The following is a 72,089-nucleotide window of genomic DNA, read 5'->3' on the forward strand; positions in this document are numbered from 1 at the left end:
CCGGGAAAGTTTCTGTCAGCCTTCTGATGTAGCGCATGATATTTGCTGGACAGACTAGTGATGATATCAGACAAGTTTGTCTCTGCACTATTGAATATCATCAAAGATGTTTTATGCCATGGTTCCCCTTCAGGTGCTTTGTACTACAGCTCCCAAACAGCTCATTAGAGATGTCTGATTTGGCCACAGTGACGCTCGCCTTAGTTGCATGTCATTTGAATAACACACCCGACATGGGGCTGCCTTTGAAAAGTGCTCAGAAACTTCAACTGGTTCAAAGGGATGCAGCCAGATTGTTGACTGGGGCTGGTTATAGGGAGGAGATGACTTCCCTCCTAGAAAAATTTCACTGCCTATGACTTATAAAGCCCTACACGACTGAGGTCCAACCTATCTGAAAAATCAAATTCCCCGGGTTCTGAGATCTTTGGAGGAGGTCTTTCTCAGTCCTGCCACCATTCCACACATGTTTGGTGGGAAAATTGGAGAAGGCCTTCTTGATGACTGCTCCCGTACTTTGGAACTCCTTCTCTAGAAGAGTGAGACTGGCTCCCTCCTTGTCCTTCTGCTGGCAGGTGAAGAAGACCTACTTGATCCAAGAGGCTTTTTGAGGAACTGACTGCTTTTAATGAGGGGGCTGGTGCAGTGCTCATTGGAGCCCCTTCCCTATGAAAAAGACACATTAAACTAAAACATTTAGGATGTTTAGCTTAGAGCAACCTTTCTCAACCTTGGGTCCCCAGATGTTCATTGAACTACAAATCTCATCATCCCTGGCCACTGGCCATGCTGTCTTGAAATGATGGGATTTGTAGTCCCACAATATATAGGGACCCAAGGTTGAGAAAGTGTGGTCTACAGAAATAGAAAAACAAGTGGGGGCATGAGACAGGATTATAACATTACAAATACGGTAGCATGTTAAGGATGGATATGTAGAATTGTCTCTCCTCTGTAATACTAGAACATTGGGTCTTTCAATGAAATTGTTTTGCCATAGATTCAGTGGACACAGGCAAAATAAAATATGTATTCACATAACACATAATTAACTTGTTGGAATCCACAGATGCATGGTGGGGTGGTCACTGGTTTAGTTGGTCTGAAAAAGAGATTAGGCATTTTCAAGAATGGCACATTTATCAAGGGCTATTAGCTAGAATGAGGGATGCGGGTGGCACTGTGGTCTAAACCACAGAACCTAGGGCTTGCCGATCAGAAGGTTGGCGGTTCAAATCCCCGTGACCGGGTGAGCTCCCGTTGCTCGGTCCCTGCTCCTGCCAACCTAGCAGTTCGAAAGCATGTCAAAGTGCAAGTAGATAAATAGGTACCACTCCAGCGGGAAGGTAAATGGTGTTTCTGTGCGCTGCTCTGGTTCGCCAGAAATGGCTTAGTCATGCTGGCCACATGACCCGGAAGCTGTACGCCGGCTCCCTTGGCCAGTGAAGCGAGATGAGCGCCGCAACCCCAGAGCCGTTTGTGACTGGACCTAACAGTCAGGGGTCCCTTTACTTTTACCTATTAGCTAGAATAGCTAAATGGAACCTCCTTTCTCAGAGACAGTGTACCTCTGAATTACAGGTGCTGGGGACAAACAATAAGGAAAGGCTGCTTTCAAGATTCCTAGAAACACCTGGCCATCCCTAGCTTAGTGGACAGATTGGCAGGTTAAAGCGGGTCTGTTGTTTGATGCAACAAGTCACTGTTTTTGAACTTATGATGTAATATATATACTTGGTCTTCCCAGAAAGGATGAATGCTGTTCAAAAAGTGGTTAAAAAATAAACATGAGTCACATCCCTCCCACTGCAAGTAACTCTGTTCAAATGCATTAGCTAATAAATTTAACAGATTGCCTGTCATGAGTGTTTGATCTTCCTATTCTGACAATTATGCTTTGATGTCGGGGTGGCAGCGAGTGCTCACAAAATTTGCTTTCCCATAACATTATAGTTGCATACAGGTGATATGCAACTCCTGTTTAATAACTTCTGCACCAGTACTAAGCTTGAGTAGAGATACTTAGAATGAGCGAAGCAGTCTTCAGCAGTAAGTATTTTTAGGAAGCAATTTACCCGGCCAGTCAAGGAAACTTAATTGTTTACTATTGCAAGGAAAATATCACCACAAAATAAACATATATTTTTAAAGTTTTCTGACCTGTAGATGACACTTTGAACTAAATGCTGTAGGTACCCGCTCACTAAACCAGAAATGCAATCCCATCTCTTTTCATTATAATTAAAAGAATTAGTTTTGCATTCACGCGCACTGGAGTAGAATAAATGTTAGCAGTCGTTGTTGAAGTGCCTGGATGTCCTTTCAGCCTTTGTGAAAAACAATTAAAAGGCCCTAAAAGGAAAGCTGAAACTGGAGCACGGTCAACTATGACACGTAAGAGACCATCATGTGACCGCAGTGCTTATTTATAGCTGCAACAACAAATGCAATTCTTTTGAGGCATTTGCTTTGCGTGACATTTCAAATATACCCACAACGTAACTGGCTGCGTTTAACTATATAAATTCTTTATACATCATATAAAAATAACTCTTTTCACATTATCTAATTAAGTAGAAGCAATTAAGGACCAACATTTAGAACAGGAAATAGAAATAGATCAGTTCTTATATACATAATGTCCAAATAGAAGCTTTTATGTTCCACGTATGTACAAATGAATCAGTTTTTTTAAAACGTAATGTCCAAATAAAAGCTTTTTGTGTTCCACGTATGTCTTAGCGAATACAGGTGTCAAGCGTAACAACTTTAAGGAACAGTATACTTGCAAAAGATGAACTTATCTTTGTAATGTTCCACATCTGTCTTTGCAAAGCATAGTTGTTGTATACAGCTGCTGTATGCAGGTATCAGACGAAGGGTACGAAAGATCTCAACGTGCCTTTGCAAAATATAGTTTTTGTATGCCTGTGTCAGACGAAAGAACTTCATCGTGACAAGGATTCCCGGAATAATACCTTGTTTCGCCCTGCTGGGCTTCGTCAGCTGAGCAAACTCATATTTCGTGTATCAGAGACATGGAACAAGTGAATAATTATGCAGAATCATTATGTCATCATTACAGCAGAGGCAAAATGCCACGCATACCCACTCCACTCACGGCGGAGGAGTAGGGATCCCACCGCTGTTCGTACGGTGCTTGAGTGGTGTTGTCGGCAAGCTGCCCCACTGCACAAGCGTGGTGCCACTACATACCGCTCATACTACACACGGCACACACACATGCTACGTACGTAGCGGCACCACACATGCTATGTATGTAGCGCCGCCGCGCATGCACCATACATATGGCGCATGTGCATGCACTGCCGGACGGTTTGCCCTGCCCCCGAACACCCCACACTGGATGCCGGTTAGCGTTCCTTTGCCCCTGCACACACCCTGCCAACTTCACCATCCTGTTTGCTTTTGTTCCAGTCTCCAAAATGCCTCGTTCTCCCTTCAATGTGTGCAAAGTATGTATGAAACTTAGCGGCTCCAGTCACATTCCTGGGTGCCATAAAAGGTTGCAAAGAAGGCCTTTGATTTGCTGCCTGCAACACTGCTTCCATTCCTCTGCAGTCTGTCTTTTGCAAATACAAAACCAAACCAAGCAAAACCACAACTGTTATTCATCTTACTGACTGCTGTGGTCAAATCATCTAACTTAACATAATTTAAGTAATTAATTACGTAACTTACGTTGTCATCACCCTGTTCTACCCCATTCATTTCCACGCAAAGGAAACACAATGTAGATGGAGAGAAATGTAATCACTTGCAGACTGAAAGCCAACAAAGAAAACCACAGTGAAAACTATTCCCAATTGTTGGGATTGATTTGCCTGGGCTGAATATGTGAATATTTGCAATTTCTGCACCCTTTTCTGTTTTGGTTTGAATTGTGCATCATCCCTAAAGCCATATTGTGGTGTCTGAAGCAAAATCAGAGTGAGGATAATGCCTTCTGCCCACATTCTGGAGCCCACATGGTTGAAAAATGAATAGTGCCCATCAACAGTTGGGACACAAGTGATGCCACCAGGTCACTGAACAGGCAGGAGGTGTTGTTGTTGTTTAGTCGTTTAGTCATGTCCGACTCTTCGTGACCCCATGGACCAGAGCACGCCAGGCACTCCTGTCTTCCACTGCCTCCCGCAGTTTGGTCAAACTCATGTTAGCAGCTTTGAGAACACTGTCCAACCATCTCGTCCTCTGTTGTCCCCTTCTTCCTTTGTCCTCCATCTTTCCCAACATCAGGGTCTTTTCCAGGGAGTCTTCTCTTCTCATGAGGTGGCCAAAGTATTGGAGCCTTGGCTTCGGGATCTGTACTTCCAATGAGCCCTCAGGGGTGATTTCCTTAAGAATGGATAGGTTTGATCTTCTTGCAGTCCATGGGACTCTCAAGAGTCTCCTCCAGCACCATAATTCAAAAGCATCAATTCTTTGGCGAGCAGCCTTCTTTATGGTCCAGCTCTCACTGCCTTGCCGTGGCAAAGGGGCTTGAATAACTCAGAGAAGCTATGAGCTATGCCGTGCAGGGCCACCCAAGACAGGTCATAGTGAAGAGTGAAGAGTTTTGACCAAACGTGATCCACCTGGAGCAGGAACCAGCAAGCCACTCCAGTATCCCTGCCAAGAAAACTCCATGGACAAAGACAACAGGCAGGAGGGGAGTTCCATGCAAACTTCCGCTCTCTAAACTTTGGCTTTTGAGTAAAAAGGTTGCTAAATTAAATTTTGTTTCTGCTTTAGTTTCTGCCATGGAAGCTATAATGGCACACAGCTGCAAACTGTTGAAGAAAGGAGGAATGGGGGTTTATAGTGGGGAGTGGTGGCATTCCCCCAGAGCAAAACACTGCTCTTGCACTGCCAATCGAAACAGGAGAGCATTCTGTGCGGTCTTAATTATATAAACTATTTTATATAATAGTCTGTTTTCCAAAGTCAGCTTAGAGGTCGGACAGAGTCAGAGAATGAACCTGACCCCCAAATACCTGACATATTCAATGAAAAAGAAGAGACAGGCGAGGAAAGGCTGGGAAGCTCAAAATCCCTTTCAAGGCATCTTAAAATATTTATTGTTAAAAGCAGGTAAAGGGTGTTGCTTAGGGAAAAAAACATCAACATGTACAAGTCAGCAGAACTCCAGAGCTGTGCCTCCAACAAACGAGTCAATAAATGTGCCGCCCCACTCTCAGACTTCCCTGAAAGTTTGCAAGAGATGTCTGTTAGAATTCAAGGGAAAGAAAAGTGCCACTGATTTTCGCATAATAAAAGGCAAACGGTTGCCTGGGAGAGCCTGACAGCAAATCCACCAGCTGGCTGAGGAAACAAACTGACAATATAAGGCACTGAGCCAGCACTACAAAACCGGTTCAGTGAACCTGATGAGCATTACTGCAGAAATAGAGAACCCTCTCGAATTATTGTGTGAGTTCTACCTGGAAAAATATGACAATGGGGCATCTATTTCATTTTTCAGATTTGTCATGTTCTGTAATCATGTACACATATGTGAATACTATATAACAGACATAATAATAATAATAATAATAATAATAATAATAATAATAATAATAATAATAATAATAATTTATTTATTACCCCACCCATCTGGCTGGGTTTCCCCAGCCACTCTGGGTGGCTTGCAATAGAATATTAAAATACAATAGTCTATTAAACATTAAAAGCTTCTCTAATCAGGGCTGCCTTCAGATGTCTTCTAAAAGTCTGGTAGTTGTTTTTCTCTTTGACATCTGGTGGGAGGGTGTTCCACAGGGCGGGTGCCACTACCAAGAAGGCCCTCTGCCTGGTTCCCTGTAACTTGGCTTCTCGCAGTGAGGAAACCGCCAGAAGGCCCTTGGCACTGGACCTCAGTGTATGAAAATGTATGTTGTCTCTCTCCTGGTGTTTCCTCTTCTAGCTGTTCCCCACCCAGTTCTTCCCAGCTTCTGCCTTCTGAACTGTGCCCCTCTGCAAACCACTGTTCCAAATCTATACTGTCCTCCTGCTTCTGTGAAGATTCAGGATCGGGAGGAGGGGGTGGCTCCCACCATTCCTCCTCAGTGCAGTCCTCCTGCATGGTCCCTGACACCTACCTATCATTGCTGAATGACAATGTGCCTTTTTTCATCCCCCCCCCCTTCTACAGACTGAAAAAGCATGTGTATGGCAGGGAAATACTCATGGAAAGTAAGTATGGATGGAAAACATTTCTTTTGAGAAAGGGAAGGGGTGTCAAAAAAACTCACATGGGGAGAGTGATCTACAAATGCATTTCCTTGTTTTAAAGAACTGGTCAGCACAACTACTTTAAGTAGACAATGAGCTGGTCTTAAAGCACTGGGGAAACAGGAACAAGATGATTGTTGTATTGGTGTCTATGCCATGCAATTCCAAGACGGATTGAGCTAATTCTGGGAGCTGCTTTTAAAGATGTCATTAAAGCCAGGAGGGAAACAATCAGGGAGAGAAACTTGTCAATGTCACTTAAACTTCCCAGTTTACAAGTAAAAGCAATTTAAGAGGGTCATCTATAATTAACAAGATACAGTGCAAATTGCAATCAAGCATCTTGTTCAATCAAGAAGTAATTATGATATTCCGGGCTGAGGGAAGGCAGCATTTCTTGTACCCATTTAATGTGATAAGCAGTGAGCACATTTAAAATGCCAATAAAATGAAAGCTGTCAGGAAGCCGGTTTCCCTTCCAAGAACTACAACAGTTGTCCTAAATAAAGTTAGCTTGCTGGCAAGGCTAACTGGTTCTGTTCATCAAGTGTTGCACCCTTCAGACAAACATGGGAAGGGAGCAGACAACAGCACCCTCTTTCTGACAGTCAGAATAACATAAGCTGAGCATTGGTTTTGTTGACTGTTCCAAACATAATTTTTTATTGACCATTTTTAATATTTCTCCCCCAACTTTCAGCCTCTTTTACTCTCTTTCCCCCTTCCTCTCCTTGATCTCATCCCCTCCCTCAATATGCAGCAATTGGGCTTTAGAAAAGCTTCCATTAGTGCCAAAGGGAATTTTGAAAGAAAAAACTAACTAACTGCAGGATGGGGGTGCATTGGAGAGGAAAGGGTTAATCCCTTGCTCCACAGTGATTCCACCAAAAACCACAGACAAGCACACAGAATGGGAATCTGTGGGGTGTTTGATGGGGAGATGGTGGAGGTTTGCAGCTGGTGCACAAATGGTTAGTTTCCCCCCTTTCTCTGTGCTAGGAACTCCCAAAAATCGCACCATGGAACAATTAGACTTAAGGAGAGTTTGCAGTGGTACTAATGGTTAACAAGTGGGGAGGCTGCAGCTTAGATGGGGCCTATGACCAGAGTCACCCCCCCCCCCTTTGTGATAGAGAATAGCTTGAGTATCACATCTCCCTTTACCATTTGGTTGAGAATGATGGAAATATTTCTTTGAAAGGTATGCACTGATTTGTATGTATTTAAACCAAACTCTGGTTTCAATGACAGTTGCACAATAAAAGTGTTTGAAAAAGAGTTTTGGTCTACTAGCTAGATCCCATTGATTGCATCTTGTATTGTTTTAGTTTAATCTCATATCCCACTGTGACCACAGCCTTCCTGATCTGCTATCTGGGTTTTCTTATTAGTCTTCTTTCAGATTCTTTTGGTAATGGAATTCACATCATGTAAAAAGATCTGAAAACCTCTCTTGAAAATTTCTGGTTCCTCTGGTGCAATGATTTCCATTTCCTTCTGTATTTTGTTTAGTTTAAATTAGTTTGAAGTTAATTGGAATCTAAGGCACAAAGGCACTATTTGAAGTTAATTCCATTTATCATGTGCCACCTACCACTTCCCAGTGCAAGTTGCTGCAAACGGATCTCAGAAACTTAGTCAGTGTACACACTTCCATGGACTCTGCTCTCAGTGCACTCCAACTGCTGATTTAGGAAGCAGTGAACACACAATGCTGACCACAATCCATGTCTATCTTGTATCTGCCTTTTGTTTCTTAAGAAAAACCGAGTTTTGATGCATTTTCCCTAAAACCAGCTTTGATCTGAATTGAGAAAAGGAATGACCTCACTGCATTTTAGGCTGGTATCTTCTTCTTCTTCTTCTTCTTCTTCTTCTTCTTCTTCTTCTTCTTCTTCTTCTTCTTCTTCTTCTTCTTCTTTTTCTCCTTCTCCTTCTCCTTCTCCTTCTCCTTCTTTTCACAACCTGAATGTAGAGCATGATTCTACCATTTCTGATATCTTCTTCTTCTTCTTCTTCTTCTTCTTCTTCTTCTTCTTCTTCTTCTTCTTCTTCTTCTTCTTCTTCTTCTTCTTCTTCTTCTTTTCCACAATATTAGAGGCTTCTCACAAAGATGCACATAACTTTTCACTTTATTTTTCTGGACATTTTTGCCTTCCCCCAAATTAGCACTGCTTCCTCTTGGCATGCTATTTTCCCTATCTCCAAATTGTCATTGCGCACCGTTACGGAGCATAATGTGTCCAGTCGGCTCCACCGTACCCAATTTAAAACCAGGAGAAGTTGTTGCCTGCCTTATGTGTGGGTCCAGGTACAATGAAGCTGCAGGCAGTGGAGCCAAAGTATGATAAAGTTGCAGTAAACACAGGACAACCGCTTGGGATTTTAAAAGGCCACAACTGTATTGATTACAGAGGTTAGCAGGTTTGGGGTCAGGCATTGAGTCTGTGCCCTGTATCAACCAGTCCATCTGCTAGCTGATAATTTGGCAGGGCTAACCAAGGTTAACAATCACCCTATGATGTACATCAGCTTGAGGCGGCCCCTCCAAGATCACCATATTGGGGGCACCATATGGACCATCAGCTTGCATCTGGGCATCTGGAGAGAAGCATGACCTCCCCCTGGATCCCTTTAAGGGGGTATCCTGATTCCTTGGCTGACACTGAGGCTTGGGCATTGCTGGCTTTTATACCTAGTGAGCAGGCCAGACAGTCAGACCTCACCTGGAGTACTGTGTCCAGTTCTGGGCACCACAGTTCAAGAAGGACACTGACAAACTGGAACGTGTCCAGAGGAGGGCAACCAAAATGGTCAAAGGCCTGGAAACGATGCCTTCTGAGGAACGGCTAAGGGAGCTGGGCATGTTTAGCCTGGAGAAGAGGAGGTTAAGGGGTGATATGATAGCCATGTTCAAATATATAAAAGGATGTCACATAGAGGAGGGAGAAAGGTTGTTTTCTGCTGCTCCAGAGAAGCGGACACGGAGCAATGGATCCAAACTACAAGAAAGAAGATTCCACCTAAACATTAGGAAGAACTTCCTGACAGTAAGAGCTGTTTGACAGTGGAATTTGCTGCCAAGGAGTGTGGTGGAGTCTCCTACTTTGGAGGTCTTTAAGCAGAGGCTTGACAACCATATGTCAGGAGTGCTCTGACGGTGTTTCCTGCTTGGCAGGGGGTTGGACTCGATGGCCCTTGTGGTCTCTTCCAACTCTATGATTCTATGTGGTCAGCTCCCCGAACCATGTCTTCCAGCTTACCTGTGATGGTCTGCAACTGTGGGCAAGCCCCAGCAGCCAGCACAGCTGATGGAGGAGGAAGCGAAATCCTCCCCTGGCCATCCCTCCAGCTGGCAGTAATTGGTCCTTTCCATGTCATGAACTGAGATGCTCCAATATTTGTGCCTCACTAACTTCTCAGTGGCCTCACACCTAATGAGAGCCAGTGTGGTTTAGGAACTTAGGAGACCAGGGTCAAAATCCCCACTCGGCTATGAAGCTCACTGTGGTGATCTTGGGCCAGTCATCATCTCCCAGCCTTAAATTGTATACCTCCAAGACAGGTGAATAACAAGCGGGTCTAGTTGCCTAGTGGCCCCTGCATTCTTTTAGCACCCTGAACAACAAATGGCTGCATGTTTAGCTGTAATAAAGTTAATAAAATGTGGTCCAATTCGGATTCACTCATCTGTATCTTATAATAATAATAATAATAATAATAATAATAATAATAATAATAATAATAATAATTTATTATTTATACCCCGCCCATCTGGCTGGGCTTCCCCAGCCACTCTGGGCGGCTTCCAAAAGAATATTAAAATACTATAATACATCAGACATTAAAAGCTTCCCGAAACAGGGCTGCCTTCAGATGTCTTCTAAAAGCCTGGTAGTTGTTGTTCTCTTTGACATCTGGTGGGAGGGTGTTCCACAGGGAAGGCGCCACTACCGAGAAGGCCCTCTGCCTGGTTCCCTGTAACTTGGCTTCTTGCAGTGAGGGAACTGCCAGAAGGCCCTCGGTGCTGGACCTCAGCGTCTGGGTAGAACGGGTAGAATCTTGCCTCTTTATTCCAGGTTTAAGCACAATGGCTCGTCAAGTGATAAGGGTGGGGAAAAATTGTGTGCGTACATTTTCTCATATATATATATATATATATATATATATATATATATATATATATATATAAGAACCCTTTAGTGCTAGTAAGCCACTAATTTCCTTAGATGCTGAGTCTGTACATTTCCTCTCTGCATTTACTTTAAGCTATATGAAATAGGATTTCTCCCCTCTAGCCCAGGCTTCCATGTCCATAACAAAACCAGTTATATTTGGGTGGCTTAGGAGATGGTGGTTCTGAGAGAAATCCCTGATTGGCTCTAACCACAGCATGGAAATGCATTAGTCAAATGAAGAGGTTGCTGGCTCTGGCAGAATTTCTTAATGGCCAAACTGATAGGGGTGGTGTCCCTCTCCCAACTGGGCTGCTTCAATTCCATTGAAGTCAACGGGATTGAAGCGGCTTAAGTTTTCACAAGTGCTAAGCCTTGCTTTCCAAGACTACGTTTCCCCCTTTGGATGAAAGACATGTGATGCCGATAAGCAACTAGGCCAAAATAAAGGGGAATGGGATGCCTTCTCTATATGATAACTTGCTGGGATTAATATGTGATACACCAAAATCACCGCTAAGGCATTAAACAGCCTCCTGCTCATCTCAGCAAAAATAACTCAAATATGCATTCTATATGAATGATGCGAGTGCAGCTGGTTTGCTGGATAAAGGGATTTTGTGATGTATATAGGAGTGAGAAAAGCCTCTCCCTGTATATTTCTTTGGGATGTTTCTGCCAACACAAACACTGTTCGTGCCACGCAATTGTCACAATGCAAATCTGAATTACTGTTGGATTTCACACTTATCATTAGTTGCAGTTGGCTTAATTGCACACCATGCTTCCCATTCAAAAGCACGGCAGAATGATTCAAATATGAATCCCCATGGACATTATTATCTCTAATTATCTTGGCTGAGCTACATGTTCTCCTTTCAAAAGTAGGTGCTTGCCTTACTTTCATTGTTAGGAACAATAGGAGTGACTGTGCAATGGATTGTACAACCAGCCATCACTTTTCCCCCTGAATTGGATAAATATTATTTTAAACCTGTTGCCTGTTGAGGACACTTATACATAACAGTGAACATGCACTTTTCATTTTATTTGGGTTTTTGGCATTGTGAGTGGAATGTCACACACAGGGTTGTCATATTTAGTTGACATAAAACAGTTGAACTGTCCTTCAGAGCATGGCCATGGGGACTTTAAGGATGCTCTCCCACACTTCACACTAAAGGGGGAGGAATCTAATTTCCTGAGCTCTCGAACTGTTATGCAGTTACTGAGCTTTCATACCTGATGCTGTGGTGGCAGTGAGGGAAACTGTTGATGCATATCATAATAACTGGATTCTGTTACATTTTGCTGAATCAAATCTCTTTCCCTCTTCTTTCCGACACACCCCTCCTTTGTGAGCGAGAGCCCTCTGAGTCTGTTCATTCAGGACTTTGACTTTTATTTTCTAGGAAGAAGGGTATGTGAAAATTACTGGCAACAAGTTTCAAGACAAGGAAGTTGCAACACTTTCATTTGTAACTTGCTAATTTGTTTTTCTTTCCACACCAGGGACACCATTTAGGTTAAAAAGGACTATTTTTTTAAATGAACTGTCAGTTTCTGGGGTGGCTATCTTATTTGCAGCGCGTTTCTGTAGGCTAAACTGCAATGCTGCAAAACACAGGAAACAACAGAGACAGAAAATTTTTGACAGCTGTAATTTTTCCTTAGAACCTGCAAAGTTCAATGTCAGATGAAGAAACATGTGGGCAATATGAACCTAAAATATTGGAAATTTAAATAGCACCAGGATCATGACATGGGGTTAGTTCACACATATATGTTTGTTGCCTGACGATTGAAGCATTCAGTAGTAACCTGCGTGTCTGAATGAGCCATAATGAAGTAGAACTTTCATACAGAGTCATACCATCTCCAATGCAGTGAAATTCGGTGTAGGCTGAACACACACACACACACACACACACACACCTGCTTGTCAATCATCAAATGTACAGTACTAAGTGTGGAGAATTCAGGTGATATAACAACAACAACAACAACAACAACAATAATAATAATATCTTTATTGTCATTGCCCCCTTCGGGGACAACAAAATTACTTGACTGCTCCATAAAAACACTAGTTAAACAATACAGTATAATACAGCAAGGGAGATTAGATGACTTTCAAAGTCCGGGCTTCCCATTCAGGGCCGAGATCGCTCTGGAGAAGAAGCTGTTCTTAAGACGGCTTGTTCTTGTCTTCATCGTCCTGTATCTCCGTCCCGACGGCAAGAGCTCGAAGAGACAGTGACCAGGTTGCGATGGATCTTTTACTATGTCCAGTGCCTTCCTATGGCACCTTGTGGCATAAATCTGCTCTAAGGTGGAGAGTGGGCAGCCAACAATGCTCTCTGCTGCCTTAACAACCCTGCACAACCCCATCCTGTCCTGGGCAGTACAGCTTCCGTACCACACACATAAGCCATAAGTGAGCACGCTCTCAATGGCACAGTGATAGAAGGCAAGCAGCAGTTTCTGCGGAAGATGGTTTTTCCTTAGTATTCTCAAAAAGTACAGTCTCTGCTGCGCCTTCTTCACAAGCCCCCTTGTGTTGACACTCCACATGGGACATAAATGAGGTCTGGCCTTTCATGCTGCCTCAATGCTAAACCACAGCGGGGGTGTGGGTGTGGGTGTTTTCTGTGTGTGTGTGTGTGTGTATGTGTTCTGAGCTTCTTGGAAGAAGAGCAGGGTATACCTGTAATAAATAAATTATTTCTCACCCCAGCACTGCAAACGGATGACCCATCTCACGGAAGTGGAGAGAGAATCTCAGTAAGTGCTTTGAAAGAAAAACAAGCTGAATTCAAGCTGAATTTGACTTGGTCCTGATCTCTTCTATAGCTAGGTCTATCTATTTCAGAGCATTTTTAACCCACTCATCATCACACATGTCAAACTGTTTGATTTTTTTAAAAACAATAATACATTAGCATTGAATTAAAAAGCAGGGCAAAATACAGTTAAAATTGCCAACAGAAAACCTAGAAGTGGACTAATATTTATAAATAGCCCAAGCAAATAAAGAGGTCTTAGCCAGGCAGTGAAAAGTGTTGACACCTGCCATAATTCCAGGGAAAAGATATTCCAGAACCAGGATGCCACCAAGAGAAGGTCCTGTTCAATGTCACCACCCAACGTCTCATGCCCAGTATCTAAAATTATGAATGGATGTCCAAGACATGTCTTCCGTAAAGCAGTCCTGCACAATTTGTAAACAGTCCCCCTGCCCTTTGACTGTCACTTCATCGTCATCCTGAGTTGGAATGTCAGAAGTTAAATTTGAAAGCATCCTTCCTATGTACAGTATAACCAAAATGAATTTAGCCTGCTAGGGGGGTTATTTGATTTGTTAGATGGCTTGGTTTTGGGTATCTTTTTTTTTCTTTTACACGGATGCCCTAGGACACTTATCTTTTCTAGTAATGACTGAAATTCAAAACAAAGGGCATATTAGAAGGTTAGCTATAAGGATGCTTGAAATCTCTGCAGCTGCCTGACCTGCAGCAACTCTCTAGAATGTCAGCCCTAATATTATAAAGGACTGTGAAATGTTGTTGTCAGGCAACCTCCAAATTGATCTCTCCACCACTCTGGCGGCTGTTCACCAGCTCCAGGAATTGATTTGGGAGATGTGGATGTTAGATTAAACAAGGATGATGACGGTGGTGAAGATGAAGGTGATGGATAATCACAAGATATGCAAGGGCAGCACCAGGGTGGCCAAGTCTCAAAATGCCAGTTTTAGCCTCCCACTTAAAGGCATAAAAACAACATGGCAGCTCCAACATTGGCGTTTCTTGTAGCGACCATTTCCCCCCTGATCAATGCTTCATCTATGTCCTTTGTGAATGAAGGAAATGGGAACAGCCTGTTCAGAGGGGAGCTCTGTTGATACCACCAATGGTGGTGATATTAAGTTTTTGAAAAGTTCCCAGGGACCACCACAAAGAAGGCAGAGATTGATGTACTTTTGATGTTTTGTTTATTGTTTGTGACTTTTGTTACGTTTGTAATTAAGTATTTTTTCATGTTGTAAGCCTCCTTGAGCATGGTTTGAACTATGGAAAGGTGGCATACAAATAAAATTACAGTGGTACCTTGGTTTAAGAACAACTTAGTTTATGAACAACTTGGATTAAGAACGCTGCAAACCCAGAAGTAGGTGTTTTGGTTTGTGAACTTTGACTTGGAATAAGAACATGTTTTGCTTCCTATTGAGTGTGTTCCATTTGTAAATTGAGTCCCACGCTGCTATGGGAAAGCATACCTTGGTTTAAGAATGCTTTGGTTTAAGAACGGACTTCCAGAACGGATTAAGTTCGTAAACCAAGGTACCACTGTATGGATGGATGGATTACCTGTCCATTTATCATTGAATGGTTTTGTTAAGAAAGAGCATGGCATGAACCACATTCAGACATCATCTTCAGGTTTTCCACGGACCGTATTTCTGACTTCCATGTAGTCATAAAAATTTCAAATTGGAGCCTATAATAATATAATACTAATTTATTATTTATACCCTGCCCACCTGGCTGGGTTTCTCCTGCCACCCTGGGTGGCTTCCAACAAATATGTACATACAAACCATATACAGATGAAAAAGTTCCACAGGTGCAATTTCTACCTGCTTCTGAAAGAGCAATAAAGGAAAGAAACTCAACCCAGAACAGTTTTACCCATGAAGACCTGTTCAGAAGTTATGATAAATGCATGCAGGTCAAAGGCCCAAAGTGCACCCTGCTATCTGCATTGGCTCAAGGGAAAACAGGTATAAAAAGAGAATTTCTGGATGCTAAGATCCAGCTTTGAGGCAAGTACTCTTTGGTGAGCTAAGGCCAGCAGAGATTTAAAGTCACAAAACATGTAGCAAAGTAAAGTGTGGAAATGCAGGCTGTTCGACCTTTGAAATATGCCCTTGTGAGTTCCAAAACTTCCCCTTTCACTTAGCATAGAAAAAGACCACACATTTGGGAACTTAAAATGGTTTACTTACAAACTCTCCAAAGGTTATCTTCATGTGCTTTTCCATACAGCATTCAGAAAATGTTGCACAGGCAGCAAACTTGGCTTGGTTACAAGGGTGAAAATTCCTAAATTACTGGTACAGGAACTCCAGAGAGGATTGTTAGAGTCATGTAGTCTGAGCTTGGAACAACCAGCTCAGACCTCTTCACTTGCTGAGCTTATCTGGTGGACAGAGGTGCAACAATAGGCTTGAATACCTTCTCCCAAGGTGAGAGTGAGTGACCTAGCTAAGCTTGACAGGACAACTTACTCTATGGCATTAACCCCTTCATACATTAATTAGACTTAAGCATGTTGGTTTTATGAAGCTGGTTATCCCACAGTTTGAACAAGACTGGCCAGTCCTGGAAGAAAGAGAAAAATTGAAGTATCATTATAACCATTATAAAAAGATTTAGCTCTGATTCAAAAATGACAGCAACCTTTTCCTCTCTCTCTCTTTCTTTTTAGAAAAGGGTTCAGACACACTTGGACCCTAATTATTCCACACTAGAGTTGCTACAGAATCTTACTTGAAAGGAGAATTTCAAAGCAAATATGGAGGTTCCTCCTCAGGCGAAAAGAAGCCAAAAAAATGTCAAGAAGACTATTGAAGTTTTGCACATCACTTAGAAAATAACCTGTACGCATTTTGTGATATGGAAACTCCAATATACTCAAATTCAAATATACTATAAAAATAAAAGTAGCCGTTAAAAGTTGCCAAGTTTATTCACATACCCTTCCTGACTTCTCCTTATCTTCTAGTCTTTTTTATTTTAAAAAATGAAAAATCAGAAAAAGGGTTCCTTTTCAGCAAATAAACACACAATATTTACACAATACCCTACACCAGGGATGTCCAACCAGTCAATTGCGATCTACCAGACGATAGTTGAGCTTCAGTGGTTGTTCCTGGTTGATTGCGTGTTCCTGATTGATCGACCCTCTCCCCAAAAAAGCTCAACAACTTTGGTCAATCCAAGGGGTAGATCACTGCCAGTGTTTTTATAGCAGGAGTAGATCGCAATCTCTTGGAAGCTGGACATCCCTGCTCTACACAAATCCAGAGTGGAGTTCCTAGCATAATTGGACGTCATCTTGTATGCCTTTTTCCGGCAGCCCAGCTGGTGTCAAACATATTGTTCTGCTTTCCTTTGGACCACATCAGTAAGGCCAAGGGCAGTCTTGTCATTTGGGAAGCCCTGGAACTCCACACACACTGCCCAGGCTTGCGCTCTGGGGAGTTCACTCTGGTGCTGTTGATGCAATAGTTTGGCTTCATCCCAGAGGTGCACCTCATTGATGCTTGAGATACACGGATGCCAACAACGACCGTAAACAAAGAACACATGGCTCCCTGTGCTTTCTTGCTCTGGTGTTCCATGTTTGTAGCCTGTCAGGGAACTGCCATCGCAGTCAGGAGTGGAGGAAGGGCTCCCAAGCGATGCCGGAGAAGGTCCCAGCAGGAAAAGAGGGGACTCAGTGACCGGGGAAGGAAATCAGCGTTACACCAGGGAGAAAGGCGGGCAGAGGCGGGCTTCGGAGGGATGGCTCCAGGGCTCTTCGCCAGAGACCAGCGGGGAGAGCATTGGTCCTCCACTGCCCACACCCACCCTGCGCAGAAGACTTCCGCACAGGGAGGCTAGGCGGAGACTATCCGTCAAGGAACTTTTATGTTGGAAGAAGTTCAGGAAATGCCCACTGACGGATTCTGCCAGTGACTGAGACATACGCGGAATCAGGACTGTCCAGCCAGGGAAAGGTTTATCCAGGCAACCTCACCGAGAGTGGCGGCAACTTACGCACGAGCAACCCCCAATTCCCATTAGATAGCCATACCTTTCTTTCACAGCTGTAGAGAAGTTGCAGTGTTGAATTCTACACCAGTTTCCATGACAACTTGCAGATCTTCATATTATTCACCCATGTTGTGCATTTGAAATCACAATAGTTTGAAGTTTATTTTTATTCCCCCCCCCCAAAAAAAATATTGTACAGTAATGCCCATCACAACTCTTCTTCTTATGTTAGTGTCAATTACTGAAACAATGTACCTCTTAATTTCTCGCCTTAACCTTGTACATTGAGTTTAATAGATATATAGGAAGCAGAGGGACCTTGGAATCAAAGCTATTTAGGTTGCAAGAAGGCAATTGCTAGTCATCTCCTAAGAATTCTTCAGCTGCAGCTGTACCTGCATATTCTAAAATTATTACTCTTTATCCCTGTCAAGAATATTAAAAATGTATGGTTCTTTTTTTTTTGCTGTCTGCTAGATAGAAACTGCTTTAGGAGACAATAAAAAGGCAATATCATATGCTTAGGAACTGAATAAATTGAGCTGCCTCAGAAAAGTGCCTTCACCTACAACACATTAGACGACAGCATTTCTTCATAAAATGAACTGGTGCCTGTTGAGGATCTTATATGTTTGGCTTTCCCTCTTGCTGTGGGAGCCATTTGTGCCTATGTGAGAACAGCAGCCTGTACATCCAAGATGGCTGACTCTTCCGGGTTGCATGGCAGCAGTAGCTGTAGCCTGCCACACACACACACACACCTCCTGAGCAGTGTGTTGTCAAATGATTGAGCTGATGAGGCAATTTGCATTTAAACCTCTCTGCCCAACCCTTTGTCTACTTTATCCTTTTTTACAACTGTTGTAAAGGTAAAAGGTAAAAGATCCCTGGATGGTTAAGTCCAGTCAAAGGCGACTATGGGGTGTAGCCCATCTCGCTTTTAGGCCAAGGGAGCTGGCGTTTGTCCACAGACAGCTTTCCAGTCATGTGGCCAGCATGACTAAACCGCTTCTGGTGCAACAAGACACTTTGACAGAAGCCAGAGCGCATGGAAACACTGTTTACCTTCCCGCCACAGTGGCCAAAAAACATTACTTGAGCCACTGAATCCGATCGCTGGACTGGGAGTTAGTCATTGATCTCCACTAGCCTTTGGCCTAGTAATCAAAACTCATTTTACTGACAAAAGACAAAAGCTGTCTAGCCACTCACCCACATAGTCCAAAGCAGGGAGGCTAGGGAACCCCCAAAATCATTTTTAAATGAGGAGCCTAAAACTCAACATTCTGTGTTGCCATGCACACATGCAGTACATGCTTACCTCATTTGCACAAGCCTTGCAACATTCTTAGCTCACTTGCGCACGCCATGTGACCTGCTTGTGTCATGTGCACAATACATTAGCATGTTGCGTAGTGTGTGAGTAATGTCAGTATGTTCCACAGTGTGTGCAATTGGTACATGGCACTAACCCCCTCAATCGTGGGGACACGCCAGTAGGGGATAAACCCCCAAGATCTCAGTGTGCATTGACTATTGAATAGCATGTTACAGGTAGGTAGCCGTGTTGGCCTGCCATAGTCAAAACAAAATAAAAAAAAATTCCTTCCAGTAGCACCTTAGAGACCAACTAAGTTTGTTATTGATGTGAGCTTTCGTGTGCATGCACACTTCTTCAAATATAGCCAAAGATTGCCTGAAGATGAAAAGTTTACAATACATTTTCTGTAAAATGAGGCAAGGAATAACATGACTTACCAGCTCAGTTGTAGCTTATCTTTAAGGCCATGCTTCCATATATATTCCTATACAGTGGCACCTCGGGTTAAGTACTTAATTCGTTTTGGAGGTCCGTTCTTAACCTGAAACTGTTCTTAACCTGAAGACCACTTTAGCTAATGGGGCCTTCTGCTGCTGCCGCGCCGCTGGAGCACAATTTCTGTTCTCATCCCAAAGCAAAGTTCTTAACCTGAAGCACTATTTCTAGGTTAGCAAAGACTGTAACCTGAAGCGTATGTAACCTAAAGCATATGTAATCCGAGGTACCACTGTAATTGGACAGGCTCATTAGATGAACATTAAATATCAAATAGCATTTCTTCTTTGGGGTGGTACAGACATGAACATTAATCACTAGAACATCAAGATGACTTGCATGTGTGAATAGGTCCTCACAGCACCAAAGATGGTCACATCATTGCACACACAGGGTTTGTCTAATGGAGTCAATTCACACAGCTAGACGGTCAAGTCTAACTGATTTTTGCTTGGACAACAAGGCCAGCACTACCATTAGGTAGAATGGGATAGTTGCATGACACAGCAAAGTTTGGGTGTCATGGAAGCTTTTAGCTAGTGTCACATATATTTTTTTTACTTCCATTGAAAGGCAGCATCACATGTAGAATCTTCTGGTGCTGAAACAGCTTGGCTATCACTGGATAGCCTTGCCTTGGGGTGTTCATGGTGGGGGTGTCATTTACTGTTCCACCTCAGGCGGCAAAATGTCTTAGGCTGGCTCTCGTTGGAAAGTGGCAAGATATATATAAGCCTTAGCATTAAAATGGTTTTGAGGCTAAACTCTCTTTTGTTTTCAGGCATTGCATACATTTCAAATCTATTATTATTTGACTGGAGGCTTCGCGACCAAATTGCGATTGCCTAGCAACATAATCAGCCTTCTCATTAGCGCTAGGGTGGAGGAGCCTTAAAATAGTTCAGAATCATTTAGAAGTTCAGAACCAACACTGGAAACTTTCAGAAATCCTCTGATAATATATGTCTGAAATAAAACAACAAGGAAAAATGGAGGACAGGGGTTGGTTGTTGTATTAACTAATTGAGGTCCACTACCGCTGATAGGTCTGGAACACCCAGCCCATAGAATAATCTGCATTTTAGAACAAAATGTGGGGGTGCTGCTAATGGGATTACTGCAATAAAATAGGAACATGGGAACCTGACTGACACTGGCTTTCTGGGATTTTAGGCACCAGACCTACCTGCAGATGCCAGGGATTAAACGTGGAACCTTTTGCACCAAGGCAGATGCTCTAGTGCTGCCTTGTTCCTTCTACAGTGGTGCCCCGCAAGACGAATGCCTCGCAAGACAGAAAACCCACTAGACGAAAGGGTTTTCCGTTTTTGAGCTGCTTCGCAAGACGAATTTCCCTATGGGCTTGCTTCGCAAGACGAAAACGTTTTGCGAGTGTTCCGATTTTTTTCCGCTCCCCCCCTTTCTAAGCCGCTAATAGCCTTTTAGCCGCTAAGCCGCTAAGCCTTTAATAGCCGCTAATCCGCTAAACCGCTAATAGCGCTAATCCGCTAAGCCGCTAATAGGATTGCTTCGCAAGACGAAAAAACCGCTAGATGAAGAGACTCGCGGAATGGATTAATTTCGTCTTGCGAGGAACCACTGTATTAAACATTTTGGAAATGAAGGCCGTGTGAATGCTCACCCTTTAATTCCCCTGCATTTTCTGTGGTCATTAATGGAAAGTTTAGGGAAGTTGTTAATGTTTGGTGTTTTATTGTATTTTTAATATTCTGTTGGAAGCTGCCCAGAGTGGCTGGGGAGGCCCAGCCATATGGGCAGGGTCTAAGTAATAAACAACAACAGCAGCAGCAGCAGCAGCAGCAGCAGCAACAACAACAACAACAACAACAACATGCTTGGCACTAGGAGTATCTAAGCACTCATCCTAATAAATGATGATGATGATGATCCCTGTGCTTCCTTTTGCTTCCCCCTCCTCATCCTTGAGCGCCTTCTAGGGTGCAAAAGTATTATTTTTTTTTGTCTGTCTTCCTGGTGGAAAGTATATTGTACACATAACTGGACAAAAGATGATCTCTGGTGTTTGAAATGGTAGACTCACAATACCCAATTTAGAAGTTGAAACTGCTGCTTTCTGGTCTGGTCCTGAGCAGGATGGCTCCTGCAAAGAAAGGTGGTGAAAAGAAGAAAGGACGATCAGCCATCAATGAGGTGGTTACTCGGGAATATACTATAAACATTCACAAACGGATCCATGGCGTGGGCTTCAAGAAGCGGGCTCCTCGTGCTCTCATGGAGATCCGTAAATTTGCAATGAAGGAGATGGGGACTCCTGATGTACGCATTGACACCCGCTTGAACAAGGCTGTCTGGGCAAAAGGAGTAAGGAATGTTCCTTACCGTATCCATGTGCGTTTATCCAGAAAACGCAATGAAGATGAGGATTCGCCTAATAAACTGTATACACTGGTCACATATGTGCCAGTTACCACTTTCAAAAGCCTACAGACTGTTAATGTGGATGAAAACTAATCTTTCATTACAATAAAAATGTTATGACATTAAAAAAAAAAAAGAAGTTGAAACTGCTGTTTTATCTAATGCATATCTAATGGTGGTGGTGATAATCAGGCTCTCAATATTTGTTTGTTTGTTTACAGTGTATACACCACTTGGTTTTAAAAAGCCACAAAGCAGTTTACAGAAAGATGAAATCATAAAATCAGGGGGGAAATGCAATACATTAAATGTGGAATGGGTATTGCATCTTGAGGCCCCAAGCCACTCCCCCGTGAAATAACTACACACGGACACAGAATTAAGGTTGATGGGTAACTTTAAGGCCACAACTTTATTGATTGCAAATTAAATGTGAGTGGTATTGGCATAGGCATTGGCTGAAGACTATAATGGACTACTGCCCCAGTTGACAGAGCCTATGTAGGTAAACCCATCAGGGCAGCAACATCAGGGTTTTGCCCGACAGAAGCTTACCACGAGGTTCCTGTGATCCCAGCATGGCCCTAGCCCATCAAGCGGACTTCCAACCAGATCCAGGACCCGTAGATTCCTTTAACGGAATACCTTTTGATCATTGAGGGTTGATGGCCACACCTCCCCTCCACACACAAAATGAAGCCAATGCCTGACCGCCAAACCTGGAAAGTTGTGACGATTGCTAAGGGGGTAGGCAAAAAACCAAGTGGTCAGTGCCAATTTGCCAAATGGATAAAAATTCCTACCCAGCCCCTGTCCCAAGAAAGGCGACTCACACATAGCAAGGCTGAGAACCTACACTAAGGACGGGAGGGCGGGTGTTCAGCAGCGCCAATCAAGTGCCTAGGGCACTCTTGCACTGATGCTTATATAATTCCTTAACCACCCCCATCCCTTTCCTGATTGGCTGTGATGCCTGATGCCTATTTAGAGAAATGAAACTTAGACCTAGAAATGAAACCTACTTCGTCAGGGGTGTGTGCAGGAGCCCAGTCGCAAAAAGGGCCACTTTCTGAGGACAATCCCATTTGTGTGGCACTTGTAAAGGACCCCTGACCATTAGGTCCAGTCATGGCTAACTCTGGGGTTGCGGCGCTCTTCTCGCTTTATTGGCCGAGGAAGCCGGCATACAGCTTCCGGGTCATGTGGCCAGCATGACTAAGCCACTTCTGGTGAACCAGAGCAGCACACGGAAACTCCATTTACCTTCCCGCCGGAGCGGTACCTATGTATCTACTTGCACTTTGATGTGCTTTCAAACTGCTAGGTTGGCAGGAGCAGGTACTGAGCAGCGGGAGCTCATCCCCGTCTCGGGGATTCGAACTGCCAACCTTCTGATCGGCAAGTCCTAGGCTCTGTGGTTTAACCCACAGCGCCACCCACGTCCCTGTGGCACTTGTAGTCGGGCCAATTCTGCTGATTGAAATTGCTGAGTCAACAAATGTAGGGTAAGGCGATTTCATGGGTAAACCGGTCCCAAGTTGTTAAGTGTTCTGAATACTACTAGCAACACCTTGAACCCAGCCCAGTAGCAGATTGGCAACCAGCGCAGATCTCTGAGTCCAGGCGCTATATGCTGGCAAGGCCTCACTCCTGTCAGCAATTGTGCTGCAGCATTCTGCACTAACTGCAGCCTCTGGATCAAGTGGAGATGCATAGATCACTGGTTTATTTGTCATGTTTGGCTTACTCCCAAGTATCTTTTCTCTGCTTTACTGATTTGGCTATTGAGAGCTTGGAATAAGTAAAACCCATACAATAGCAACGAAGTGACACATTTTGCACTTGAATGGCTCGTGTAGCAATGCCAACAGGTGTTTTCTTCAATTCAGTGCATCCTGAATGAAAGAAAGATTACCCCAGCTACTGCATTATTGTTCAGAACTGTAACTTGCCTAGATTGCAAGGTTTCAGAGTAACCATTTTGGTTGCAGTGACACGATCTATTATAATGTTCTGGTTTTAATTTACTCCTAAGTATCCTCACGGGACCACCCACAGCATGTATTGATACCGGGCTGAAAAAAATTGATCTCTGCAGGGGATGTTTCATTTATCATAAGCCATGTGAGAAAAGGAGGGGGGAAGTGGGGGGGAACCCTCCATGTTCCTTTGTCTCTGAAATTATGTGGTGTCAAGCATTTCACCCCCCCTCCACGACGCACTAAATGTTGCTTTTGAAAGTTTCAAAGGCGTAAGGTTGAGCGTATGGCATGCATCTAAATGTCATTAATAATTCATCGCAAAGCATACAATTTGCACAGAAAAGGGTCTTGCCACGCAATTGTAAATTACTGCAAGGTACAGAGCCTGGTTAGCTCTGAGCTGGCTCTCTTCGATTAAAGACCCACGAATCCATTTTATTGCAGTTGGGAAGAGGGAAAATGCAAATCGGGAATGGTATGAATTTCCATGCGCTTTGAGAATGCTTAAGACGTTTTGGTACCAGAGAAGAACCTGAAATGGTGAGCCCCATTAGCGTACAAGGGGGAGAGGGAAGATATGAATTGGGAAGAAGCGAGGGGGCAATCAAATCAAGCTTACCCAAAGGTTGAACTTGGAATCAGAGACCAGTGAAGGAGGAAAAGGGGCCTGCTCTGAATCACTCTGGGCAGGAGAAGAGCCCAGGAGACCTCAGAGGGCAGCCCCTCACCATTTCCTCCTTTGGGCTGGGAGGAGACCAGCAGCATCTTCTGTTCACCAAGAGGCAGCTGTGGAGGTGGCACTGAGGGAGGGCTGGCGATTAGGTGGCAGATCCAGCGGCCATTGCTGCCACCGCAGCAGCAGCAACAGCAGATGATGCGTCCCTTGGAGACTGTCAGGGGCTGGACTGAGGAGGAATGGTAGGGACTTTCTTCTGTTTCTTCCCGAGAACAGGAGGACAGTATAGATTTAGAACAGTGGTTTGAAGAAGGGCATAGTTCAGCGGCTGCAGAGGGGAGAAGCTGGGAAATATTGAGAGAGAAGAAGCACCAGGGGAGAGGTGCTTGGAAAACATTTCTGACCCCACCCTACCAGGACCAGGTGAGCATTGAGAGCAGTAGAACAGAAAGCTCAGAGGCAAAAAGGTCAGATTAGCCGACACAGGGATGATGTAGAATAGGCGAGATGAAGGGGGTGGGACTTTACTTGGAGCAATGCCATTATCTCAGAGAAACTGCATTCCTTCATCTCTCTCTGTACATAGTTAATAAATTACTTGGTATCTGAAGAAGTGTGTACACAGACGAAAGCTCATACTTAGAAAGCTTATACTTTGTTGGTCTTTAAGGTGATACTGGAATTATTTTAACAAATTCTTTTAAAGACTGTCTTAAGACAAAAAGACTTTATTCTCTTAAGGGAGTTCTTTTTGGATCATATTTTAATTAAAAAAAAATCTTTCATCTTGTTATTTATTATTACTTGGTAAGAATTCTTCTTGTTTATCTGCTTCTTGGCTGCCACTGTGGGAGGGATCAGATTCCCTGAAGCCTGACAGAGGCTGGATCCTGCCCCTGTGGACCCTGCCGCCCGAGGTGGTCACCTCACCTTGCCTCATGGGTGGGCCAACTTTGCCTCCTGGACAACAGCAACTCACAGCTGCAGTAGTTCTGAGTATACTTTCTTTATTACATTAAAGCAATGGGGTGACTGAGATGCGGGTGGCGCTATGGGTTAAACCACAGAGCCTAGGGCTTGCCGATCAGAAGGTCTGTGGTTTGAATCCCCGCAATGGGGTGAGCTCCTGTTGTTTGGTCCCAGCTCCTGCCAACCTAGCGGTTTGAAAGCACGTCAAGTGCAAATAGATAAATAGGTACCACTCCTGCGGGAAGGTAAACAGCGTTTCCATGCACTGCTCTGGTTCACCAGAAGCGGCTTAGTCATGCTGACCACATGACCCGGAAGCTGTACGCTGGCTCCCTCGGCCAATAAAGCGAGATGAGCACCGCAACCCCAGAGTTGGCCACAACTGGACCTAATGGTCAGGGGTCCCTTTACCTTTTAATGTGGTGAATATCTAAATTAGAGGTAACAAATGTGCTGCCCTCCATGTGTTACTTGACTACAAGCTCCCATAATCCTTAGACACGCTAGCCAGGGGTGATGGAAATTGGTTCACAACATCTGGAAATGTCTAGCTCTGATCTAAGTTCATTGCAAATGGCCAGGTGTCAGAAGCAGAGAAAGGGATGGGTCTCTGACAGGGATCTATGATACCATGAAAAGAGTCCTGCTGGACTTTTAATTGCATTTTTATCAGTTCCAGAAGACTAAGTGAATGGACAGTCTTCTACAAATATAGTAAATAAGATAAAAAACTGATGACATTTACACTGTAGATTTAAAGCACATGCATTGGCTCCAGAGAGTCATGGGAACTGTGGTTTATTAATTGTGCTGGGAATGGTCACTTTGTGGGAGGTAAACTAATGTTCCCAGGATTCTTGGGAGAAGTGTTGATATGACCAATAAAAGCTAAGGCAGATTGATTAAAATCTATCCTTTTAATGACTGAGGGATTGCGGATGTGCTACCAGCTTGGGCAGACATTGTGCAAATGAACTTACATGAAGCTAATGCTAAAAAGCTGGAGTCATCAGACCATCACTTATTCAAGTTGATTCACTTCTTATAGCTTGGAGCAGAACTTGGGTGTCTTAAATCCATCACTGAAACTCTTAATCAGGGTTTTGCATATTTCATATGCATTATGGTTTCCTCACCCTTTCTAACACCTGCCCTCAACGCCAACTTCACAAGCAGTACTATTTATATCTCACAATTTTGTGACAGATTGTGGTTGGGCTCATCATGATAGTGGTGCCTTTTTTTCAATATGGTGTGAAAAGCATGAAGGTACACTAAACACTTACCTCTGTGTTATTGTTTTTGCCTATCTTTGTTTATCAGTTCCTTCTCCTGGATCGGCAAGGGAAAATATGTACCTGCTGCCTTGCGGGATATCTTTGGGAGAAGAAAAAACTAAGGAGTAAACCCCACACAAATCTGAAGTAGAGTCCCAATAAGATGCTTGGAGGTCACCTTGTATGCCTCCTTCCACCAACTCCTGCAGCCAAGCTGGTGCCAAATGTCTTGCCCTGTTTGCTTTGGACTGGCGAAGCCAGTGTGGTGTAGTGGTTAAGAGCGGTGGACTCGTAATCTGGTGAACTGGATTCGCTTCCCCGCTCCTCCACATGCAGCTGCTGGGTGACCTTGGGCTAGTAACACTTCTCTGAAGTCTCTCAGCCCCACTCACCTCACAGAGTGTGTTTGTTGTGGGGGAGGAAGGGAAAGGAGAATGTTAGCCGCTTTGAGACTCCTTTGGGTAGTGATAAAGCAGGATATCAAATCCAAACTCCTCCTCCTCCTCCTCCTCCTCCTCCTCCTCCTCCTCCTCCTCCTCTTCTTCTTCTTCTTCTTCTTCTTCTTCTTCTTCTTCTTCTTCTTCTTCTTTGGACCACATCAGTGAGGCTGAGAGGCATGACATGTAGGCAGCTCAGGACCACCATATACGCTGCCCAGGCTTCCACCCCAGGGAGGTCACTCTGGAGCTGTGAACACAACAAAACCATCACGGGAGGCAGCTGTTATGAGTTACCAGTTTCTGCAGCCGCAGCAGGCTCTTTGATTGTCTGGCAGTTTGACTTCACCTCCAAAAGGCACACCCCATTGTCTCTCAAGACAGACAGATGCACAAAACAACAAGTGTATCCTTTACCTTGTGTACGGCAAGGCTGTATATTATCTCCCTGCTTATTTAACTTATATGCAGAATTCATCATGTGAAAGGCTGGGCTGGATGAATCCCAAACCGGAATTAAGATTGCCAGAAGAAATATCAACAACCTCAAATATGCAGATGACACAACCTTGATGGCAGAAAGTGAGGAGGAATTAAAGAACCTTTTAATGAGGGTGAAAGAGGAGAGCGCAAAATATGGTCTGAAGCTCAACATCAAAAAAACGAAGATCATGGCCACTGGTCCCATCACCTCCTGGAAAATAGAAGGGGAAGAAATGGAGGCAGTGAGAGATTTTACTTTCTTGGGCTCCATGATCACTGCAGATGGTGACAGCAGTCACGAAATTAAAAGACGCCTGCTCCTTGGGAGAAAGGTGATGGCAAACCTAGACAGCATCTTAAAAAGTAGAGACATCAACTTGCCAACAAAAGTCCATATAGTTAAAGCCATGGTTTTCCCAGAAGTGATGTATGGAAGTGAGAGCTGGACCAGCAAGAAGGCTGATCACCGAAGAATTGATGCTTTTGAATTATGGTGCTGGAGGAGACTCTTGAGAGTCCCATGGACTGCAAGAAGATCAAACGTATCCATTCTGAAGGAAATCAGCCCTGAGTGCTCACTGGAAGGACAGATCCTGAAGTTGAGGCTCCAATACTTTGGCCACCTCATGAGAAGAGAAGACCCCCTGGAAAAGACCCTGATGTTGGGAAAGATGGAGGGCACAAGGAGAAGGGGACGACAGAGGACGAGATGGTTGGACAGTGTTCTCGAAGCTACAAACATGAGCCTGACCAAACTGCGGGAGGCAGTGGAAGACAGGAGTGCCTGGCGTGCTCTGGTCCATGAAAGACTCTGACCCAGAGTTCTAAAAAGTTTTCTGGGGTTTTTTGTTTTTACTTTTTTTTAATGACCGAACCCCCTCACCCACTTCAGCGTTCTTAGATGCTGACTTTTATGGTGCCATCAAACACCAGCAATGACATTTACTGGCATCCACATTCAATTTCTGTCATATGAAAACAGGTTGGTAATTAATGCTGGCAGTAAAGCTGTGTGAGGCAAAGAAACAGAAATTTGGCTCCACGCCTATAAATCGAAAGGCGTTTACTACCTATACAATGTAAGGGAGGTCTTCTTCCCATTTTAACGTTGGCAGTTCCTAAACCGCATGCTGAGGCCTTCTATGATTTGGTCAGCAGGTGTTAAATGCAGATATCAAATATCTAGTGAATGTTCCACAAATATTCTGAAAGTATTCAGGGGCCCAAACAGAAAAAAGTGTGTTGATGTAGTTCAGCAAGTGTTAGGCTTGTAGAGCAACAACGGTTGAAGGATAGCCTAGGGGCTATGCAATCTCAGCCTCCAAAATTCAATGATAAAAGTCTAGTGAGCAAGGTGACCCTCTAGCTTTCTGGGAACCTGGAGCTGAAGAGGGGAGAGGATAAGCACACATACAAGCCTCAAAGTTTGTCAGAAACCTGGCGCTTATTGTCACTGTAAGCTTGACATAATAAACCTCTATTTACCGTTCAGAGCTGGAGGGGAAAGCAGAGCTGAATAAGCAGGAGGGCGGAAGAAGCCGGACAGGCAAGAACAGGGAAGCCAAGATGTGAATAACACCTTTTCCAAGATGGCACAGAAACTGGATTCAGTTAGGGGACCAACTCAGCTATACAGCTGCAAATAAACTTTAAAAGTGTGTGTTTTTGTGTAATATACAATGTGACACTAGACGGCAATGGTGAGCCTTATGGAAAATTCAATGTATTTTTAAAAACGCTTTTTAAAATAAAGCATTTTCAGAACTTTTTTTTATATGTGTGTAGATTCCACCCAAGAATGCAGGTGTTGTGTATTCTAAGCTGAAGAGGGTCCATCTGTATTTTCCCTCAAGGGACTATTGTTAGCTAGTATCACTGCATGCAGACCATAGGCTGCCTCACCCTTCAGCTGATTAACTAAGTTCCCATCACCAAGCTGTCTGCAAATATCCAGGGGCATGAAAGGGGATCAGGAGAAATGCAAGTGTAAATGTGAGGCAGAATAATAGCCTTTTCTATCCCATCTACTCTAAATTCTCTCTCTGGGGGAGGTGCTTTCCTAATATAAAAGGGAGGGGTGGTGTGGCTGATGATGGAGTTCTGTCTTTCTTCTTTGAGTGTTGTGCAGAACACCTATATGGAGTTCAGAGGGTGCATGCATGCAAAGATACATCCAAAGAATGGTGATGATGATAATTTTATTATTTATATGCCGCCAGGGCCATCTTTACCCAGGGCTGCAAGGGGTGCAGGGGTCGCCAAATTCCTAGGGGGCGCCAGGCACCCGCGCTGAAGCCGCCTGAGCTCTTAACTATCTACCCGTTATGAAATAATAAATACCATATTTTTCCGTGTATTATTTAGACGACCTTTTGTTTTACCCCCAAAATAAGTCTAAAATGGGGGGATTGTTTTATACATGGGATGTGCCTCGTTGGGACGGGTGTTACCGTGAGCAGGATAGTGTCGGCAACGATCGGGCGGGCGATTGGTGACTGTGGCAATGTCCGCTGTGTATTGGCTGCCGCTGTGTCAATCGTGAGTGACAGGCGGCTGCCTCCGCTGATCAGGCAGAAGATAGGCAGCAATGGCGGTGCGCATGATTGCAAGCGGCGCTCTGGTGGGTGCTGCCAGCTGCCCATGCAGGAGCAGCAGCCAAGGCTGTCCCGTGGGGAGAACCCATGGGGCATGGCACTCCCGATCTCCTCCCTGTGTGCCCGCGCATGCCCTTCAGTGTCCTCCTGCCACTTTCTCCTGTCTTGTGACATCCCCGGGAGGAGATTGAGCCAGGCAACTGGTGGGCAATAATGTTTAATTTGGGGGCTAAACTAAATTTGGGGGTGCTGGGCAGATCTTTGCACCCCAACGGCACATATGCTAAAGACGGCCCTGTACACCACCCATCTGACTGGCTTGCCCAACAAAACACAATGAAATAACAAACATTAATAACATGAGACTCCTTTCAAGATTGCCAGAAGGCATGGTAGGAGATTTGCAGTTTAATAACTCCTTATGCAGCTACTTCCAGTCATGCTTGAAACATAGAACTGTAGAGTTGGAAGGGACTATGAGGGACTCGAACCCACATCCCTGAGATTAAGAGTCTCATGCTCCCATCCAGAAAATGGAACCCTTTGGACCCAGATATCCATGTGGGATGCACACACATGAAATGACACTGGAAGTGTCTTCATTTGGCTTCAGTATGCAATGAATTAGGGATGCGGGTGGTGCTGTGGTCTAAACCACTGAGCCTCTTGGGCTTGCTGGTCAGAAGGTCTGCGGTTCAAATCCCCACGACAGGGTGAGCTCCTGTTGCTCAGTCCCAGATCCTGCCAACCTAGCAGTTCGAAAGCATGCCAGTGCAAGTAGATAAATAGGCACCGCTCCGGCGGGAAGGTAAACGGCGTTTCCGTGTCCTGCTCTGGTTTCGATGTTCGATTGCACCAGAAGTGACTTAGTCATGCTGGCCACATGACCCAGAAAAACTATCTGTGGACAAATGCCGGCTCCCTCGGCCTGTAAAGCAAGATGAGCGCCGCAACCCCAGAGTCGTCTGCCACTGGACTTAACTGTCAAGGGTCCTTGTCAGGGAACTGACATCGGAGCCAGAGGCGGAGGCAAGGCTCCCAAGTGATGCTGGAGAAGGGCCCAGCAGGGAGAGAGGCAGCTCATCAGCTGGGGAAGCAAATCAGCGTAACACCAGGGATAAAGGGGGGCAGATGGGGGAATCGGCGAGAGGGCTCCAGGACTCCTCGCCGGAGACCAGCGGGGAGAGCATGGGTCCTCCACTACCCACACCCTCCCTGTGCAGAAGACTTCCGCGCAGGGAGAGCAGGAGGAGACTTGGCGTCAAACAGCTTTTATGCTGTTTTAAGAAACGCCCACTGACGGATTCTGCTAGCGACTGAAACAGACACGAAGTGAAGGGCTGTCCAGACAGAAAAGGTTTAACCAGGCAACCTAGCCAGGAGTGGCAGCAACTTACGCACGAGCAACCCCTATCATTATTACAGTCCTTTACCTTTACCTTTTATGTAATGAATTATTTTAATTTAAAGGATTGTTGAAAGTCCAGCTCTGATTTGTAGATTCCCCCCCCCCCCGGCTGCATAGACATATTTAGATTTGTCCATAGGTTTAAGAATACATACAAATGAATGAATGCTCATAGATGGGTAGTAGTGTAATAACAAACGTTGACATCTAGCATTTGCAGGGGGAAATGCTTCTTTCAGCTGCATTTAATAGTGAAGTTTTCACCATCTGCAACATGCACACTTTTGTGTTACAAAGAGTGTGCGCTAGCAAAAAAAAAAAAATGTTTTGTAAAATGTTCAGCTTTGTTGTGTCTCCCCAGTGCAAGTGAGACTAATATTCTTTTTAAGCTGCTGAGAAAAGGAAACCTCTAATTTACATGTTAATGACTGTATTCTCTAGTCAAAGAAATGATAAACTGCTTCCAGTTCAGTTAACCTGTTCTTCTCTTTATTAGAGATGTGTCAGATGTTTTGAAAGACTTTCAAGTGCTGCTATGCAGACTGCCTTCCCACCCAAGAGGAGGGAAACGAAATTATTATTAAAATGTTCTGTGGGCTTTTAAGAAAGGCCTTTGCAGTAGTGTGTTAGATCTGCAGCCATTTGGGGCTCACTGAAGATGAAAACAATGGCAAGATGCTAGATTCTGGCTAAAAACAAGTATTGTTTTTAATACTTGATTGGGAGCCGCCCAGAGTGGCTGGGGAAACTCAGCCAGATGGGCGGGGTATAAATAATAAATTATTATTATTATTATTATTATTATTATTATTATTATTATTATTATATTTAAAACACTCATGTTTAATAGTTACAGGAAAGGTCTTATATTGTCACGTTCTTTTCTGGCTGTAGGACAGATTAAACTATAAATTTTCACCTTTTATTATTATTTTTTTAATTTATTTTTTGAGGGGGGAAGATTATATGAGATTCTTCAAAATACAATGTCTCCCCATTGAAGTGCAGAATGTTTGAGGACTGGGACATTCGCAGGGAAACCAAAATGCTTGTTTGCAAAGCTATTGTGCTACCAACCTTACTATATGTTTTTGAAACATGGACCACTTATAAACGCCATCTCCAACTCCTCAAAAGATTTCATCAACGTGTCTCCGAAAAATTTTACACATCACTTGGGAAGGCAGGTGAACTAATATCAGTGTACTGTAAGAAGCAAAGATCACCAGTGTCAAAGCAATGATTCTTCAACATCAACTTCGTTGGACTGGTCATGTTGTGTGGATGCCTGATGATCGTCTTCCAGAGCAACTACTCTATTCCAAACTTAAAAATGGAAAGTGTAATGCTGGTGGTCAACAAAGGAGGTTTAAAGACTGTCTCAAGGCAAATCTTTTAAAATGTAGCATAAACACTGACAACTGGGAAACACTGGCCTGCGAGTGCTCCAGTTGGAGAACAGCCTTTACCAAAGGTGTCATGGGCTTTGAAGACACTCAAACTCAGGATGCAAGGGAGAAACGTGCTAGGAGGAAGGCACGCTTGGCAAATCCACACCGTGATCAACTCCCACCCAGAAACCAATGTCCTCAGTGTGGATCCAGAATTGGCATCCACAGTCAATTACGGACTCATTGTTAAAACCATGTTTATGGAAGACAATCTTTCTCGGCTAAGAGTACCGTAATTGCCAAAGAAGAAGAAGCCTATATTATAAATAGTTCTTCCAAGCATGACTGTGGTTTATTTATTTCAGTTTTTATTTTAAGTCTGTGTTTGTTCACCAGTGATCTATAATTGTATGTGGACTGTGTATACTGTTACCAGATTCTGTTTGATAACATTGTATTTTGTCGGCCATCTTCCGCAGCACCCCTAGCGGAAGCCCCACCAACCAATTTTTCAACCAATGCCTAACCCCAACCTTCCAAGTTGTGACGAGTTGCTATGCAATAAGCAAAAACCAAATGGCACCAGCCAATCAGCCAGATGGACAAAATTCCTACCAGGCCCCTGCCCCAAGAGCAGACGATCGCATGACAGGCATAGTAAGGTCAAAGCGAACAACCCTAAATATAGGGAGGGTGGGACGGGCAATCTGATGCACAGGGCGATAAGAAGAAGCTCTACGCCTCGTGCAGGGAGCTTTAGTATTTCTGGCTGTCAATCAACAAATGGCAACATTAACTTCTTCCCAACAACAAGGGAAGCCCAATCACATCAGTGGCCAACCATCAATTAGCCAACACAACTTGGAGTGTCCTGTCGGCCCCCACCGCAACACGTGCTCTCCACGAAGGAGAACACGCTTTGCTACAGCACTGACTTACCTACTGGTTTCAGAATTGTGGCTGTGAAACAAAAGTATTAATTTGTTTAAAATATGTATTATACACATTTTCAGAAGAAACACAGCAAGGCAAAAATGCACTTCCAAATGCACAAGCACCTTCAGAAACCCCTTACCATTTCAAACTCTTGGCTAACTTGCCTATCTAGGCTTTCCGAGGCCAAAATTCTAAGCACATCTCTTATGGAATAAATCTAACTGAACTCAGGAGAATTTACCTCTGAGTAAATCTATTTAGGACCTCACTGTATATCATCTAACTCTCCCCACGATCAAGATGAATAATATCGCAGAAATCTTCCACTATTTGTCTTGCAGTGTTTCTTGGTACTGCATTCCATTATGATTGTGTTATTTACCAATGCATTCCAGAAAGAGCTCATTTTGCTAATATATGCAGCTTTACAAACTCATTTTGGACTAACAGTTTGCAAAGACAATGTCTTGCAAGTGCTCTTTTGTTGGGGTTCGTCACAGAATGCATGGAAGCACAGCTTTAAAAATTAGAGTGACACTCTCTGGGGCAGTCTCGAGAAAGGTGATCATGTGAGATAAATTTTTTACAAAGGGCAACACTGAAAGGGGTTTAGAAAAGAACAGGCTGCAATATGTAATTCTCTTAAGCAGTAATAAATCGCCCATCTAGAATTAATGATCTTCCAACATTTCTTTTAAAAGACTTGAAAAGAACTAATTAACGTAGCACATTTCAAGCTAAGCAAATTGCAATGATAAATGGGATTACTGGAAGCTATGAATGCAATTCGTAACGAAGGAAAAGAGCAAACCATTACTCAGAACATTAAGGAATGCAATTAAGCAAAACATTTGGAGGCACTTAATTACATCTACAGAGGACAGTTAAGTGAGATCTCGTGCCTTGTTGTAGTGTCAAACCCCCAACCTTCATGAAATTACCTGTATATAATGACTGTAGACGTGTGGTGACAGGATGACACCTGATTTGACGTGGAAGCAAAATATTCTTATTATGACAAATTGCACATGTATTTAAGGGGAGGAGAGAGAGATTGTTGGTACTATTATGGCGTTCCAAACACAGTTTTTTAAAAAATATGATTTAGGGTATAAAATACAGAACAAGCTCATATTCTCTGTAATGTGTTTTGTTCTCAGGACGAGGAGGGAGGAGGGGTTTTGGAGTTCTTAGGAATTTTAGGGAATATTTTGGGACAAGCTGGGCTTGTACAAAAAGGGACAGATTCTACTTGAATGAAACTATCGGCATATAGATAAAAGCAACAGAGCAGCTTTCAAACAGATGCCTGTGAATGGGGCTTTTCTTCTTATGTATACTTTTATGCCTTCTTCTGAACACATAAGACATATGTCAGAAGGGGTGATATAAACTCTTCAAAAACAGTCATATGAAAAAAGGTTTGCCATGGGGTAGGTGTCGGCATCTGGGGGTCGAAAGGCCATCTGGCTAGCCCCCAGCTGGACTGTCTCCTTCTCAGCCGTGCCGCTGTGAAGATCCATCGACCTCCGGCTCCGACATAAATCAGTGACTCAAGCCTCCCAGACTTGAGCACACTATATGTAGCAGTGTAAACTGCACAACAGAAGAAGGCTGAGGCTTGTGGGTACATACTAAGAACTACGGATTTATTAAACATAAATCAAGACAAAGAAACATGTCGTCTCTCCTCACTGTCTTCTCGGAGAGAGAGTCAAAACAAAAGCAATACAGTGGAAGTTCCGCTTACGCCAGCAAACTGTGCTGGAATGTAAACAGACATGTGACATGTAACAATCCCATGTCTGCAACTAACGGTGGAATGGAAACTCCCAACAGTAGGGTGGAGGCAAAATCTACTTTACAGCTGCTAGTAGTGAGTAGCCCCATCTTGGTCAACAAGGGAATCCATAGCGGTAAACTGTACTTCTGGTCTTAGGGCAAGTAAGACACACAGACACACACACAGACACACACACACACACACCTCCCTGAAAAGCATATGCTACATTTCTTAGTCTTTAGGATACCTCAGGACTCTTTGCTAGTTTATTGTGCAATGTGGTTAGCCCCATGGGAATATGAGCATGGCATTCTACGTTTGGCATACTTTGCGGAGGGGGACCAGAATGCCAACAAGGGTTATGCGGTGCTAGGATATGCCTGTGTGAGATATATTGCAGGATCAAGCTGTTAGAATAGTGTAGTTGTGCAGAGTTTTGTGCTTTTAGCAATGGAGAAAAAACCTGTTGTGGTGATGGTGCATCTTGCAAACAGAACAGGCTGTAACAGTTCTTTGTACTCTCCTGTCATATCTTTTACAGCAACAGGAGGAAGAACAGGTGGTGAATTTTTGCATTGTGTCCTTAAAGATCCCTCTTACCTTATTCTGCAATAACACTTTGCGACAAGCCTAAGTGGTTGACATTTTTTCAGCATAATTATTATAATACTACAGTATAATGCTTTTTTTTAAAAAAAATGATGTTTATTGAGAATTTTAAAGTTACAAAGAAAGAAGAAAGAAAAGACAAGAGAAGGAAAAAAAGAAAGAAAGAAGTAGATAAACATAACAATTAAACAATACAGATCAATAAAAACCAAAGTCAAAAAAGTAAAAAAGTAACAAAACACACAATACATCTAAATCAAAAAACAAAAATAAACAATTAAAAAACAAGTCTAATATTCCCAAATCCTTAACTTTCATTAACTTATTTCAACGACCTCCTCACACCTCCCCTTTTTGTATTCTAGTTGTTAATTATCTCAGCAAATCCTTTCCATCTTTCACAATATTCTGTCATTTAAATTACCTTGATCTATTTTAACCTTATCTTACCTAAAAAACTCTAAAACTTAAAACTTATATATACCAAATTCTTTTAACCATAACATATTCTTTCATAATTCTTTTTGACATTTCTGCTAAGGCCAAATTATTTCATTCCAACATTTTTCTAATACTCATTAATTTTACAATACTTTTCTAAATAAATTTTGAAACTTTCTTCCAATCTTCATACATCGTCTCTTCTTCCTGGTCTCGGGTTTTGTCAGTCCTTTCTCGTCTATCTAGTCCATCAACCTGGTGCTCTTATGTCCGAGGCTCTTAAATCTTTTCCATGTCCCTTCTGCAGGTCTTCTTCTTGTTTATACCTACCCTTTACTTTATCTTTTGTTGATCTTTTTCTTGTTTTCTTTCCTTTCTCATTGGGGGGTAGGTCTCGGGAGGACTCCAATCCAAAAGTATCTCCATCTCTCCTCAGCAGATTCAGCCCATTCCCCACAGTCCCATTCCCCACAGTCAACACTGTAATCCAAAAAATATTTAAAAGCATGTTTCAAAGTCTTTCCAAAATTAAGAGCCCTCACAACTCCAGACCCCCCCCCCGGTCCACTCCAGATTCGAACTTCAAGAACAGCGGCTTATACTCCTGCAAGGCCTCGGATCTCTCCATTTGTGTTATTTGAGGTTCAACAACAACCTCCTCCATTTTCTTCTGCCCTTGCGCTTGCCCTATCAAAACAGATTCCTGAACTGGTTCCTAAATTTCTATATGGGTATTCGCCGTTTGTCCAAAGTTTTTAACTGCAACAGCCATCAAATCCATCTTCTCATGCATCTGCTCCAGCAAGGCACTTGTCTTGCAAAAAGCAAACACCAAGACTTCTTGTAAACACATTTCCCCCCCAGGGTTAGAGTCTGGTCTCACAATCCTAATCATACAGCTGTGAGGTCCCCAGATCAGCTCCGGCAACAAATTAACAAGCTCCCTCTAGAGGAGACAATTTCTATTTGTATCCATCTTTTAAAAGCAGAACCAACAAGGAAAAATTTCTTTCACTTTTCAAATACTTTGTTTCTTTTGATTGCAAGAAGCAACATTGGAATCAATATATTTCTCTCTTTTTTTACTATCTGTCAAAAGACGATCCGTTCACAGTCGATGAACTTTCCCCATAAATTTCTGTCTCTGACACCCCGTTCCCAGGTTTGAGACGGTGGAAAATTTGTCTTTCTTTACTCTCTCTCCTGCAGGCTTAAACAGTCAAAAAATCCCCCTCTTTTCTCCTGCTTCCAAGAGGGGTTTTGGTGGTGATGAATGAAGGAAATTTAGAACTTTATATACGACTTTCCAGACTTTAGCTTACAAATTTTTTGCTTCAATCTATTTACAAAAAACGGGAGGCGGACTTCCTGTTTAGAACCTTCTCGTTTCGGTGCCAAATTGAGATATTTCTTAATACTTAATCCAATTTTCCGTTCTACTCACGCGTACTTGTTTAGAGTCCAATTGTCCACAGGAAAAAGTCAGCGATCTCCGGCAACGGCTGTGCGGCTTCACTCCATAAAAGTAGCAGTTGATTCAAAACACCGCGCCACTCACCCCACGTCGCTTCGGATCCCCAAAAGAGGGTTTCCCTGCGAGTAGGGGAGTCGCTCCTGGTGTCAGCCGAATTCCACGTTCCCAGGCTTCCTCTGCCTGGGATTTTTAAAGGGTCTCCGCCTTCACCGTGGCGGCAAGACCCGATTTTCACGGAGTGGGTTCCTCTCTGTCAGAGGAACTCCGCCATTGCCGATGGCGTTGTCCCGGAAGTCCCCCGGTATAATGCATTTTAACTGAAAGGTAGAACTACATGATTTTATCCCCATTTTACAGATAGAAGATTTAACCTTAGAGAAGATCGCTTTTACTGGGGTTTCCTAGATCCTGGTTACATATTAGAATGTGAAAATGAACCACATGTAACCCAGGCTCTGACTTCTGGAAATTCTGAAAATTCTCCTGGTTTTTAACACTGATTGGGAGCCGCCCAGAGTGGCTGGGGAAACTCAGCCAGATGGGTGGGGTATAAATAAATTATTATTATTATTATTATTATTATTATTAAGCTGGAGGTGGGGTGTTGGATGCAGTCACAATACTCGCTGCAATTTCCCATTATTCTCTATGTATGTTTATCTTATCTCTTCTTTATCTGCTACCCCCCACCCCCGGAATTAGAAGAAGCAACAATGAGCTGCCAAGGATAAATAATGCTAAGCAGAGAAATGGAGAGAGGTAATTGGAGGCTCTAGGATCTCAATTGCATGATACCTCTAATGCAAAAGTCCTCTGCTTGTCACTGTCAGGAGCTTGTCTTGCTGTCAAGTAGGACCCTGGCAGAGACACATGCCTGACTGGCATGTTCTCTCCCTCCTGGTCGTTTGTTCAGGAGCTTCAAAAGCTTTCTTCTGCCCGAACATCACAGCAATCGATGCCAACAGACATCGGTACACTTAGGGATCCGCAGAGTGTTCGCAGTTTGCGTAACAGACCTCAGCAACTCAGCATTTTGGCTAATCTACTTTATTTACATATAAACACACACGGAGCACTGCAACATGGTTCCCTCTCTCTCTAGCATCAGACAGCAAAGAGAAAAAAACAAAAGAAAATAGTCCCACTTCACGGAACATCCTGTCTCTTCCCACTCTGTGGAGTCAAAACATACACCGTCATGTGATAGACAAAAATCCCATGACTGCAATCATGGAGCAGGAATTCTAACATTCACATCCTGCTCAACTTTCATATGACACTTGCCAAGCCTGCTGCCTGCTGGAAAGTGGAACTCTTCAATATATGTCTGGGTCTTCCAGAAGAAATGATCTGTTTCCAAATAAATAGCAAACCAAATCACATGGGGAATTTCAAGGATTCCTCCTCAGCTTAATTTGTTGAAGCACCAGTCAAACGTGCATTCTCCCCCTCCCACCCCAAATGGCATGGCATGTTTTAAACCTTTGAATTAAGCAATTTGGGTGTGTGTGGTTTTGGAAGACATTCTTAAGATTTTTTTCTTTAAAAATCCAATGCCCTCCCCCGTCACACTAGTTGAAGATTAAGTTTAGCATTGCATGGAATGGCACACTATGACTATATTTTTAGCAAGACTGCTTCAATAACTGCTGTTTCTCTGGACATGACTGCTGTTGGGTGAAATAAGCTGTGGTAAGGAACAATTCACTGTGTGCTTCTCTGTAGAAATTCAACTGTTGCCCACTATAATGGTGGCCCTCATTCAGCAGGGAAGCAGACAGCCATTTTTATGGTGGCAGCCATTTTGAACTTCCAAAATTCAAAAAGCACTTCAGAAACAAAAATGGTGGTTGCTCCAAATCTCTCCTAAATCTTTTTCTTCTGCTTTTTGGTCTGAAATAGTGTCAAAACAAAACAGGTAATCTCAAGGCAGGTGAAATGGCTGAGAAATGGTCCTTGTCCATTTGACCCAGCCCTAAGTAAGGAGATTGATGGGACATGGGTGTCGCTATGGGTTAAACTACAGAGCCTAGGGCTTGCCAATCAGAAAGTCGGCAGTTCGAATCCCCACAACGGGGTGAGCTCCCGTCGCTCAGTCCCAGCTCCTGCCCACCTAGCAGTTTGAAAGCACGAAGTGCAAGTAGATAAATAGGTACCGCTGCGGCGGGAAGGTAAACGGCGTTTCCGTGCACTGCTCTGGTTCACCAGAAGCGGCATAGTCATGCTGGCCACATGAACCGGAAGCTGCGGACAAACGCCAGCTCCTTCGGCCTATAGAGCGAAATGAGCACTGCAACTCCAGAGTTGTCCATGACTGGACCTAACAGTCAGGGGTCCCTTTACCTATAAGTAAGGAGATTGGTGACTGTTGTTCTCTTCCTCCTATCCATTATTGAGGCTGTTACTGTTGGTACTGTTGGTAAAGAAGCAATGAGGGAAGCGCAGAAAACAAGCAGCCCTTTTTCATTTCCTACAACACTGCCTTGCCCATCTCTCACTCTCATCCTAGTCAGGGAGCTGCCTGAATTCTCCTATATCAACTCTGGAGCACCTTTTGATTTTATTCCATTCCACTGATTCCATTCACACAGTCCAGCGCTTGATTCTGCAGTCAACCTGCCTCTGTGAACTGGGCCTACTACATGGATTGATGGGGGAAAGATTGATAGGAGATGGATCCTGCAGTGCAGAACAGGAGACTTAGTGACCATTTCCCCCAGATCCCAGCCCACCATGTAATTATTTGGCTCTCAGGATTTAAACCAAAGTTTTAGTTAGTGCAAAAATTCTGCTTGGCTATTTTTATCAAGCCATTTGCAGAGCTATAGGTTGCTTTTTAGTTTATCTAATTGGAATTATAATTCACAACTAATCAGCAAATTAGTGCTGTGATTTAAAGTCATGGGAAATGAACAGAACCTTCCTGGATTTCTATTTGCCTTTCTGTCTGTTTCAGCAATTACATCTCTATTGCCTAACTAGCAAATGTTCCCCTCCCCCCTTTGAGAGAGAGAAAAAATGATAACGTACACGGATAATTGAAAACATCTTTAAATTAGATTCAACTTATGGGTAAAACAATTAAGAGTCAATATGATGTGAAAAATTCTCATCCCCCCCCCATCTAATGCTAATTGTTTCCCCTTCTTTCATCAATTGTTTGCAAACATAATTTGTTGTTTGCTCCCTGCTGATGCAAAACCTTCAGTAGCACTAATTTGGACACGCTGTACAGTGGTGCCTCGCAAGACGAAAAGAATCCGTTCTGTGATTCTCTTCATCTAGCGTTTTTTTCGTCTTGCGAAGCAAGCCCATTGATGGATTAGCGGATTAGCGCTATTAGCGGCTTTTAGCGGCTTTTAGCGGCTTATCTGCTGATCAGATCAGCTGATAAGCGGCTTAGCGGCTTAGAAAAAGGGGGGGGGGAGGAAAAAAAACCAGCAGGAACTCGCAAGACATTGTCGTCTTGCGAAGCAAGCCCATAGGAAATTCGTTTTGCGAAGCACCTCCAAAACGGAAAACTCTTTCGTCTAGTGAGTTTTCCGTCTTGCGAGGCATTCGTCTTGCGGGGCACCACTATACAATGCATGTTGCCTAGTTGGTTGATGCTCAGAAAGAGGGTGTTCAACCTGTTCTGGAGAGCGTTGCCCTTCTCCTAAAAGATCAGGTTCGTATACTGGGTGTGTGTGTGTGTGTGTGTGTACTACTTGAACCAGCTTTGCATGTTAAGTTCCCAGTACCTCCCCCCAAAAATAAAGATACAATTGACACAGTATTTAGCTAAAGGTTATTGGCATAATTTTGGCCACAACTTTATTGATTACAGATCGTGAGTGGTTTGCTTAGGCATTCGTTCCTGACTAGCTGCACCTGACCTTAGCAGGGCAGCACTGACACCTGGACTCTGGCAGAGGTCAGTAAGGGAAAACATCCTGGGGGAGCATTAGACCAGGCTCAGACTCAAACTCACCCCAAATGCTCCCAGGGACCCTGGCGTGGCCCTAACCCCAGAAGGGGATCAGACAAAAGCAAGGCGAGCCCCTGGATTCCTTTAACGGAATACCCTTTCACGCATTGGAGGGGCAGGTGTGACAACCTCCCCTCCACCTTGAACCAATGCCTAACCGCCAAACCTTACAAAGTTGTGACGATTTGCTACGCAGCAGGCGAAACCCAAGTGGCACCAGACAATCCACCAAATAGGAAAATTCCTACCGGGCCCCTGCCCCAAAAGTAGACGACCCACGACAGCATAGCAAGATCATAATGGACCCTGAATATAAGGAGGGTGGGTGGGTGATCCGATGCATGAGGCGAAAAGAGGGAGCTCAACGCAACATGCAGCGGTAGATATAGGTCCCTCGGTTAATGCATGAAATGATCCCATTGGGCAGAATTACCCCAGCAACCGAGGGGCCACCAATCAGGTTGTTGTGGCTATTCAATCGCTCCCACCCACAACAGCAGTGAGGTCACTCTTGATGGTCTCACTGCAACGCGTGCTCTCTGGGAGCAGGACACAATTTATCACTGGAAGCCTAGATCGCTTCTGACATTTGCTTAGGATGGTGCGCCAGATGTGATCTTTCCTAGACAGAACACATCCCGTTCCATTCACCATTTCATTTTGTTGTTATGAAGAACAAAGTTTGCAATTTTATGTTGGGTGCCCTTGGGGAAGGAAGAGTCAAACAATCAATACCAAAGAAGACAAGGAAAGAAAACAACTAGGCGGCGACTTCATCGCTCCATTCTATTAAAAACAACAACTGAGGTTGAGCAAGTAGCAGACATGCTGTCTGCATTTTTCTTGAAGCTGTCAGGTGGTGAAAATCATGCCCACTGTCACCCTAGAAGGTCTAAAACCATTTTCGGATTCAGGTAGGGTAGCCTTGGATATTGTTAAGAGATGGCTTGCTAAGATCCTTGCAAGAATTTTGCCAGCCGCAGCTAATAAAGAGATGCCTCAATAGTTTCCGCAATCCGTTCTGTCACCTTTTTTTTAAAGAGATTGATAATTTTTGCATCCCTAAAGTTTGCTGGAATCTCCTCTCTCTCCCAAATGTTTTTCAATGAGTTTTCAATGAGCTTGTGAAGTTGTTGTGTAAGTTCAATTCTGCCTACTTCGGCAGGTATCCCATCAGGTCTGCTGGCTCTGTTGTTTTTCATTTGGTTAATAGCTGTACACAACTCTCCCAGATTTAGGGATACTGCAAGTGAACAGCTTTTACCAAAGGTGTCATGGGCTCTGAAGACTCTCAAACTCAGGACAAAAGGGAGAAATGAGCTAAGAGGAAGGCACGCTTGCCAAACCCTCACTGTGATCAACTCCTGCCCAGAAACTTATGTTCCCACTGTGGAAAGATGTGTGGATACAGAATTGGCTTCCACAGTCACTTACAGACTCACTGTTAAGACCGTGTTCATGGAAGACAATCTTACTTAGCAATGAGTGATCACCAAAGAACAAGAAGCAGACATTATTCTTGCTGACAGAATGAAGCAGGGTAAGGGTGAGAAAAGAACTCTTACCTGTGGGCACCTGTGGCGGCTATCAGAACGGCCACTACAAGCTATGAAGGCTTCTGTACATAAAGATACTCAATACAATGCTAGAACGTTAATTTATTCCACATGTAAAATGTTTTCTATAAACTAACCTTAAGAATAATCCTTAAGAAAAACAGGTGCCACCACTAATGCTATATGGGTAGATACTTCATACACAACTGCTGGCAAGCGGCTAAAATCGTTCCACTTAAACTATTCTGTCTTGTTCATTTAGGAGGGAATACTCCTTCTGGTTGCATTTACTAAATGATATGTGGCAGGCAGACAATATGATGAGCCTGAGCACCAATAGCAAACAACAGTGCGCATGTAAGCATGGTAATTAAACCTTCTTCTACAAAGAGAAAAGTGCCATCCATTACCAGCAACTCAAATATGCGAGACAAGAAAAACCCTGCCCATTTAATGCCTCTCCCTGCAAACTCTTCACAACATACATCCATATTACCTATTTTAAAAATGCGCTCGTCACCCAAAGTCTAAAGATGGAACTGTGATAATTTGTTTAGCTACATCTAGATTGCAAAATGCTGGTTCAGGTTCTCTCAATATTACTTTAAAGATGTGCAGAACTTTGAACTAGCAAGTAGATTGTAATTACACATCGTTTTACTGTTTTATGAAAACTCTTCTACCTTAAGAGCATTGAGCTAACAACTGCAAAACAAACAAAACCAAGTTACTTATCATTACCAGCTTACAAAGCACTCCCTAGGGGCCATAATTATTTTTTCCCACAGGAATATAAATACAATTATTAGGAACTACTGTTGTTACTACAGCCACTCATAGATTATCTGTACATGTGTTTGCGTAAAACACAAAGGTGAGTCATTTGTCTTCACCTGTTCATTCATTGATTTGTCCATACAATAATAATGAACTTTAGAACCAGCATAGAGAGCACCATTTATCGCGTTCCTTCCTCACATATATTTGGAATTTTTGCACATATTCCAGCAAAGGGTGTACATTTGAAAGAGAACTATGCCAATCCTAGCTGTCTTAAAAGTGTACCATTATTAAGCCCCCAGACATGTACTGTTACATTCACACTGTGCACTTCTAGGTCTATGATTAGAACATAGGAGGTGTACACCCAAAAGTGTAATTTGCAAAGCATATATTTGCAAAGCATATATAATATTGCCGTATTTGCGGTCAGGCTATAATTTACTGGAATCTGCACAGGAGCAAATTCTTCCCACACTACTTCACCAATGTATGCTCGAAGGAACCATGTTGTGGGGGTCAATTAAGCCATGTGAGATCAGGAATTCCAGGGTTAAGGATATCATTGGCCACCCTCACCCAGGGCCAGCCTGAGGCATTTTGGCACCTGAGAAAAATTAGAAAATTGTGCCCCAAGAAACGTAGTTTGTTAAGGGTGCTGCGCACATGCACACATGCACGCGCACTGAGAGAGAGAGAGAGAGAGAGAGAGAGAGAGAGAGAGAGAGAGAGAATAGTTGTGTCTATTTGTTAGAGCAAAGTCCACTGCATAAACCGCACTGCTGTTGTATATGGTGCTTCTTTCACTCAATATGCAGTCCAAAACACTATACAGTTCGAGAAGGGGAAATGAGGTCATGCTGGCTATCACCACTAACATCTTAGTTTTCTGTGGTTTGTGTTTTGCGCAGCAATGGCACAGTGGAGTAGCTAGGGGGGTATGGAGGGGGAGGGTAGCCCGGGGCCTTTGGTGGCACCCCAAGCAGAGCCGGGGTTCAAAGATCCGCCCTGCACCCCCCAGTTGCTCAGTCCCAGGCACGCAGGAGGGTGGAGCCAGCTGGCCGCCTCAACATCTCGCTGGCTAGGTCGGTCCCAGAATCATGGCGCGGAGCCTCCCACAGCAGAAGAGCCCACCTTGGCACTCCGACCGACAGGCAGGCTCTTGCCTGGACTCAACTCTTGGGCCCCGGACTCTCAACCTGGTGCCCCTGAGAGCCCAGCGCCCGGGTGCCCTGCACCCCTAGCACCTATGGGTAAGAAAGACGGCCCTGACCTCAAGAGCATAGTGTGTCACTTGCAAAAGCAGTGCAGGGCTGGGCTCGCAGAGAGCCCAAGCTGTTGAGTCCTACCTCTGCTGGGTGAGAAGGACGAAATAGGCACTTGCCAGCCCTGTGAGCAGCACTGGGCTCACAGGGCACCTGAGCTGCCACGTCCCTCCCGGCTGCTATCCAGCTGCAGGCGGCTCGGGCACCCTGCGGTGTGGGGTTGGTGCACGCACTCTGCATCCCCTTCAGCCTTCCTCAAGCTGGATGGCACCTGGAGGGACACAGTCGCTCTGGCAATGTGCCCCGGCCTGACAACATGCTCTGTCCCCACTGCATGGCATGTGTGCCCTGGTGCATTCAGGGCTCGCTATGCCCTGCAGTGGCAGCCTGTATAGGGAGGGGAAAGGAGGTGATGGCTTTCTGCTTTTGAACAGAAGCAGAGAAGAAGAAGAAGAAGAGTTTGGATTTGATATCCCGCCTTTCACTCCCCTTCAGGAGTCTCAAAGCGGCTAACATTCTCCTTTCCCTTCCTCCCCCACAACAAACACTCTGTGAGGTGAGTGGGGCTGAGAGACTTCACAGAAGTGTGACTGGCCCAAGGTCACCCAGCAGCTGCATGTGGAGGAGCGGAGACGCGAACCCGGTTTCCCAGATTACGAGACTACCGCTCTTAACCACTACACCACACTGCCCCTGTGCAGGCTGCTGTTCTGGTGCCAAACACAGAAAAATAAGGTGTTTTGAGATGGGGGAGCAACTGGCACAGGAGTTTATTTACAAGTGAGCAGGGATCAAGAGCAGAAGAGAAGGGGGAAGTAGAAAAATGCAAGGCAATACAGTGGTACCTCTGGTTACGTACTTAATTCGTTCCGGAGGTCCATTCTTAACCTGAAACTGTTCTTAACCTGAAGCACCACTTTAGCTAATGGGGTGTCCCACTGCTGCCACGCCACTGCCGCGCAATTTCTGTTCTCATCCTGAAGCAAAGTTCTTAACCCGAGTTACTATTTCTGTGTTAGCGGAGTCTGTAACCTGAAGCGTATGTAACCTGAAGCGTATGTAACCCAAGGTACCACTGTAAATGAAAATTAAGGCTGTAAATGGTGCACATTAGGGCTTATCCACACATCCATGCCTGTCCCGTGCCTAGAAGTCAAGGGTCTGAGCAGTTTTCCTCTTGACCCACAAATTCTAGGCACAGGTCTGAGCACTTTCCCCCTTGCCCAGTTCCTTTCCCACAGAAAACCAGCTCTTTAGCTCCAAATCAGAGCAAATGTTATCCCAGAGAGCAGTTTCCCCAGGGGCTGGAGGGAGGGAAGCAGTGGGACAGGAGGAGCTATGGATAAGCCCTGAGCCTCCTCGTCGTTTAAACATAAGCAAGAATGGGAGTGATAAATGCACATTGCAATTGCTAATTGCGCTTCAAGCCCCCCAAGCCACCCCCAGGAGAATAAAGACACAAGGATGCAGAGTTTAGGTTAATGTTAATGGGCAAAATTTAGGCCACAACTTTATGGGTTACAAAATGTGAGCGGTATTGGCTTAGGCGTTGGCATCAACAGACTATATCTGCCTCCTGCCCACCTTGCAGGAAGTCTGGAAGGGTAAACCACCAGTAGGGGGTGCCCCGCCGATGTGGATCGACTCGAGCCCCCCTGGGTTCCCACTGGGATCATGGCATGGACCTAGCCCCTCCCCGGGCTTTGGACAAGATCCACACCCCTGGATTCCTTTAATGGAATACCCTTACACATGGAGGGGCAGGTGATGGCTGCACCTCCACTTCCCCACACAACGCTATTCCAATGCCTAACCGCCAAACCTTACAAAGTTGTGACGATTACTACGAGGTAGGCGGAAACCAAGTAGCCAGTGCCAATTTGCCAAGAGGCGTTCAGGAATATTTCTTTAAAATAGTTTTACAAGTTGTGTGTCTTTGTTTCTCCATTTGACCCTTCTACACGATTTTGTTCTGTGGCATTTCATGCATTGTGATTTGCTGTTATTCTTGTTGATTATAGTGTGGAAATTCTTTATGGTGGTTGATGAGTGTGAACTGTTCAATTATTATTTGCTGGTGTGTAATTTTAAAGTTTACTATTAGATTCTGATGAACTGTTGAATGTTGCTTTGTTTGAGATGAGCTGTTTATTTTAAAGTTATTGTGACGTTTTGTATTGGATCAGATTGTTACTATTTGATGTTTTATTGTGGTTTTATCTGTTGGAAGCCGCCATGAGCCCAAGATCACGGAAGCAGCTGTAGCTGCAGATCTGTGGCGCGAGGCTGAAAGAGGAGCTCCCAGAATCATGCCGTGGTTTAAATTGCCCTCGGCCACGCCCCATGGTGCCCTGATTGGTCGCCTGGTAAATGGCATGGCAGGGTCACCCTCAGCATGACACGGTACGCTACCCCACCCCATGCTGAGATCCAAGCACAACCGGGTCCCACTCAGAAGCAGAACCAATTTGCAAAACCAGGAAGCAATGTTGGGCAGGAATGTTTCCCTTTTGCTGGGACCCTGGAGGCGATGGACAGGGACGTGAAGCAAGTCCGTCGTTCTTTATTGGGAAGGGGAGAAGGTGGAGGAGAAGGTGTAGCTGTTCTTGCTGCAGCATTCACAGCAGCTGCCAGGGCATGGCAGCAACCTCATCTGCCTCCCTGTCCATGGACCCTGTCGCAGTGTCCCTCTCACTTCTTGGGTGGGTTGGCTCTGTCCGCACCCATGTGGCTCCTTTACCTGTGAGCTCCAAGACCATACTGGGAAGAAAGCACAGGGCAGCAGTTCCCACATTGCTGTGGTGAAATGGAAGCATGCCTTGATCTGCAACTCACTCACTCAGTGTCCTTCTGCAGGTAAAAAAGGGTTAAAAAGGTTTTTTTAAAAAAAAGGCAAAGGAAGGCGACTACAGGATTGCAGCACTCATCTCTCTTTCAGGCCGAGGGAACCGGCATTTGTCCACAGACAGCTTTCCAGGTCATGTGGCCAGCATGACTAAACCGCTTCTGGTGCAGCGGGACTCTATGATGAGTGCCAGAGCACACTGAAACACAATTTACCTTCCTGCCACAGCGGTGCCTATTTATCTACTTGCACTGGCGTGCTTTCAAACTGCTAGGTTGGCAGGAGCTGGGACAGAGCAACGGGATTCAAACTGCCAACCTTCTGATTGGCAAGCCCAAGAGTGGTTTAGACAAGACCGCCACCCGCATCCCTTGTGGGAGCTGCCAAGTGTCCCAACTCAGGCCTGGCCTATTGCTCAGCTGAATAATTTTGCAGTGAATATGGCTTCAGACACCATCAGATTGTCACTGGAAGCCCCCAGCTGAGGAATTAAATAAGTTTTAAGCTGTTTTTACTCTGGGGGGGGGGTGAGTTTTGCTGAAATTCTAATATTCAAGCAAAATGCTTTCAGGGCAGGAACGGTACTTGCCTAGCTAGTGGAACCACAGTTGTCCAAAATAACTGTTTTCTTAATTTTGGTAGAATGTTACCAGATCTGAGTTTGACCCAAGGGTTCAGGATTTAAGCTGCCTTATCAGAATGCCCTGGGCAAATTGCAAAACAGCAGGGTAAAGAACAAGGACCAAGGGTATGGCTATTTTCTGCTTGGCTTGAAAACTTTTGCTGTTATCTCATTTCCTGCTCCATCAGGTTCTGTAGTCAGATATATTTAGTGGTCGTCAGTGAAGAAACAACCAGCATAGCTCTTGTCCCCAAATTACACAGTTTTAGCAAGGAAATCAGTAAATAAAAGATTTGTGTCAGCTTATGCAAAACTGAAGATTAATGTGAAAGCTTAGCTTGTTTCCAGATCTGATTCCAGATGTTTACATTTTCCAGTCCCAAAGAGTACATATGAAAGGGGGCCATATCTGTTTTTAGGAACATTTTTAGTTTCGTTTTAGCAAGAAGCAGAATATATCCCTGGGGTCCCTTGTCACCAATGTAGCAGGTGGCGGCTTATTTTTGAAAATAGATGTTACATCCTCTTGAACACATTTGTATCTTTGCATGGTGGATCACACTATCCAAAGAGAAGTCAGCGTTGGTGACTTGTGGAAGTCTCTTGGTAGTTCACTGCACCTCAACCAGTGTGATGTCTCAGCAGAGTCTTCACAAATTTCCTTCTTCCGGCAGAACAGATTTTTCCGCTCTCCCACCGAGTTCAAAGTAAGAAAAGTTTCTTCTGGAATGCTCTAACATTAATGTACAGTGGTGCCTTGCAAGACGAAAAGAATCCGTTCCGTGATTCTCTTCGTCTAGCGGTTTTTTCGTCTTGCAAAGCAAGCCCATTGACGGATTAGAGGATTAGCGCTATTAGCGGCTTTTAGCGGCTTATCAGCTTATTGGATCAGCTGATAAGCGGCTTAGCGGCTTAGAAAAAGGGGGGGGGGGAGGAAAAAAAACCCGCAGGAACTCGCAAGACATTTTCATCTTGCGAAGCAAGCCCATAGGAAATTCGTTTTGCGAAGCACCTCCAAAACGGAAAACCCTTTCATCTAGCGAGTTTTCCGTCTTGCGAGGCATTCATCTTGCGGGGCACCACTGTATCACCCTCTAGTTGTTACTAGACTACAGACCCCATCATCTTTGACCATTGGCCATACTGGCCAGAGCTAATGAGAGGGCACCATGTCAGCTCTCCCTGTATTGAGGCATCCCTACTAAACGCTGGAAAACTAGTGGGGTTGTGGCCATTTATCAAAGTTTTAACAGCCCCTGTGGAAAACCAGAAAATAACTGGTCAGTGTGTTAAGGAACAAATTTTCATTTCCCAGTTCACCACAGGATGAATCCTGTCTTCAGCATTTCATGCTGATAGCATGCTATAAAACAACAAGGCTCTTTACAAAAATAACATCTTTCTTTTCCCTCTTGCTTAAAGGAGCCTTTCTTTGCGGAACAGTATGATCTGGCTGTTTTTGGTTTGACCATTTGCTGATTGCTCGCTTGCTCCACACGTGTGTCTTCATTCCCCCCCCCCCTTTGAAGCTGGTGCTGGAATTATTTGTTGAGCAACACCTCCTGAACAATTGCACTCTGTTGAAAGCACATGCATAATAGAGACAAAATTACAGTCCAATTAACCTACCCGAACTATAATAATCAATGTGACTCACTGATGTAAATTCTTGTTCATTGCATTGAAAACCTCTTGACATTAATTGCTCTTTTTGCTGGAATGCAGGCTTTTATTACTCATTCTGAGGTGTGTGTATGTGTGTGTTTAAAAAGAAGGAAGAAAATAGCCTTAGAGTGGATTTTAATATTCATTAAAATTTTAGAACAATTAAGATAAAAAGAAAATCATGGCATAAGCCCAAACATATCCTCAAACACTATTTCATTTTGTTTTCTCAAGTTATTTTTCTTCCTTAGTTAAAAGATAATTTCTAAGAAGCCTGACCGCTAAAACAGGGCATCACAACTATGACCTTCTACACATGCGGGACAGAAGGCGAGCAGCGAGGGGGCAACGAATTGTGGGATGCATCATCACTGTAGCAGTCAAATACAACATTTCCTGTTTCCTAGAGTGGACACACAAGGGAATGTTGCTCCAGACAGGGAGAACTTCCTGTCATACCTGCTCTGGAGTCTCATCCCCTTGTGTGTGACCAGGTAGATGGGTGTGACCCTAGCAGACCCTATAAAAGGGCTAGCCATCTTCCTCTCTTCTGAATCTTTTTTGCCTTTTCCCATTTTCACCTTTTGGACTCCTCTGCTGACAAGGTAGAAAGTCTGAGGTCGAGCTCAGACTTCTTCTTTTTTTATTTTAAATAATATTTATTAAGCTTTTCCAGACAGTAAAAATTGCAAAATTATAAATAAGAAAATAAAAATACATAACAATATTAAAAGAAAAAGAAAAAAATACAAAAATAGACAATAAAGAAGAGAATTAATAAAAAAGAGAAAAACAGTCCATATTTTCATGTCATATCTTTCATTTACTTATTTCCTGACCTCCTCACACACCCCTTTTCTGTATTCCAGTTCACATAGTTAGTTCAGCAAATCCTTACCCTCTATCATTTATCCTTACTTATTATCTTAACCTTTTATAGCTATATATTTCCAACCATTGTCAATTCACATCTACATATTCTTATTCGTCTTTTTACCAATACCGCTTATTTTCAGTCCAACATCACGTCAACATTCATTAATTTTACAGTATTTCTGCAGATAATCTTTAAATTTCTTCCAGTCTTCTTCCACCGCCTCCTCTCCCTGGTCTCGGATAGCTCAGACTTCTTCCCTCTACAACTCTAACTGTAACTACAAGATAAAGCCTGCCTTCAGGGCAATACTGTGAACTAAATGTAAGTAAACTTTATCACTGCTTTTAAAAAAAAGACTAAAGGGGAAATTTAGCAGGAACAATCCAATCTGGACAAGCCAGACTGGAGTGCTCAACTCAAATGATTCTAACGAAGCCATCAACTTGCTCCCAGCAGTGTGCAACGGAATGTGCTCTGCTGCTTGCTCACTAGCGTGAGGAAGGGTAATATTTGATCAATATATCCTCTCCTGCTATCCACAACATCCCCACACAAATTTTGGACTCAAACAAGGTGCCGATGAAATGTGTAAGACCAAAGTCTGCCCCCTGACCTCTGGTTGAATCAGCAGCTGTATCGCTGCAACCCATATGCACAAGTGGGCATGTGATTTATCAGTGGGGTGCATCAGTGCACATGTCTGGTTGTATCTTTCTTTCTTTCTTTCAAGATATTCAAACACAATCTTCCTGATATACCATACTTCCACAAAGTAATAGAGGTTTAAAAAAATAAAATGAAAAGTCTGGGGTTGCAGGCCTCACCGATAGCTCACAGCCTCTCACCACCAGAAGAGATGTCCATTGAGGTCCATTGTCGGCCTTTATGGAGATATTTCTTTACCTGTGCATCCATCCACCTCTATTCTTTTTGAGAAACAAATTTTCAGATATGCCAGACTTTCACAAAACAGTGAGCTAGCTTTAGGGTGTGTTTTTTTTTTTTTTTTTTTTTTTTGAGTTGTACCCAGCCCCACCAATAAAAGGTAAAGGGTAAAAGGACCCCTGACCATTAGGTCCAGTCGTGACCGACTCTGGGGTTGCGGCACTCATCTCGCTTTATTGGCCGAGGGAGCCGGCGTACAGCTTCCGGGTCATGTGGCCAGCATGACTAAGCGGCTTCTGGCGAACCAGAGGCATGCATGGAAACGCCTTCCCACCAGAGTGGTACCTATTTATCTACTTGCACTTTGACGTGCTTTCGAACTGCTAGGTTGGCAGGAGCAGGGACCGAGCAATGGGAGCTCACCCTGTTGCGGGGATTCGAACCTCCTACCTTCTGATTGGCAAGTCCTAGGCTCTGTTGTTTAACCCACAGTGCCACCCATGTCCCGCACCCCACCAATAGCCCACTGATAAACAGAAGCTGAGGTAAATGAACAATCAGAAGCTAAGCGACAGTCTGAGGAGCAGAAAGGGTTTGGGATGCTTCACTGTGGTGGGGGAACCACCCCACGGAAAAGCTACTGTTTTTCATGTGCTTTCACATGAAATGCAGATTTAGTCACTTTTGCCCAATGTGGGACTCAAACCCACAACCCTGGGATTAAGAGTCTCATGCTCTACCAACTGAGTTGTCCCAGGTATAAAACTCAAATTGCTTCCCCTTTCACCAGCTCCATTGCTCAATAATTTCTCCAGCCTTGCCTCTGCTGGTTGGATGATTATTAGTTCAATAGCCTCGGTGCTAATTGAGGAAACAACTGTTAACTACCAAAAGTGATGGAGCAAGCATCTTTAGCTAGCTATAGAAAAATCAGCTTAATTGTCAATTTGCATTAGCAAGCAATCAGGGGGTGTGTGGAGATGACCATCTCTTCACTTGATACATCATGATACCATTTATGTTTCTGAAGAAAAAGGCATAAATGAACATTCCCAAAATAAATCTTCTCTGGGGTTTTTTTTTGGGGGGTGCATTCTTTTGCAAAAGGAAACTCACATTAAAAATCTATTTCAGGCATCTAATCTCATTTATGCAAAAATTACAGGTAATAAAGACACTTGCTTGAAAGGGATCTTAATATTCCCCTTTTTACTGCCCTGCATAAATTGTACAATTCTACAATGTAGGTATGCAATCTTAGATGCTTCACTTTCTCTCCATGACATTTGGCATTTTTCACATATCGCTTCCTATTTCATATTTGCATATTTCAGTTATATCTTAAAATGAAAAAGAGTCTTGTCTCTGCATGTATCCCAAACCAACGATGATTTCTGCAGGTAATAATCTCTGAAATTTGCAAACACATCAAAAGTAAACATACAAATAAGGTTTCTAATGATGCCAGCCATGGTTAAATTTCTTGTTTATCCAGCACTTGTCCTAAAATCACTGGAAGAGGAGGAGGAGAAGACTTACTTCAGGAAGGAATATAATGCCCTCGTGAAAACAAAGGGTTGCAGCTGTAGAAAAAAATGCCAAATACAAATACAGCTGCATATTGGTTTGCCAAAGTTCTGAGGAACTCTTTATAAATCAGCGGGGCAGAGGGAGACTGTATTCCTTAATAAAAACTACCTGGAACAAAATGTCATCCTGCAGAACATCAGAACTGAACTGAAGTGGCCTGGAATTTTTGAATTTTGTTCCAAGCAGTTTTCCCTCCTGCAATTTGTGAGGGTAAAAGAAAATAACCTCAGAGATTGTGGAGTGGTGGGAGAAATTTGCCCCAGTGGGCAAATTTCCAGTGAGCGGTGTGAGATTCCAGAGGTTTCAAGCGCTTACCCAGGGTTCATGTTTCCCCTTGGAATGAGGCACAGTGGAGACTGGTGGTGTCTTTATGATATATGGTTTATTTACATACAACCTGAGCCTATGATGGAGGGGCTCACAATATTAACACGCCAAGAGGGCCTTGTTTCCCCTGTGGGCTCAGCTCTGGATTCCAGCATACCGTAAATCAAGAATCGTTCTGACTCTCTCTGGCTTCCTAGTCTGCAGCTTTTCTTTTTGCTTCCAGCTCACATCACTCATCTCTGAACTCTGGCCTTTTGTCTTTCTAACTACCAGCCACTTGAGGGAAAGGGGCCCACCCATTTTTTCATCTGGCACAGACCCACTTCCTTAGTTCCCTTAATGGCCCATTTCCTAGGCTATCACCTCACCAGGAAACTGGCCTGGCTTATATTTCAACATTTCCTGGATTCAGGGGTTGGAAGGGTCTCACCATACTGCCTACTCCCTCCCATAACTCATAACGTATAGAGAAGTTCATTAATGGAGAGGCTGGTTTGTTAGGTGCCTTTGTTAACAAACAACTAAGTTCCATTGAAAATACTATTAGTTTCTAAGAAAGCTCTTTACTTCCCTGGAGAAGCTGAAGGGAGGAGTAAAGAGCAATTGCAATGCTGGTCGCAGACCAGCTGTCAAGTGTTTGTTTTCACCCGCAATTCCACTTTCTCCCCCTCTTTCTCCTGGGAAAACCAACTTCTTACTGCTGAATCAGAGGAAATGTCAGTCGGGTTTTCGACAGGTTGACGTTTGCTCCAATTCAGTGGAAAAGTGGGGGGTTTTCTGAGGAAAGGATGGGGCAAATGGAAAACCACTTGGACCTCTGCCTAGACAAGCAAAGTGTGGATGAGCCTTGAGTGATGAGACAAAATCCAATGAAGTAGTTCTCCTACTGAGAGCCAGTGTGGTGTAGTGGTTAAGAGAACCGGGTTCGCGTCTCCGCTCCTCCACATGCAGCTGCTGGGTGGCCCTGGGCTAGTCACACTTCTCTGAAGTCTCTCAGCCCCACTCACCTCACAGAGTGTTAGTTGTGGGGGAGGAAGGGAAAGGAGAATGTTAGCCACTTTGAGACTCCTTCGGGTAGTGATAAAGCGGGATATCAAATCCAAACTCTTCTTCTTCTTCTTCTTCTACTAGTCCAATTACTTTTGGCTGCACAATGGAACTGCTCCCCCCGCTACGCATTCCAAAATATTTTCTGGGGTAAATCCCAACTCTCTGGATCAGATTTGGGAACAATTTGGGCTCACATTTTCATGCATAAAAGGGTTAACATAAGCCCTGAGCTCTAGGTACAGAGGTGGGTGTAGTTTGGCAGGACAAGGAGCCTTGCTCCCTCCCCTTATCAGCATTTTTTTCTTCATGCTTTCTGGAACAAGCAAGCAAGAAGCCGTGTGGCCATGGCTTCCTGCCAGTGAACTAACTCTCTCAAAAAGGAGATTTTGTAGCCTGCATAAAGATGACCCTGATCTATTTTGGAAGATATCCAAGTATACTTCTTTCTGGAGCCGTTTGGAACCCTTTTCATGTTTATTTTACTGCCTACGGATGGAGATTTGTTTGCTGTAACTTGGAGAAACTCTTTGAGTTAAATATTCACTTATTTGCAAAGCCTGGTGTCTGTGATTTATTCAAGCCTAAGTATTTACAAAGGGAATATTTGTTTAATGGTTGAGGAGGGCAGATGTATAGCTAACCAAGTTTTAAGGTGCTTGGAACAATCGTCATTGTGCTAACTCAGCTACGAACGAGTAAAGAAACTTTATTCCAAACCTCTCTCTCCAATTTGTTGTTGTTGTTTAGTCATTTAGTGGTGTCAGACTCTTTGTGACCCCATGGACCAGAGCATCCCAGGCACTCCTGTCTTCCACTGCCTCCTGCAGTTTGGTCAAACTCATACTGGTAGCTTCGAGAACACTATCCCACCATCTCGTCCTCTAGGCAGAAGCAATTGTGGTGTATGAGGAGAAAAACTGAAGTTTTGACTGCCTGCCGATTTGGAAACGGGGGGGGGGGTGGAAAACCACTTGGATCTGTGTCTGGAAAGCATGGGACAAGCAAAATGTGGATGAGCCTTGAGTAATAAGACAAAATCCAATGAGGTAGTTCTCCTAGTACAATTACTTTTGGCTGTACAATGGAACTGCCCCCCTCCTCCACTCATTCAAGAATATTTTCCTGGCTTAATCAGTTAATTGATGCTATTGATTTTTACAGTAGTATATGAAGAAGCTTCAGCAGCCTAGTGTCTATATCAGGCTTCCTCAACCTCAGCCTTCCAGATGTTTAGAGACTACAGTTACCATCATCTCTCACCATTGGTCCTGCTAGCTAGGGATCATGGGAGTTGTAGGCCAAAAACATCTGGAGGGCCGAGGTTGAGGAAGCCTGGTCTATATCAAGGATGCAGAATTTGGCTCACAGTCTCTGTGCAGATTTGAATCAGCACGCTGCTGCATGTATTTGTGCCTGCTTCCCAGACTGCACAACAAATCTGTTGGGAACCCTGAGATGGAGGCTAAAGCCCTGTAACTTCTGCTAGTACCTGAGATTTTGCAACCCAATGTGGGCTTCTGATTTCTCTTAGGTCAGAAAGAAATGCAGATGTGTACCATTAGTCACGACTTGGGCAAAAATCTGCTAATCCTTGGGATTTGCAGGAGAATGGAGGTTTACGTGGAATGTGCAGCTGCTACATATTGATTTGCCTAAGAATTTTCCATGAACCTCTGAAATGAATGAGACAAGCTTACATTTGGAACATGTATGTCACATAGAGAAATATTCATCATATTTGTGTCCGTGTAATTGTTAGGATCGTCTTACTCTCGTGTACGACCCTGGTAGAGAGACATACACCGTCATGTGATAGACAACAATCTCATGACTGCAAACACGCAGCAAGAATCCTAATAGTAATATAATAATAATAATAATAATAATAATAATAATAATAATAATAATAATAATTTATTATTTATACCCCGCCCATCTGGCTGGGCCTCCCCAGCCACTCTGGGCAGCTTCCATAAAAACCAAAAATACAATAAAATATCACACGTTAAAAACTTCCCTGAACAGGGCTGCCTTAAGATGTCTTCTGAATGTCAGGTAGTTGTTTATCGCTTTGACATTTGCTGGAAGGGCGTTCCACAGGGCGGGCACCACTACCGAGAAGGCCCTCTGCCTGGTTCCCTGTAGCTTTGCTTCTCGCAATGAGGGAACCGCCAGAAGGCCCTCGGCGCTGGACCTCAGCGTCCGGGCAGAATGATGGGGGTGGAGACGCTCCTTCAGGTATACTGGACCGAGGCCGTTTAGGGCTTTAAAGGTCAGCACCAACACTTTGAATTGTGCTCGGAAACGTACTGGGAGCCAATGTAGGTCTTTCAAGACCGGTGTTATATGGTCTCGGCGGCCGCCCCCAGTCACCAGTCTAGCTGCCGCATTCTGGATTAGTTGTAGTTTCCGAGTCACCTTCAAAGGTAGCCCCACGTAGAGTGCATTGCAGTAGTCCAAGAGGGAGATAACCAGAGCATGCACCACTCTGGCGAGACAGTCCGCAGGAAGATAGGGTCTCAGCCTACCTACCAGATGGAGCTGGTAAACAGCTGCCCTGGACACAGATTTGTTGGTATTAAAGGGTTAAGAAGCTCTAATCAAGACGCTCTAGTCACTGAGCAGCTGGAGGTCGTTAAGCTTCCTGGAATGTGAGTTTGTATAAATAGTCAACTCACTCATGTGTTTGTCTCTCTCTTCCCCCTTCCTTTTCTTTTGGAGTGTGTTTGCTGAAATGTGTGATTCTTCACCAGGGTTTTTTGTTTTGTGTAAATAAACCTTTCATTTTGAGTTCCAAACCGCTTGCTCCAAGATTCCTTTATTGACAAGATGCTGACTCTCCAGCCCTTCTTGAGCCGCTGTGCGGAATGCCCTGCTGTAATGGGACATTGTGGCATCGGAAGCGCACCGGACATTTGCTAACCATTAAACTAATTAAAGTTTAATGGGACAGGTTATGGCTGTTTGTACGTCAAGAAGGAGATAAGGAGTGCAGTTCAGAGTGATTTATGCAAGGACTGGAGCAAAGACAGAAGCGGTTGCCGACAACGAAAGCCTTCAAAGCAGCTTGAGTCCTGCAACGTGCCTAGGAAAAGTTTTAAAGAGGCACTGCGCAGTTTGTACTCGCTGGAAGACGCCTTATTCCTCGAGGAGCCACCTCAGCAGCTGGGAGACGGTCTACAGGTCTGTGAGTATCGTTCCTAAGCCCCAGGGAGGATGGCAGAGTCCCAGGAAAGTTTTACTGTCCCCTTTACGCGACTCAATGGGAAAAATTGGCAAGATTGGAAGGCTAGAGTAAGGGTTTGGTTGCAAGCAAAAGAGTTGTGGACTTGTACTGAAGCACCGCCTTTACAGGCACCTACAGACGCGTCTGCAGAAGACAAAGCAGCAGCGGCAGCTTCACAGAAACGCGACAGGAAAGCCCAAGGTCTACTAGTTTTGGCAGTGGGACCAGAGCAAATGCCTTATGTTTCTGAGTTAAAGAACACGCATGAGGTCTGGACGGTTCTGCAGCGGCTAAATTCCAGAAACACTGCGGGGGCCAAGATCCATGCTACAAGATGTTTGTTTGATTTACGTCTCCAACCGGGAGCGTGTGTGAAAGAACATATTGCCAAAATGGTGTCTGCCTTTAATCAACTAAGACAGCTGGGCATTCCTTTCTCTATGGAGCAGCAGTCATACATTTTGTTGTCTTCTCTTGATAAAAGCTATGAGACTCTAGCTTTAACTTTGGAAGCTATGCCTTCATCTGAATTAACCCTTGAATACATTTCTTCTCGACTTGCTGATGAACAGGATAAAAGGCAAAGAGAAAGAGGTTTGTCTTCAAAGGGGAGTTATGCTGTGCCTAAGAGTGGGGGTGCTGAGTTTGAGAACACAGTAAATGCTTTTGCAGCTAGACACTGTTTTCGCTGTGGTTCCTCTTCCCATTTAATCAGGAATTGTACACGTGAACCTGGTCAAGACAGCACCAAGGCCATTGCCCCTAGTTACCAGACAAGGAGTTCCAGGGGACGTCGAAGAAGAGGAGGAGGTCGTGGCTACTCCCACAGCACACAGCACATGGCTTCAGCAATGGTGTTGATGCAAGGGCGTGGCCAAGGCAGAAATCTACGCTGGTTGATCGACAGTGGTGCATCTCATCACCTGGTGGCGCCATCTAGTGTCCGTTTGCAGAATTGCAGACATTTGCAAACCCTTAAAGTTGTGGCAATGGCAGATTCAACTAAACGTTCCTTAGAGACTGTAGGCACAGCGTTTTTGAAGTGTTTGCAAACAGAAATTGATGCCTACGTGCTAAAGGGAATGAAGGGGTGTATTTTGTCTGTGTCAGAACTTGATAGAAATGGGTTTAAAACTGTGTTTGAAAATGGGGTTTGCACTATTTCAAAGAATAACGTATCTCTTTTGCAGGTGGAATGCAGAAATGGGTTATATTATTTTGAGACAAGTCCAGATGAAGTTGAACAGGTTCATGCTGGTTGTGTGAACTTGCCTACCCATAATTCTTGTGTTCATTTATGGCATTGCCGTTTGGGACATATTAATTTTCAGTATGTTAAAAGACAACCTGAATTATCAGAAGGGTGCAAATTGAACAAATGTACTAAGTATTTGGATTGTACTGCATGCAAAAGGGCAAAGGTTCATAGATGCAGCTATCCCAGTTCAAATAGGAAATCTGACAAAGTATTCCAACTTGTGCATATGGACCTATGTGGCCCAATGCCTGTTGCTAGCATGGGAGGTTCGAGGTATGCACTGTGTCTCTCAGATGACAAAACAAAGGTTACATGGTTTTTTCCTCTCAAAACAAAAGCAGATACTGCAGAAACAGTTAAAAATTGGGTTCATGCAGTAGAACTTGAATTCGGTACTAGAGTTCTTGCTTTTCAAACAGACAGAGGGTCAGAATTTACCTGGTCTGTGTTGCAGAATTTCTTTAAGAAAAAGGGAATTAAGCATCGTCTGTCTACACCTTATTCCCCCCAAGAGGGAGGTGTGGCCGAACGTAAAAACAGGGTTCTGCAAGAGTTGGCAAGCTCTATGTTGTTTGATGCTAAACTTCCTCAAAGTTACTGGGCGGAAGCCTGGCAGACGGCTACTCATGTTCTGAACCGAGTATATAATTCGGTAATTGATACTACGCCATATTTTGCTTTATATGGGAAGAAGCCCAAAGTTAATTACTTTCGGGTGTTTGGATCTCAAGCCTATGTACTTATCCCAAAAGCGTTAAGGAAAAAGGGAGGTCCAAGAGCTAGGAAACTCATCTTTTGTGGGTACGAACCACATGCCAAATCTTGGAGGTTCGTGAACCCAGATGGGGATACTACAAGAGTGGTCCTCAGTAGGAGTGCTGAATTTTGTGAGCAATCCGGATGGACTCACTTACATGCTAACCCTGACATTTTGAGAGATGATTTAGGCATTTATGCTGAGAATGAAAGTCCAGAGGGTGATGAGCCAGAAGGGGATGGTGCACATGGTCCAGATGCAGATTCTGACCAGGCACAAGGTTCTTCTCCTAAGGTAGAAAAGCCAGAATCTAAGAGTGTTCCAACATCGCCAGTCATTAGGTCTAGCAGACAGCAAAAGCGAAGCAGGTCGCCTGCAACACCAAGCCCAAGGGAGGTATCTAAACGGAGGTCTTTATCCCTAGAGGCACGTCCAGACATAAAGTCTGAGACAGATTCTGACAGCCAACGGTCAGAGGGGGCACAAGAGCAAGAGGAGCAATTGCGCAGGTCAAAACGTGCCACAAAGGGCAAGCCGCCAGAGCGGTTTAAGGTGACAAGTGTATACGTAAATATGGCACAGTGTGAGCCAGATAGCTATGTAGAGGTACAACAGCTTCCAAGCTCAGAAGCCGCAAAGTGGCAGGAAGCAATGGAAAAAGAGATGGCTTCAATGAAGTCTCTTGGTGTGTTTACAAGTACAGAGCTTCCAGAAGGGCAACAAGCTGTAGGTTGTCGATGGGTATATCGTTTAAAGCCCACAACTACTGAGGAGTTGCAATATAAAGCCTGACTAGTTGCAAAAGGGTTTTCGCAGCGCAAAGGAGTTCACTATTCTCAAATTTATGCCCCTACTTCAAGATCGGAGTCATTAAGAATGCTTTTAGCCTCTTCAGCTAAGAAGGGAAATAAGCTGTTTCATTTTGATGTCAATGTGGCTTATTTAAATGCAGACTTACAGGAGGAAGTCTATATGACGCCACCACCAGGTTTTGAAGGAGACAAGCCAAACCAGGTCTGGCGCCTACACAAATCCATTTATGGGTTGAAACAGTCTGCCCGTAATTGGAATTCCTGCTTAAACGATGCTCTAGAGTGCATGGGGCTTAGAAAGAGCGCAGCAGATGCGTGTCTTTATCTAAAAGGCTCGGGATGTGAACAAGAAGCAGTCTTGATATTTGTTGACGATTTATTATACAGTGGAAAGGACGATAAACTTGCACAACAATTTGCCACAAAGCTTGGAGAAAAGTTTCAGATAAAATCACTAGGCAATGTATCTGTTTATCTAGGAGTTAAAATACAGCAAGATGAAGATGGGAACTATTGGCTCAGCCAAGAAGCTAAGATCCAGCAGTTGCTGGAAAGGTTTAAAATGGACAACTGTGCTGGTGTTAAAACCCCAATGGAGTTAAGTTACACAAAGGATGCTCAAACTGAGCAACAGACAGAGTTCTGTAATCCCGGGGTTTACCAGTCAGCGATAGGCAGTCTACTCCACATTGCACAGTGGACTCGGCCCGATATAACATATGCTGTCAACATGCTGCGTAGACAAGCTGAAAAACCATCAATGCATGCTTGGCAAGGAGTAAAAAGAGTTTTAAGGTATCTCCAAACTACCAAAAGGTTTCGCTTAAAACTATCAGCAGAGGGCAGCACACAACTCGAATGTTGGGCCGACAGCAGTTGGGCAGATGCTGGACCAGATAGAAAATCAGTGTCAGGAATGGCGATAAAATTTGGAAATGCACTAATTGGTTGGAGATCAAGGAAACAATCACTTATAGCTTTAAGTTCAACTGAATCTGAGTTCAATGCATTATCAGATGTATGTAGAGAACTGGAATTTTATAAGCAACTGGTACAAGAATTGTTTGGAGAATGTTCCCTACCTATCAGAGTGTGGGAAGACAATCAACCTTGTATTAAACTAGCTAAATCAGGTCAATTCAAGGCACACACAAAACACTTGGATATCCGTTATCAAAATGTATGCCAAAGTGTAAAACAAGGTTTAATTGAACTAAAGTATTGTCCAAGCCAGGAAAATCTCGCAGACGGTTTTACAAAAGCTTTGAGTCCGCAATCTCATAAATGTTTCTGTTCAGGTTTAAATTTGAATTAAGGTTGATACAGCTCAGTGTTACGAGCGAGAGGGGGTGTTGGTATTAAAGGGTTAAGAAGCTCTAATCAAGACGCTCTAGTCACTGAGCAGCTGGAGGTCGTTAAGCTTCCTTGAATGTGAGTTTGTATAAATAGTCAACTCACTCATGTGTTTGTCTCTCTCTTCCCCCTTCCTTTTCTTTTGTTTTTTTTTTTAAATAGTTTTTATTGCATTTTTTCCAGGTACAGACAGAAAACAGCAAAAGAAAAAAGAAAAAGAAAAAAGAAACAGCAGATATGAAAGAAAACAAACAGTATCATAACTCTTCAACAGCTCATTTCAACATTCCATCGAACTTCCCCACATCTCCCGCACAAAGCATTCCCAACAATAAATTTATCAGCAAATTATAACCTTGTTTCATGTGTTTCTTTGGTACTTTTAATAGCAATTTAAGTTTAAATCCCTTATTGTCCATTTATTCTAGAAACAAAGAATATTATCTTTTTTAACATTTAAACTTTGATCCCTTCAATATTGTTATCCAATTTCATAAATATTGCGCTCTCATTGCTGGGGCTAGCATTTCCAATTATGGTCAGTTTATAGTTCATATAACTTATAAAATTTTTGCAAATAGTTCTTAAATTTTTCCCAGTCCTCCTCCATTGCTTCTTCTCCCAGGTCTCGGATTCTGGCAGTCATTTCGGCCAACTCCATGTAGTCAATCAATTGCGTTTGCCACTCTTCCAGCGTGGGTAAATCTTGGGTCTTCCAAAGTTTGGCGATCAGAATTCTTGCTGCAGTGGTAGCATACATAAAAAACGTTCTATCCTTCTTTAAGACCTTTTGGCCGACCATACCCAAGAGGAAGGCCTCCGGTTTTTTAGGAAAGGTGTACTTAAACACCTTTTTTAACTCGTTGTAGATCATTTCCCAGAAGGCCTTGACTCTTGGGCAAGTCCACCAAAGGTGAAAGAATGTTCCTTCAGCCTCCTTGCACTTCCAACACTTGTTATCAGACAAATGGTATATCTTAGCAAGCTTGACTGGGGTCATGTACCACCTGTATACCATTTTCATAATGTTTTCTTTCAAGGCATTACATGCCGTAAATTTCATACCGGTGGTCCATAACCTTTCCCAGTCTTCAGACATAATATTGTGACCAATGTCTTGAGCCCACTTTATCATGGCTGATTTAACTGTCTCATCCTGTGTATTCCACTTAAGCAGCAAGTTATACATTCTCGATAAAACCTTGGTCTTTGGTTCTAACAACTCTGTCTCAAGTTTCGATTTTTCCACCTGGAATCCTATTTTTTTATCCAATTTAACAACCTCGTTAATTTGGGCATAATGGAACCAATCTTGCACCTTATCTTTTAAATTTTCAAAGCTCCGCATCCTCCAATTGTCACCAACCTTTTCTATTAGTTCCCAATATTTCGGCCAGCCGGTCTCCATATTGGGTTTTTTCCACGCCTTAGCCTCCACTGGTGATAACCACCTCGGAGTCTTACTTTCAAGTAAGTCTTTGTATTTCAGCCAGACCTTGAAGATTGCCTTCCTGACAATATGGTTTTTGAACATTCCATGTGTTTTTGCCTTGCCGTACCACAGGTAAGCATGCCATCCTAACGAATTGTTAAAACCTTCCAGGTCTAGGACATCTGTATTCTCTAATAAAATCCAATCTTTCAACCAGGAGAAGGCTGCCGCCTCGTAGTATAACCTTAAGTCTGGCAGGGCAAACCCCCCTCTTTCTTTTGCATCAGTTAGTATTTTAAACTTTATTCGGGGCTTTTTGCCCTGCCAGACAAACTTTGAGATGTCCCTCTGCCACTTTCCAAAACATTCCATTCTGTCCATGACCTGCAAGGTTTGGAATAAAAACAACATTTTTGGCAAAACATTCATCTTAACAGCAGCAATTCGGCCCAGCAAGGAAAGCTTCAGTCTCGACCATGTTTCCAAATCTTTCTTAACTTCTGACCAACATTTCTCATAGTTGTCCTTAAACAAGTTCAAGTTTTTAGGCGTCAAGTTTACCCCCAGGTATTTCACCTTCTTAACCACAACTAACTCTGTTTCCTTCTGAAACCCCTCTATTTCTAAGGGCGTTAAGTTTTTCCCCAAAACTTTAGTCTTTTGTTTGTTCAACTTAAATCCTGCCACCCGACCAAATTCTTGTATCAGTTCCAGAACTCTTTTTGTACTAGACTCTGGCTCCTGTAATGTTATTACTAAGTCATCTGCAAATGCTTTCAGTTTATATTGTTTCACTCCGACCGTGATCCCCTGTATTTGCCGGTCCCTCCTAATCATGTTCAGCAAAACCTCCAGGACTGATATAAATAGTAGGGGGGATAGGGGGCACCCCTGACGTGTTCCTTTTTCAATATGGAACTCCTCTGTCACCACATTGTTCACTATCAACTTAGCTTTTTGTTCTGAATAAATTGCTTCTATACCATTTTCAAACCCTCGTCCCACTCCCATCCCTTCCAAGTTTTTCTTCATAAATTTCCAAGAAATATTGTCAAAGGCCTTCTCAGCGTCAATAAAGATCAACACTGCTTTAGTGTTAATATTTGTTTGTAAAAGTTCCAGAATATCGATAATATTCCGAGTGTTATCAAACAAATGCCTGCCAGGAAGAAAGCCTGCTTGGTCCTTATGAATTACTTCATTTAAAACCTTTTTCAATCTACTTGCCAAAATGTCTGCAAATATTTTGTAATCCACATTTAGGAGTGAGATGGGACGGTAGTTCATAAGTTGAGTCTTTTCAGTTTCCACTTTGGGTATCAATGTGATGAAAGCTTCTTTCCACGTTTCCGGTGCCCTTCCTCCCCCCATAATCTGGTTGCAAACCTCCAATAATGGTAAAGTCAAATGGTCTTTTAATATCTTATAATATTTGGAGGTAAGTCCATCTGGGCCTGGAGATTTGCCCAGCTGCATATTCTGAATGGCATCCTCAATTTCCTGTTGTGTTATTTTGCAATCCAAAATTGATCTCTTCTCTTGAGACAATTCTGGTAAGCCATTGAGTTTCAAAAATCGTTCAATCTCAGACACTTCCTCAGGCCCTTGTGTATACAACTTTTTGAAGTATTTCTGGAAACACTTTCTAATTTCACCTGGTTTCTGGATACTTTTCCCTTCCACCTCTAGATTGGTAACGTAGTTTAGTTTCTGTCTTTTCTTCAACTGCCATGCCAGCAGTTTCCCACATTTGTTTGCTGACTCAAAAGATCTTTGTCTCATTTGTTTAATTTTCCATTCCACTTCTTGGTCCCCTTCCTTTTCTTTTGGAGTGTGTTTGCTGAAATGTGTGATTCTTCACCAGGGTTTTTTGTTTTGTGTAAATAAACCTTTCATTTTGAGTTCCAAACCGCTTGCTCCAAGATTCCTTTATTGACAAGATGCTGACTCTCCAGCCCTTCTTGAGCCGCTGTGCAGAATGCTCTGCTGTAATGGGACATTGTGGCATCGGAAGCGCACCGGACATTTGCTAACCATTAAACTAATTAAAGTTTAATGGGACAAGATTTGACCTGTGCCTCCATGGACAGCTGTGAGTCCAAAATGACTCCCAGGCTGCGCACCTGGTCCTTCAGGGGCACAGTTACCCCATTCAGGACCAGGGAATCCTCCATACCTGCCCGCCTCCTGTCCCCCAAAAACAGTACTTCTGTCTTGTCAGGATTCAACTTCAATCTGTTAGCCGCCATCCATCCTCCAACCGCCTCCAGACACTCACAAAGGACCTTCACCGCCTTCACTGGTTCTGATTTAAAAGAGAGGTAGATCTGGGTATCATCCGCATACTGATGAACACCCAGCCCAAACCTCCTGATGATTTCTCCCAGCGGCTGCATGTAAATGTTGAAAAGCCTTGAGGGCCTTGAGATCCCATCCTGCACCATTCCCACAAAATTTTTCTATAGTAGGGAAGTAGCTTGCATCCCCCAAACCTTTGGAATGCTGTTTATTTTTACAGCAGTACCACATTTTGCAAAATCTTCTGGGTACAGTAGTTCCTTGAGGAAACTGGTCCTGCAATCTAATTTTACACTGACAAGAGAAAGTATTTTATTACATTTAAATTTTGCTTCTTTTCAGCTCCACCATAGGCTTGTTTCGGTACTTGCCCCGATGTTTTGAACACCTGCAAAATGTAACGCATAATCAGCTCTTCATTTTAGCTCATTGTGCAGAATAATCTTAATCTGAATAGCCCTTCAGTGTCTCACAGATGTTTGCATAGTGGAACTAATTTTAAGCTTAGCAATGGCAAAATATGGGAACATCGCTTTTAATGGGTCAGCTAAGCAGTTCTTTTCTCCCCCCCCCTTTAATCTACAATATACACCTGCTGGAAAATGGCTCCAAGATCCAACAAAGGAAGCCTAGAGTAGCAAGACTGACCCAATTCAGTCCCCAGCACCTTCAGGTAGGGCTGGGAAAGATTCCTGTCAAAAGCCCTAGAGGGTTGTTGCTGGTCAGTGTAGAAAATACTGAGCTACTAAGCATGAGTGGAACGTGGGTGGCGCTGTGGGTTAAACCACAGAGCCTAAGACTTGCCGATCAGAAGATTGGTGGTTCGAATCCCCGCGACGGGGTGAGCTCCCGTTGTTCAGTCCCTGCTCCTGCCAACCTAGCAGTTCAAAAGCACATCAAAGTTCAAGTAGATAAATAGGTACCGCTCCGGCGGGAAGGTAAACAGCGTTTCTGTGCACTGCTCTGGTTCACCAGAAGCGGCTTAGTCATGCTGACCACGACCCAGAAGCTGTACGCCGGCTCCCTTGGCCAATAAAGCGAGATGAGCGCCGCAATCCCAGAGTTGGCCACGACTGGACCTTTACCTTTACCTTTACTAGGCATGAACCACAGATCTGTTTGCGTATAATGCAGCTTCCTGTGTTTCTAGCCAGTGTCCCAATAAACCAGGAAGGCTGGGTTTGAAAATCTTCCATTCACCTGCTCTGTCCACTGTGGCTCTTTGCTCTGCTCTCTCATCTTACATTAGACATGCTGGAAGCCTAAACAGAAGTACTAAAATCCACTTCTAAAATATGATCTTGAACCTCAAGAAGTCAAATGAATTTCCTACTTTTTGGAAATGTGTGAGGGGGGAGAAAAAGAGAGAGCTAGGAGAAACAGTGGTCAGGGATTATGGAAGCTGTAGTCCTACACCTACAACCTGATGGAGGGCACAAGGAGAAGGGGACGACAGAGGACGAGATGGTTGGAGAGTGTTCTCAAAGCTACCAGCATGAGTTTGACCAAACTGCGGGAGGCAGTGGAAGACAGGAGTGCCTGGTGTGCTCTGGTCCAGGGGGTCACGAAGAGTTGGACACGACTAAGCAACAACAACACAACCTCCACAAGGTGGAGAAGCTTTGCTCTAGAGCCTTCCCAGGAACTTATGTTTCAATCAAAGCCAGTGAAATGCACTGTGAGAGAATTAGTCCCCTGAGGCATTTTCATATCAGGAAGTGTGGGCTACTAAGTGGTGGAGAAATGTTTAATGGGAAGAGGAAGATGGCGGCACTACCCTTGGCTAGGGATGTGGGTGGTGCTGTGGTCTAAACCACTGAGCCTTTGGGGCTTGCTGATCGGAAGGTTGGTGGTTCGAATCCCCGCAACAGAGTGATCTCCTGCTACTCTGTCCCAGCTTCTGCCAACCTAGCACTTCGAAAGCATGCCAGTGCAAGTAGATAAATAGGTACCACTGCGGCGGGAAGGTAAACGGCATTTCCATGTGCTCTGGTTTACGTCACAGTGTTCCATTGCTCCAGAAGCTGTTGAGTCATACTGGCCACATCACACAGAAAGCTGTCTGTAGACAAACGCCGGCTCCCTCGGCCTGAAAACGAGATGAGGGCCACAACCCCAGGTTCGCCTTTGACTGGACTTAACCGTCCAGGGGTCCTTTACCTTTACATTTACTTTACCCTTGGCTACCCCTCAAAATGCAAAGCTAAGCTCAACCCATGTCCTAACCTACCCCCAAAATTCTAAAGAAATTCTGAAGTGCCCTGAGAACGAGGCTGAAAAATTGAGACCCATTTTTTCATGATAATAAACTTTTGAGAAACCGGACTACAGATTTCAGCATGGCACCAATAGCTACTGCAGTGCAGCATAAACACTGGATGACTAGTCCGTCTCTTTGGCATCAGAGAGGTGAGGTGCACAAATTTGCAAACCTATTGCATGATTTTGCCTGTGAACTTCAGTGAGGTTCTGTGCAAAATGCAAATGGTGATTCTTTTTTGGGGGGTGGAAGTTTCTTTGTTGCTCTTGGGGGCCCCAGCAAACCCTCAGATCTCTGAAGCTTCTCCTGTGCCATTTAAATAAACTCTGGATTACTTTGCTAAGAAATAGAAAATGTGGCAAATGATGTATTGGTGCTGACACCTGATCGAGTGAAGTAAGCTTTTAGGCAAATTTTCAGGACTTGGTGGGAGGGGAAGAATCTCTCCAAGCTACTAAATTTCCTGTAGAGGTTAAGGGAACACTATAATTTTGGGTTAAATATTGGTACAAATGCCCAGGCTGGTCATCAAACTGTAATTAAAACAATCAAAGGCTATTTATTTATCTTATGACTCTTTTGTGATCATCTCTTTTTTTTGAAAAAAAGATATTTATTAAAGTTTTTAAAGTATAACAGTAAAAATGAAAAATAAAAAGAAACATACAAAATAAAAACAGTTAAAAAACACATTGATTTTCCATAACATATCTTCCTTACACTTATTTCCCCGGACCTCCTCATACCTCCCTTTTTGTATTCCACTTCAGTTTGTTAGTTCAGCAAATCCTTACCATTAAGCTTTTACCCTTTTGCAAACCTTCTTTCCTATCTCTTAAAGCATTACAGCTGGAAACCACTTAGTTTCTATCCAACATCCTTCTAGCATTCATTAATTTTACAATATTTCTGTAAATAGTCTTTAAATTTCTTCCAGTCTTCTTTTACCGACTCTTCTCCCTGGTCTCGAATTCTGCCAGTCATTTCTGCCAATTCCATGTAATCCATCACCTTCATCTGCCATCTTTTGTGATCATCTCATGTGTGCTAAATATCTACAGTTAAATCCTTAGTTTACAGCTGTGGATTAGCTGCAACTTTAAAAATATTTAATAAATGACTCCACATAGCAGCTTATATCTGAACTGCTAGCCATTTTTTTTCACTACTTGTGGCACATACTTGCTCATCGATAGTATCTAATGAATTTTAATATTTTTTTACTATTGTTGTGTCGATGTTTGTGTACAGGCATGGTCCTCACAATAAACAGATTTGTTGTTGTTGATAAATCCAAGTTATTGGTCTGTTCGTTTTCAAAGGTCGGTGTATTCCTCCAGAACAGTACAGTGGTACCTCAGGTTAAGTACTTAATTCGTTCCGGAGGTCCGTTCTTAACCTGAAACTTTTCTTAACCTGAAGCACCACTTTAGCTAATGGGGCCTCTCACTGCTGCTGCTGCACTGCCACCACACAATTTCTGTTCTCATCCTGAAGCAAAGTTCTTAACCTGAATCATTATTTCTGGGTTAGCGGAGTCTGTAACCTGAAGCGTATGTAACCTGAAGTGTATGTAACCCGAGGTACCACTGTAATTTCTTCCAATGGTTTTATGAAGGGCTTTGTGGATTTCTGTGGCTGTAAAGTAGGTTAGAATCCTCCTCTATGAGAGTGGAACTATATGTTATCTTGGCAAAGGCATGTTCCCCGATAAACCATTTATGCCCCAGATACCTCGATATTTGTCTACCTTATCGGTTGCGTCGCATAGATTCGCTTTTGTTTTGTTGTTTAGTCGTCTAGTCGTGTCCGACTCTTCGTGACCCCATGGACCAGAGCACGCCAGGCACCCCTGTCCTCCACTGCCTCCCGCAGTCTGATCAAACTCATGCTAGTAGCTTCAAGAACACCATCCAACCATCTCATTCTCTGTCGTCCCCTTCTCCTTGTGCCCTCCATCTTTCCCAACATCAGGGTCTTTTCCAGGGAGTCTTCTCTTCTCATGAGGTGGCCAAAGTATTGGAGCCTCAGCTTCACGATCTGTCCTTCCAGTGAGCGCTCAGGGCTGATTTCCTTCAGAATGGAGAGGTTTGATCTTCTTGCAGTCCATGGGACTCTCAAGAGTCTCCTCCAGCACCATAATTCAAAAGCATCAATTCTTCGGCGATCAGCCTTCTTTATGGTCCAGCTCTCACTTCCATACATCACTACTGGGAAAACCATCGCTTTTGTTAGAGCCAGATTTAATGTGTTCCCCTCAAATGTGCTGAACAATAGATTTTCTAATGGTAAAACCTCTGTTTTATGCGCATGTGACAACAAATCAATAGAATCCCTTCATCATATCTTGTTTAATTGCCCTTTATATATTGTTCCCCGATCAAGGATTCTGAGTTCAATCATTTTGGAAACTCTTGCAAAACCACCTGAATCACATCTAGCCTATCTACTCCAGGACATTGATTCTTATAGAACATTACAGGTTGCCAGATTCCTGAATTCAGTTCTTTCATATAAAAGACTTCATGGAATGCTGCATGACTATTAAAACCTAGTAAACTCTATCCACCATCTTTATAATCAAGGCCACAATATGGTACTTCTAGAGATTGTATGTAAGGTGAAGGAGAGTATGCGTTGAAATATTTTAGTTGATATTTTAGAATGTAAAATGCTATTTTATCTATTGATTGGTTTTTATCTTGTGGGCTTATAGCCGAATAAAGTATTATCTATCTATCTATCTATCTATCTATCTATCTATCTATCTATCTATCTATCTTTCATCTATCTATCTATCATGTTCCTAAAACCCAGTTGCCAGGATAGCACAAATGCCAAGGTGCCCTGCTTAACTAACCCCACACCTACCAATTATCCACTGCAAATGCCCCCTTGAGGGGGCAGGGAGGTTAGGAGTGAAAAACATAAAATGGCAGCGAAAGGCTTGTCTAATATGGCACTTCCAGTACATGCATCTAAAGTTCCTAGACATGCAGACACAATCCATCAAGGCATAATTTTGTTCAGCAGATCTACGTCTCCCCCCCCCCCCAAGCAGTTTTAGTTTTTTGTTTGTTTTTACCAGAGGCAGGGTGGGGATGTGGAGTATTTGAAATGGAAAACAGTGGTACCTTGGTTCACGAACTTAATCCATTCTGGAAGTCCGTTCTTAAACTGAAACCGTTCTTAAACCAAGGCACGCTTTCCCTAATGAGGCCTCTTGCCGCTGGTGCCCTTCCACCGTTCGGATTCCATTCTTAGACTGAGGCAAAATTCGCAAACCGGGACACTACTTCCGGTTTTGCAGAGTTTGTAAACCGAACTGTTCGTAAACAGGGCTGTTCTTAAACCGAGG

The 72,089-nt window shown here is 43.7% G+C and overlaps 1 protein-coding gene across 1 annotated transcript; it reads left to right on the top strand.

The window, feature by feature from the left end:
• Positions 1–21,142: 21,142 nt before the first annotated feature.
• LOC310691734 (large ribosomal subunit protein eL31-like) lies at positions 21,143–21,585 on the top strand. Its single transcript, XM_083471686.1, has one exon. It carries the CDS (start codon positions 21,162–21,164, stop codon positions 21,537–21,539), a length of 378 nt encoding a protein of 125 aa, XP_083327812.1. The 5' UTR covers positions 21,143–21,161; the 3' UTR covers positions 21,540–21,585.
• Positions 21,586–72,089: the final 50,504 nt, after the last annotated feature.

Source organism: Podarcis liolepis (genome assembly GCF_965112155.1).
Source record: "Podarcis liolepis genome assembly, chromosome: 13".
Classification (NCBI taxonomy): Eukaryota; Metazoa; Chordata; class Lepidosauria; order Squamata; family Lacertidae; genus Podarcis; species Podarcis liolepis.

What these genes read in the sequence shown, in the direction of transcription:
- LOC310691734 (XM_083471686.1), top strand. Translation starts at nt 21,162, where the DNA reads ATGGCTCCTGCAAAGAAAGGTGGTGAAAAGAAGAAAGGACGATCAGCC.